Source organism: Eucyclogobius newberryi, unplaced genomic scaffold (assembly GCF_026437365.1).
Source record: "Eucyclogobius newberryi isolate DKJ021-1_F unplaced genomic scaffold, fEucNew1.0.hap1 SCAF_1, whole genome shotgun sequence".
NCBI lineage: Eukaryota > Metazoa > Chordata > Actinopteri > Gobiiformes > Gobiidae > Eucyclogobius > Eucyclogobius newberryi.
Genome location: NW_027315723.1, coordinates 2,154 through 74,242, shown reverse-complemented (window position 1 = coordinate 74,242; position 72,089 = coordinate 2,154). Strand labels below are relative to the sequence as shown.

General features: G+C 44.5%; 2 protein-coding genes across 2 annotated transcripts; both read left to right on the top strand.

The window, feature by feature from the left end:
• The first annotated feature begins 23,704 nt into the window (after positions 1-23,704).
• On the top strand, positions 23,705-52,350 carry LOC140345085 (disintegrin and metalloproteinase domain-containing protein 17-like). The gene is made up of 18 exons (XM_072441989.1): positions 23,705-23,834; positions 24,572-24,701; positions 24,986-25,116; positions 26,101-26,189; positions 29,239-29,434; positions 30,472-30,596; positions 30,726-30,812; positions 31,607-31,717; positions 32,017-32,161; positions 41,159-41,250; positions 41,992-42,144; positions 42,260-42,459; positions 43,043-43,146; positions 44,624-44,758; positions 47,174-47,304; positions 49,011-49,235; positions 50,655-50,924; positions 51,114-52,350. Exons 1-18 carry the CDS (start codon positions 23,759-23,761, stop codon positions 51,375-51,377), a joined length of 2,664 nt encoding a protein of 887 aa, XP_072298090.1. The 5' UTR covers positions 23,705-23,758; the 3' UTR covers positions 51,378-52,350.
• Positions 52,351-54,650: 2,300 nt separating this feature from the next.
• Positions 54,651-59,573, top strand: LOC140363101 (TATA box-binding protein-associated factor RNA polymerase I subunit B-like; the record flags this gene model as incomplete). Its single annotated transcript, XM_072449438.1, has 6 exons — positions 54,651-54,761; positions 55,764-55,862; positions 56,815-56,899; positions 59,057-59,154; positions 59,220-59,312; positions 59,384-59,573. Coding segments are annotated over exons 1-6 (583 nt in total), but the record flags the coding sequence as incomplete, so codon positions are not given.
• Between the last annotated feature and the right edge of the window lie 12,516 nt (positions 59,574-72,089).

Sequence of the window (72,089 nt, the reverse complement as noted above, 5' to 3'; positions counted from 1 at the left end):
TCTGTAGTATCCTGCAGTATCCTGTAGTATCCTGTAGTATCTGTAGTATCCTGTAGTATCCTGTAGTATCATGTAGTATCTGGAGTATCCTGTAGTATCCTGTAGTATCCTGCATTATCTGTATTATCTGTAGTATCCTGTAGTATCCTGTAGTATCCTGCAGTATCTGTAGTATCCTGCAGTATCTGTAGTATCTGTAGTATCCTGCAGTATCTGTAGTATCTGTAGTATCCTGTAGTATCCTGTAGTATCCTGCAGTATCTGTAGTATCTGTAGTATCCTGCAGTATCTGTAGTATCCTGTAGTATCCTGTAGTATCCTGCAGTATCTGTAGTATCTGATGAATCCTGCAGTATCTGTAGTATCCTGCAGTATCTGTAGTATCTTTAGTATCTGTAGTATCCTGTAGTATCTGTAGTATCCTGTAGTATCTGTAGTATCCTGTAGTATCCTGCAGTATCCTCTAGTATCCTGTAGTATCTGTAGTATCCTGTATTATCTGTAGTATCCTGCAGTATCTGTAGTATCCTGTAGTATCCTGTAGTATCCTGTAGTATCCTGCAGTATCCTGCAGTATCCTGTAGTATCCTGTAGTATCCTGTAGTATCCTGCAGTATCCTGTAGTATCCTGTAGTATCCTGTAGTATCTGTAGTATCTGTAGCATCCTGCAGTATCCTGCAGTATCCTGTAGTATCTGTAGTATCCTCTAGTATCCTGCAGTATCCTGCAGTATCCTGTAGTATCCTGTAGTATCCCGCAGTATCCCGTAGTATTCTGCAGTATCCTGTAGTATCCTGTGGTATCCTGTAGTATCCTGCAGTATCCTGTAGTATCTGTAGTATCATGTAGTATCTGGAGTATCCTGTAGTATCCTGTAGTATCCTGTAGTATCCTGCAGTATCTATAGTATCTGTAGTATCCTGCAGTATCTGTAGAATCATGCAGTATCCTGTAGTATCGTGTAGTATCTGTAGTATCCTGTAGTATCCTGTAGTATCATGTAGTATTTGGAGTATCCTGTAGTATCCTGTAGTATCCTGTAGTATCCTGCAGTATCTGTAGTATCTGTAGTATCCTGCAGTATCTGTAGTATCAGTAGTATCCTGTAGTGTCTGTAGTTTCCTGTAGTATCCTGCAGTATCTGTAGTAGCTGTAGTATCCTGCAGTATCCTATAGTATCATGTAGTATCTGGAGTATCCTGTAGTATCCTGTAGTATCCTGCAGTATCTGTAGTATCTGTAGTATCCTGTAGTATCCTGTAGTATCCTGCAGTATCTGTAGTATCTGTAGTATCCTGCAGTATCCTGTAGTATCCTGTAGTATCTGTAGTATCCTGTAGTATCCTGTAGTATCATGTAGTATCTGGAGTATCCTGTAGTATCCTGTAGTATCCTGCATTATCTGTATTATCTGTAGTATCCTGTAGTATCCTGTAGTATCCTGCAGTATCTGTATTATCTGTAGTATCCTGTAGTATCCTGTAGTATCCTGTAGTATCATGTAGTATCTGGAGTATCCTGCAGTATCTGTAGTATCCTGCAGTATCTGTAGTATCTGTAGTATCCTGCAGTATCTGTAGTATCTGTAGTATCCTGTAGTATCCTGTAGTATCCTGTAGTATCCTGCAGTATCTGTAGTATCTTTAGTATCTGTAGTATCCTGTAGTATCTGTAGTATCCTGTAGTATCTGTAGTATCTGTAGTATCCTGCAGTATCTGACTTATCTGTTGTATCCTGCAGTATCCTCTAGTATCCTGTAGTATCTGTAGTATCCTGTATTATCTGTAGTATCCTGCAGTATCTGTAGTATCCTGTAGTATCCTGTAGTATCCTGTAGTATCCTGCAGTATCCTGCAGTATCCTGTAGTATCCTGTAGTATCCTGTAGTATCCTGCAGTATCCTGTAGTATCCTGTGGTATCCTGTAGTATCTGTAGTATCTGTAGCATCCTGCAGTATCCTGCAGTATCCTGTAGTATCTGTAGTATCCTGTAGTATCCTGCAGTATCCTGCAGTATCCTGTAGTATCCTGTAGTATCCCGCAGTATCCCGTAGTATTCTGCAGTATCCTGTAGTATCCTGTGGTATCCTGTAGTATCCTGCAGTATCCTGCAGTATCCTGTAGTATATGTTGTTGTTGTTGTTGTTGTTGTTGTTTTATGGCGGTTGGCATCCGAGTGTTGCATTACCGCCAGACTTTATTCCTCAGATGTTTCGTAGACTTTATCCTCAGACTCTGTAGTATATGTAGTATCATGTAGTATCTGGAGTATCCTGTAGTATCTGTAGTATCCTGTAGTATCCTGTAGTATCATGTAGTATCTGGAGTATCCTGTAGTATCCTGTAGTATCCTGTAGTATCCTGCAGTATCTGTAGTATCTGTAGTATCCTGCACTATCTGTAGTATCAGTAGTATCCTGTAGTATCCTGTAGTATCCTGTAGTATCCTGTAGTGTCTGTAGTTTCCTGTAGTATCCTGTAGTATCTGTAGTAGCTGTAGTATCCTGCAGTATCTGTATTATCTGTAGTATCCTGCAGTATCCTGTAGTATCCTGCAGTATCTGTAGTATCCTGCAGTATCTGTAGTATCTGTAGTATCCTGTAGTATCCTGTAGTATCCTGTAGTATCCTGCAGTATCTGTAGTATCTGTAGTATCCTGCAGTATCTGTAGTATCCTGTAGTATCCTGTAGTATCCTGTAGTATCCTGTAGTATCCTGCAGTATCTGTAGTATCTGTAGTATCCTGCACTATCTGTAGTATCAGTAGTATCCTGTAGTATCCTGTAGTATCCTGCAGTATCTGTATTATCTGTAGTATCCTGTAGTATCCTGTAGTATCCTGTAGTATCATGTAGTATCTGGAGTATCCTGCAGTATCTGTAGTATCCTGCAGTATCTGTAGTATCTGTAGTATCCTGCAGTATCTGTAGTATCTGTAGTATCCTGTAGTATCCTGTAGTATCCTGTAGTATCCTGCAGTATCTGTAGTAGCTGTAGTATCCTGCAGTATCTGTATTATCTGTAGTATCCTGCAGTATCCTGTAGTATCCTGCAGTATCTGTAGTATCCTGCAGTATCTGTAGTATCTGTAGTATCCTGTAGTATCCTGTAGTATCCTGTAGTATCCTGCAGTATCTGTAGTATCTGTAGTATCCTGCAGTATCTGTAGTATCCTGTAGTATCCTGTAGTATCCTCTAGTATCTGTAGTATCCTGTAGTATCTGTAGTATCCTGTAATATCCTGTAGTATCCTGCAGTATCTGTAGTATCCTTTAGTATCCTGTAGTATCTGCAGTATCTGACTTATCTGTTGTATCCTGCAGTATCCTCTAGTATCCTGTAGTATCTGTAGTATCCTGTATTATCTGTAGTATCCTGTAGTATCTGTAGTATCCTGTAGTATCCTGTAGTATCCTGAAGTATCTGTAGTCTCCTGTAGTATCCTGTAGTATCCTGCAGTATCTATAGTATCTGTAGTATCCTGCAGTATCTGTAGTATCATGCAGTATCCTGTAGTATCCTGTAGTATCTGTAGTATCCTGTAGTATCCTGTAGTATCATGTAGTATCTGGAGTATCTGTAGTATCCTGTAGTATCCTGTAGTATCTGCAGTATCTGACTTATCTGTTGTATCCTGCAGTATCCTCTAGTATCCTGTAGTATCTGTAGTATCCTGCAGTATCTGAAGTATCATGCAGTATCCTGTAGTATCCTGCAGTATCTGTAGTATCATGCAGTATCCTGTAGTATCCTGTAGTATCTGTAGTATCCTGTAGTATCCTGTAGTATCATGTAGTATCTGGAGTATCTGTAGTATCCTGTAGTATCCTGTAGTATCTGCAGTATCTGACTTATCTGTTGTATCCTGCAGTATCCTCTAGTATCCTGTAGTATCTGTAGTATCCTGTATTATCTGTAGTATCCTGTAGTATCTGTAGTATCCTGTAGTATCCTGTAGTATCCTGCAGTATCTGTAGTATCCTGTAGTATCCTGTAGTATCTGCAGTATCCTGTAGTATCCTGTAGTATCCTGCATTATCTGTATTATCTGTAGTATCCTGTAGTATCCTGTAGTATCCTGCAGTATCTGTAGTATCCTGCAGTATCTGTAGTATCTGTAGTATCCTGCAGTATCTGTAGTATCTGTAGTATCCTGTAGTATCCTGTAGTATCCTGCAGTATCTGTAGTATCTGTAGTATCCTGCAGTATCTGTAGTATCCTGTAGTATCCTGTAGTATCCTGTAGTATCCTGCAGTATCTGTAGTATCTGATGAATCCTGCAGTATCTGTAGTATCCTGCAGTATCTGTAGTATCTTTAGTATCCTGTAGTATCTGTACTATCCTGTAGTATCTGTAGTATCTGTAGTATCTGTAGTATCCTGCAGTATCTGACTTATCTATTGTATCCTGCAGTATCCTCTAGTATCCTGTAGTATCTGTAGTATCCTGTATTATCTGTAGTATCCTGCAGTATCTGTAGTATCCTGTAGTATCCTGTAGTATCCTGTAGTATCCTGCAGTATCCTGCAGTATCCTGTAGTATCCTGTAGTATCCTGTAGTATCCTGCAGTATCCTGTAGTATCCTGTAGTATCCTGTAGTATCTGTAGTATCTGTAGCATCCTGCAGTATCCTGCAGTATCCTGTAGTATCTGTAGTATCCTGTAGTATCCTGCAGTATCCTGCAGTATCCTGTAGTATCCTGTAGTATCCCGCAGTATCCCGTAGTATTCTGCAGTATCCTGTAGTATCCTGTGGTATCCTGTAGTATCCTGCAGTATCCTGCGGTATCCTGTAGTATCCTGTAGTATCCTGTAGTATCCTGGAGTATCTATAGTATCTGTAGTATCCTGTAGTATCTGTAGTATCCTGTAGTATCCTGTAGTATCATGTAGTATCTGGAGTATCCTGTAGTATCCTGTAGTATCCTGTAGTATCCTGCAGTATCTGTAGTATCTGTAGTATCCTGCAGTATCTGTAGTATCAGTAGTATCCTGTAGTATCCTGTAGTATCCTGTAGTATCCTGTAGTATCCTGTAGTGTCTGTAGTTTCCTGTAGTATCCTGCAGTATCTGTAGTAGCTGTAGTATCTGTAGTATCTGTAGTATCCTGTAGTATCTGTATTATCTGTAGTATCCTGCAGTATCCTGTAGTATCCTGCAGTATCTGTAGTATCTGTAGTATCCTGTAGTATCCTGTAGTATCCTGTAGTATCCTGCAGTATCTGTAGTATATGTAGTATCCTGCAGTATCTGTAGTATCCTGTAGTATCCTGTAGTATCTGTAGTATCCTGTAGTATCTGTAGTATCCTGTAATATCCTGTAGTATCCTGCAGTATCTGTAGTATCCTGTAGTATCCTGTAGTATCTGCAGTATCTGCAGTATCTGACTTATCTGTTGTATCCTGCAGTATCCTCTAGTATCCTGTAGTATCTGTAGTATCCTGTATTATCTGTAGTATCCTGTAGTATCTGTAGTATCCTGTAGTATCCTGTAGTATCCTGCAGTATCTGTAGTATCCTGTAGTATCTGCAGTATCCTGTAGTATCCTGTAGTATCTGTAGTATTCTGTAGTATCCTGTAGTATCCTGCAGTATCCTGTAGTATCCTGTAGTATCCCGCAGTATCCCGTAGGATTGTGCAGTATCCTGTAATATCCTGTAGTATCCTGTAGTATCCTGCAGCATCCTGTAGTATCCTGCAGTATCCTGTAGTATCCTGTAGTATCCTGCAGTATCTGTAGTATCTGTAGTATCCTGCAGTATCCTGTAGTATTCTGCAGTATCCTGTAGTATCCTGCAGTATATGTAGTATCTGTAGTATCCGTAGTCCCCTGCAGTTTTCTGTAGTATCCTGTAGTATCCTGTAGTATCTGTAGTATCCTGTAGTATCCTGTAGTATCCTGTGGTATCTGTAGTATCCTGTAGTATCCTGTAGTATCATGTAGTATCTGTAGTATCTGTAGTATCCTGTAGTATCCTGCAGTATCTGTAGTATCTGTAGTATCCTGCAGTATCCTGTAGTATCCTGTAGTATCTGGAGTATCCTGTAGTATCCTGTAGTATCCTGCAGTATCTGTAGTATCTGTAGTATCCTGTAGTATCCTGTAGTATCCTGCAGTATCTGTAGTATCTCTAGTATCCTGCAGTATCCTGTAGTATCCTGTAGTATCTGTAGTATCCTGTAGTATCCTGTAGTATCATGTAGTATCTGGAGTATCCTGTAGTATCCTGTAGTATCCTGCAGTATCTGTAGTATCTGTAGTATCCTGCAGTATCCTGTAGTATCCTGTAGTATCTGTAGTATCTGTAGTATCCTGTAGTATCAAGTAGTATCTGGAGTATCCTGTAGTATCCTGTAGTATCCTGTAGTATCCTGTAGTATCCTGTAGTATCCTGCAGCATCCTGCAGTATCTGTAGTATCCTGTAGTATCCGTAGTATCCTGTAGTATCCTGTAGTATCCTGTAGTTTCTGTAGTATCCTGTATTATCCTGTAGTATCTGTAGTGTCCTGTACAGTAGTATCCTGTAGTATCCTGTAGTATCCTGTAGTATCTGTAGTATCTGTAGTATCCTGTAGTATCTGCAGTATCCTGTAGTATCCTGCAGTATCCTGCAGTATCCTGTAGTATCCTGCAGTATCCTGTAGTATCCTGTAGTATCCTGTAGTATCCTGTAGTATCTGTAGTATCTGTAGTATCCTGCAGTATCCTGCAGTATCCTGTAGTATCTGTAGTATCCTGCAGTATCCTGTAGTATCTGTAGTATCCTGTAGTATCCTGTAGTATCTTTAGTATCTGTGGTATCCTGTAGTATCCTGCAGTATCTTGTAGTATCCTGTAGTATCCTGTAGTATCCTGTAGTATCCTGCAGTATCTTGTAGTATCCTGTAGTATCCTGTAGTATCCTGTAGTATCTGTAGTATCCTGTAGTATCTGTAGTATCCTGTAGTATCCTGTAGTATCCTGTAGTATCTGTAGTATCCTGCAGTATCCTGTAGTATCCTGTAGTATCCTGTAGTATCTGTAGTATCCTGCAGTATCCAGTAGTATCCTGTAGTATCCTGTAGTATCCTGCAGTATCCTGTAGTATCCTGTAGTATCCTGTAGTATCCTGTAGTATCTGTAGTATCTGTAGTATCCTGCAGTATCCTGCAGTATCCTGTAGTATCTGTAGTATCCTGCAGTATCCTGTAGTATCTGTAGTATCTGTAGTATCCTGTAGTATCCTGTAGTATATTTAGTATCTGTGGTATCCTGCACTATCTGAAGTATCTGTAGTATCCTTTAGTACCCTGCAGTATCTGTAGTATCCTGTAGTATCTGTAGTATCCTGTAGTATCCTGTAGTATCTGTAGTATTCTGTAGTATCCTGTAGTATCTGCAGTATCCTGTAGTATCTGTTGTATCCTGTGCAGTAGTATCCTGTTGTATCCTGTAGTATCTGTAGTATCTGCAGTATCCTGTAGTATCCTGTAGTATCCTGTAGTATCCTGCAGTATCTTGTAGTATCCTGTAGTATCTGTAGTATCCTGTAGTATCCTGTAGTATCCTGTAGTATCCTTAGTATCTGTAGTATCCTGCAGTATCTGAAGTATCTGTAGTATCCGTAGTATACTGTAGTATCCTGTATTATCTGCAGTATCCTGTAGTATCTGTAGTATCCTGTACAGTAGTATCCTGTAGTATCCTGTAGTATCTGTAGTATCCTGTAGTATCTGTAGTATCCTGTAGTATCTGTAGTATCCTGCAGTATCCTGTAGTATCCTGTAGTATCCTGTAGTATCTGTAGTATCCTGTAGTATCCGTAGTATACTGTAGTATCCTGTATTATCTGCAGTATCCTGTAGTATCTGTAGTATCCTGTAGTATCCGTAGTATACTGTAGTATCCTGTATTATCTGTAGTATCCTGTAGTATCCTGTAGTATCTGTAGTATCCTGTAGTATCCGTAGTATACTGTAGTATCCTGTATTATCTGCAGTATCCTGTAGTATCCTGCAGTATCTGTAGTATCCTGTAGTATCCGTAGTATACTGTAGTATCCTGTATTATCTGCAGTATCCTGTAGTATCTGTAGTATCCTGTACAGTAGTATCCTGTAGTATCCTGTAGTATCTGTAGTATCCTGTAGTATCTGTAGTATCCTGCAGTATCTGTAGTATCTGTAGTATCCTGCAGTATCTGTAGTATCTGTAGTATCCTGTAGTATCCTGTAGTATCCTGTAGTATCCTGCAGTATCTGTAGTATCTTTAGTATCTGTAGTATCCTGTAGTATCTGTAGTATCCTGTAGTATCTGTAGTATCTGTAGTATCCTGCAGTATCTGACTTATCTGTTGTATCCTGCAGTATCCTCTAGTATCCTGTAGTATCTGTAGTATCCTGTATTATCTGTAGTATCCTGCAGTATCTGTAGTATCCTGTAGTATCCTGTAGTATCCTGTAGTATCCTGCAGTATCCTGCAGTATCCTGTAGTATCCTGTAGTATCCTGTAGTATCCTGCAGTATCCTGTAGTATCCTGTGGTATCCTGTAGTATCTGTAGTATCTGTAGCATCCTGCAGTATCCTGCAGTATCCTGTAGTATCTGTAGTATCCTGTAGTATCCTGCAGTATCCTGCAGTATCCTGTAGTATCCTGTAGTATCCCGCAGTATCCCGTAGTATTCTGCAGTATCCTGTAGTATCCTGTGGTATCCTGTAGTATCCTGCAGTATCCTGCAGTATCCTGTAGTATATGTTGTTGTTGTTGTTGTTGTTGTTGTTTTATGGCGGTTGGCATCCGAGTGTTGCATTACCGCCAGACTTTATTCCTCAGATGTTTCGTAGACTTTATCCTCAGACTCTGTAGTATATGTAGTATCATGTAGTATCTGGAGTATCCTGTAGTATCTGTAGTATCCTGTAGTATCCTGTAGTATCATGTAGTATCTGGAGTATCCTGTAGTATCCTGTAGTATCCTGTAGTATCCTGCAGTATCTGTAGTATCTGTAGTATCCTGCACTATCTGTAGTATCAGTAGTATCCTGTAGTATCCTGTAGTATCCTGTAGTATCCTGTAGTGTCTGTAGTTTCCTGTAGTATCCTGTAGTATCTGTAGTAGCTGTAGTATCCTGCAGTATCTGTATTATCTGTAGTATCCTGCAGTATCCTGTAGTATCCTGCAGTATCTGTAGTATCCTGCAGTATCTGTAGTATCTGTAGTATCCTGTAGTATCCTGTAGTATCCTGTAGTATCCTGCAGTATCTGTAGTATCTGTAGTATCCTGCAGTATCTGTAGTATCCTGTAGTATCCTGTAGTATCCTGTAGTATCCTGTAGTATCCTGCAGTATCTGTAGTATCTGTAGTATCCTGCACTATCTGTAGTATCAGTAGTATCCTGTAGTATCCTGTAGTATCCTGCAGTATCTGTATTATCTGTAGTATCCTGTAGTATCCTGTAGTATCCTGTAGTATCATGTAGTATCTGGAGTATCCTGCAGTATCTGTAGTATCCTGCAGTATCTGTAGTATCTGTAGTATCCTGCAGTATCTGTAGTATCTGTAGTATCCTGTAGTATCCTGTAGTATCCTGTATTATCCTGTAGTGTCTGTAGTTTCCTGTAGTATCCTGCAGTATCTGTAGTAGCTGTAGTATCCTGCAGTATCTGTATTATCTGTAGTATCCTGCAGTATCCTGTAGTATCCTGCAGTATCTGTAGTATCCTGCAGTATCTGTAGTATCTGTAGTATCCTGTAGTATCCTGTAGTATCCTGTAGTATCCTGCAGTATCTGTAGTATCTGTAGTATCCTGCAGTATCTGTAGTATCCTGTAGTATCCTGTAGTATCCTCTAGTATCTGTAGTATCCTGTAGTATCTGTAGTATCCTGTAATATCCTGTAGTATCCTGCAGTATCTGTAGTATCCTTTAGTATCCTGTAGTATCTGCAGTATCTGACTTATCTGTTGTATCCTGCAGTATCCTCTAGTATCCTGTAGTATCTGTAGTATCCTGTATTATCTGTAGTATCCTGTAGTATCTGTAGTATCCTGTAGTATCCTGTAGTATCCTGAAGTATCTGTAGTCTCCTGTAGTATCCTGTAGTATCCTGCAGTATCTATAGTATCTGTAGTATCCTGCAGTATCTGTAGTATCATGCAGTATCCTGTAGTATCCTGTAGTATCTGTAGTATCCTGTAGTATCCTGTAGTATCATGTAGTATCTGGAGTATCTGTAGTATCCTGTAGTATCCTGTAGTATCTGCAGTATCTGACTTATCTGTTGTATCCTGCAGTATCCTCTAGTATCCTGTAGTATCTGTAGTATCCTGCAGTATCTGAAGTATCATGCAGTATCCTGTAGTATCCTGCAGTATCTGTAGTATCATGCAGTATCCTGTAGTATCCTGTAGTATCTGTAGTATCCTGTAGTATCCTGTAGTATCATGTAGTATCTGGAGTATCTGTAGTATCCTGTAGTATCCTGTAGTATCTGCAGTATCTGACTTATCTGTTGTATCCTGCAGTATCCTCTAGTATCCTGTAGTATCTGTAGTATCCTGTATTATCTGTAGTATCCTGTAGTATCTGTAGTATCCTGTAGTATCCTGTAGTATCCTGCAGTATCTGTAGTATCCTGTAGTATCCTGTAGTATCTGCAGTATCCTGTAGTATCCTGTAGTATCCTGCATTATCTGTATTATCTGTAGTATCCTGTAGTATCCTGTAGTATCCTGCAGTATCTGTAGTATCCTGCAGTATCTGTAGTATCTGTAGTATCCTGCAGTATCTGTAGTATCTGTAGTATCCTGTAGTATCCTGTAGTATCCTGCAGTATCTGTAGTATCTGTAGTATCCTGCAGTATCTGTAGTATCCTGTAGTATCCTGTAGTATCCTGTAGTATCCTGCAGTATCTGTAGTATCTGATGAATCCTGCAGTATCTGTAGTATCCTGCAGTATCTGTAGTATCTTTAGTATCTGTAGTATCCTGTAGTATCTGTACTATCCTGTAGTATCTGTAGTATCTGTAGTATCTGTAGTATCCTGCAGTATCTGACTTATCTATTGTATCCTGCAGTATCCTCTAGTATCCTGTAGTATCTGTAGTATCCTGTATTATCTGTAGTATCCTGCAGTATCTGTAGTATCCTGTAGTATCCTGTAGTATCCTGTAGTATCCTGCAGTATCCTGCAGTATCCTGTAGTATCCTGTAGTATCCTGTAGTATCCTGCAGTATCCTGTAGTATCCTGTAGTATCCTGTAGTATCTGTAGTATCTGTAGCATCCTGCAGTATCCTGCAGTATCCTGTAGTATCTGTAGTATCCTGTAGTATCCTGCAGTATCCTGCAGTATCCTGTAGTATCCTGTAGTATCCCGCAGTATCCCGTAGTATTCTGCAGTATCCTGTAGTATCCTGTGGTATCCTGTAGTATCCTGCAGTATCCTGCGGTATCCTGTAGTATCCTGTAGTATCCTGTAGTATCCTGGAGTATCTATAGTATCTGTAGTATCCTGTAGTATCTGTAGTATCCTGTAGTATCCTGTAGTATCATGTAGTATCTGGAGTATCCTGTAGTATCCTGTAGTATCCTGTAGTATCCTGCAGTATCTGTAGTATCTGTAGTATCCTGCAGTATCTGTAGTATCAGTAGTATCCTGTAGTATCCTGTAGTATCCTGTAGTATCCTGTAGTATCCTGTAGTGTCTGTAGTTTCCTGTAGTATCCTGCAGTATCTGTAGTAGCTGTAGTATCTGTAGTATCTGTAGTATCCTGTAGTATCTGTATTATCTGTAGTATCCTGCAGTATCCTGTAGTATCCTGCAGTATCTGTAGTATCTGTAGTATCCTGTAGTATCCTGTAGTATCCTGTAGTATCCTGCAGTATCTGTAGTATATGTAGTATCCTGCAGTATCTGTAGTATCCTGTAGTATCCTGTAGTATCTGTAGTATCCTGTAGTATCTGTAGTATCCTGTAATATCCTGTAGTATCCTGCAGTATCTGTAGTATCCTGTAGTATCCTGTAGTATCTGCAGTATCTGCAGTATCTGACTTATCTGTTGTATCCTGCAGTATCCTCTAGTATCCTGTAGTATCTGTAGTATCCTGTATTATCTGTAGTATCCTGTAGTATCTGTAGTATCCTGTAGTATCCTGTAGTATCCTGCAGTATCTGTAGTATCCTGTAGTATCTGCAGTATCCTGTAGTATCCTGTAGTATCTGTAGTATTCTGTAGTATCCTGTAGTATCCTGCAGTATCCTGTAGTATCCTGTAGTATCCCGCAGTATCCCGTAGGATTGTGCAGTATCCTGTAATATCCTGTAGTATCCTGTAGTATCCTGCAGCATCCTGTAGTATCCTGCAGTATCCTGTAGTATCCTGTAGTATCCTGCAGTATCTGTAGTATCTGTAGTATCCTGCAGTATCCTGTAGTATTCTGCAGTATCCTGTAGTATCCTGCAGTATATGTAGTATCTGTAGTATCCGTAGTCCCCTGCAGTTTTCTGTAGTATCCTGTAGTATCCTGTAGTATCTGTAGTATCCTGTAGTATCCTGTAGTATCCTGTGGTATCTGTAGTATCCTGTAGTATCCTGTAGTATCATGTAGTATCTGTAGTATCTGTAGTATCCTGTAGTATCCTGCAGTATCTGTAGTATCTGTAGTATCCTGCAGTATCCTGTAGTATCCTGTAGTATCTGGAGTATCCTGTAGTATCCTGTAGTATCCTGCAGTATCTGTAGTATCTGTAGTATCCTGTAGTATCCTGTAGTATCCTGCAGTATCTGTAGTATCTCTAGTATCCTGCAGTATCCTGTAGTATCCTGTAGTATCTGTAGTATCCTGTAGTATCCTGTAGTATCATGTAGTATCTGGAGTATCCTGTAGTATCCTGTAGTATCCTGCAGTATCTGTAGTATCTGTAGTATCCTGCAGTATCCTGTAGTATCCTGTAGTATCTGTAGTATCTGTAGTATCCTGTAGTATCAAGTAGTATCTGGAGTATCCTGTAGTATCCTGTAGTATCCTGTAGTATCCTGTAGTATCCTGTAGTATCCTGCAGCATCCTGCAGTATCTGTAGTATCCTGTAGTATCCGTAGTATCCTGTAGTATCCTGTAGTATCCTGTAGTTTCTGTAGTATCCTGTATTATCCTGTAGTATCTGTAGTATCCTGTACAGTAGTATCCTGTAGTATCCTGTAGTATCCTGTAGTATCTGTAGTATCTGTAGTATCCTGTAGTATCTGCAGTATCCTGTAGTATCCTGCAGTATCCTGCAGTATCCTGTAGTATCCTGCAGTATCCTGTAGTATCCTGTAGTATCCTGTAGTATCCTGTAGTATCTGTAGTATCTGTAGTATCCTGCAGTATCCTGCAGTATCCTGTAGTATCTGTAGTATCCTGCAGTATCCTGTAGTATCTGTAGTATCCTGTAGTATCCTGTAGTATCTTTAGTATCTGTGGTATCCTGTAGTATCCTGCAGTATCTTGTAGTATCCTGTAGTATCCTGTAGTATCCTGTAGTATCCTGCAGTATCTTGTAGTATCCTGTAGTATCCTGTAGTATCCTGTAGTATCTGTAGTATCCTGTAGTATCTGTAGTATCCTGTAGTATCCTGTAGTATCCTGTAGTATCTGTAGTATCCTGCAGTATCCTGTAGTATCCTGTAGTATCCTGTAGTATCTGTAGTATCCTGCAGTATCCAGTAGTATCCTGTAGTATCCTGTAGTATCCTGCAGTATCCTGTAGTATCCTGTAGTATCCTGTAGTATCCTGTAGTATCTGTAGTATCTGTAGTATCCTGCAGTATCCTGCAGTATCCTGTAGTATCTGTAGTATCCTGCAGTATCCTGTAGTATCTGTAGTATCTGTAGTATCCTGTAGTATCCTGTAGTATATTTAGTATCTGTGGTATCCTGCACTATCTGAAGTATCTGTAGTATCCTTTAGTACCCTGCAGTATCTGTAGTATCCTGTAGTATCTGTAGTATCCTGTAGTATCCTGTAGTATCTGTAGTATTCTGTAGTATCCTGTAGTATCTGCAGTATCCTGTAGTATCTGTTGTATCCTGTGCAGTAGTATCCTGTTGTATCCTGTAGTATCTGTAGTATCTGCAGTATCCTGTAGTATCCTGTAGTATCCTGTAGTATCCTGCAGTATCTTGTAGTATCCTGTAGTATCTGTAGTATCCTGTAGTATCCTGTAGTATCCTGTAGTATCCTTAGTATCTGTAGTATCCTGCAGTATCTGAAGTATCTGTAGTATCCGTAGTATACTGTAGTATCCTGTATTATCTGCAGTATCCTGTAGTATCTGTAGTATCCTGTACAGTAGTATCCTGTAGTATCCTGTAGTATCTGTAGTATCCTGTAGTATCTGTAGTATCCTGTAGTATCTGTAGTATCCTGCAGTATCCTGTAGTATCCTGTAGTATCCTGTAGTATCTGTAGTATCCTGTAGTATCCGTAGTATACTGTAGTATCCTGTATTATCTGCAGTATCCTGTAGTATCTGTAGTATCCTGTAGTATCCGTAGTATACTGTAGTATCCTGTATTATCTGTAGTATCCTGTAGTATCCTGTAGTATCTGTAGTATCCTGTAGTATCCGTAGTATACTGTAGTATCCTGTATTATCTGCAGTATCCTGTAGTATCCTGCAGTATCTGTAGTATCCTGTAGTATCCGTAGTATACTGTAGTATCCTGTATTATCTGCAGTATCCTGTAGTATCTGTAGTATCCTGTACAGTAGTATCCTGTAGTATCCTGTAGTATCTGTAGTATCCTGTAGTATCTGTAGTATCCTGTAGTATCTGTAGTATCTGTAGTATCCTGTAGTATCAAGTAGTATCTGGAGTATCCTGTAGTATCCTGTAGTATCCTGTAGTATCCTGTAGTATCCTGTAGTATCCTGCAGCATCCTGCAGTATCTGTAGTATCCTGTAGTATCCGTAGTATCCTGTAGTATCCTGTAGTATCCTGTAGTTTCTGTAGTATCCTGTATTATCCTGTAGTATCTGTAGTATCCTGTACAGTAGTATCCTGTAGTATCCTGTAGTATCCTGTAGTATCTGTAGTATCTGTAGTATCCTGTAGTATCTGCAGTATCCTGTAGTATCCTGCAGTATCCTGCAGTATCCTGTAGTATCCTGCAGTATCCTGTAGTATCCTGTAGTATCCTGTAGTATCCTGTAGTATCTGTAGTATCTGTAGTATCCTGCAGTATCCTGCAGTATCCTGTAGTATCTGTAGTATCCTGCAGTATCCTGTAGTATCTGTAGTATCCTGTAGTATCCTGTAGTATCTTTAGTATCTGTGGTATCCTGTAGTATCCTGCAGTATCTTGTAGTATCCTGTAGTATCCTGTAGTATCCTGTAGTATCCTGCAGTATCTTGTAGTATCCTGTAGTATCCTGTAGTATCCTGTAGTATCTGTAGTATCCTGTAGTATCTGTAGTATCCTGTAGTATCCTGTAGTATCCTGTAGTATCTGTAGTATCCTGCAGTATCCTGTAGTATCCTGTAGTATCCTGTAGTATCTGTAGTATCCTGCAGTATCCAGTAGTATCCTGTAGTATCCTGTAGTATCCTGCAGTATCCTGTAGTATCCTGTAGTATCCTGTAGTATCCTGTAGTATCTGTAGTATCTGTAGTATCCTGCAGTATCCTGCAGTATCCTGTAGTATCTGTAGTATCCTGCAGTATCCTGTAGTATCTGTAGTATCTGTAGTATCCTGTAGTATCCTGTAGTATATTTAGTATCTGTGGTATCCTGCACTATCTGAAGTATCTGTAGTATCCTTTAGTACCCTGCAGTATCTGTAGTATCCTGTAGTATCTGTAGTATCCTGTAGTATCCTGTAGTATCTGTAGTATTCTGTAGTATCCTGTAGTATCTGCAGTATCCTGTAGTATCTGTTGTATCCTGTGCAGTAGTATCCTGTTGTATCCTGTAGTATCTGTAGTATCTGCAGTATCCTGTAGTATCCTGTAGTATCCTGTAGTATCCTGCAGTATCTTGTAGTATCCTGTAGTATCTGTAGTATCCTGTAGTATCCTGTAGTATCCTGTAGTATCTTTAGTATCTGTAGTATCCTGCAGTATCTGAAGTATCTGTAGTATCCGTAGTATACTGTAGTATCCTGTATTATCAACAGTATCCTGTAGTATCTGTAGTATCCTGTACAGTAGTATCCTGTAGTATCCTGTAGTATCTGTAGTATCCTGTAGTATCTGTAGTATCCTGTAGTATCTGTAGTATCCTGTAGTATCCTGCAGTATCCTGTAGTATCCTGTAGTATCCTGTAGTATCTGTAGTATCCTGTAGTATCCGTAGTATACTGTAGTATCCTGTATTATCTGCAGTATCCTGTAGTATCTGTAGTATCCTGTAGTATCCGTAGTATACTGTAGTATCCTGTATTATCTGTAGTATCCTGTAGTATCCTGTAGTATCTGTAGTATCCTGTAGTATCCGTAGTATACTGTAGTATCCTGTATTATCTGCAGTATCCTGTAGTATCCTGCAGTATCTGTAGTATCCTGTAGTATCCGTAGTATACTGTAGTATCCTGTATTATCTGCAGTATCCTGTAGTATCTGTAGTATCCTGTACAGTAGTATCCTGTAGTATCCTGTAGTATCTGTAGTATCCTGTAGTATCTGTAGTATCCTGTAGTATCTGTAGTATCCTGTAGTATCCTGCAGTATCCTGTAGTATCCTGTAGTATCCTGTAGTATCTGCAGTATCCTGCAGTATCCTGCAGTATCCTGTAGTATCTGTAGTATCCTGCAGGATCCTGTAGTATCTGTAGTATCTGTAGTATTCTGTAGTATCCTGTAGTATCTTTAGTATCTGTAGTATCCTGCAGTATCTGAAGTATATGTAGTATCCTGCAGTATCCAGTAGTATCCTGCAGTATTTGTAGTATCCTGTAGTATCTGTAGTATCCTGTAGTATCCTGTAGTATCCTGTAGTATCCTGCAGTATCTGTAGTATCCTGTAGTATCTGTAGTGTCCTGTAGTATCCTGTAGTATCTGTAGTATCCTGAAGTATCCTGTAGTATCCTGCAGTATCCTGTAGTATCTTGCATTATCCTGTAGTATCCTGCAGTATCCTGTAGTATCCTGCATTATCCTGTAGTATCCTGCATTATCCTGTAGTATCCTGCATTATCCTGTAGTATCTGTAGTATCCTGTACAGTAGTATCCTGTAGTATCCTGTAGTATCTGTAGTATCCTGTAGTATCTGTAGTATCCTGTAGTATCTGTAGTATCCTGTAGTATCCTGCAGTATCCTGTAGTATCCTGTAGTATCCTGTAGTATCTGTAGTATCCTGCAGTATCCTGCAGTATCCTGTAGTATCTGTAGTATCCTGCAGGATCCTGTAGTATCTGTAGTATCTGTAGTATTCTGTAGTATCCTGTAGTATCTTTAGTATCTGTAGTATCCTGCAGTATCTGAAGTATATGTAGTATCCTGCAGTATCCAGTAGTATCCTGCAGTATTTGTAGTATCCTGTAGTATCTGTAGTATCCTGTAGTATCCTGTAGTATCCTGTAGTATCCTGCAGTATCTGTAGTATCCTGTAGTATCTGTAGTGTCCTGTAGTATCCTGTAGTATCTGTAGTATCCTGAAGTATCCTGTAGTATCCTGCAGTATCCTGTAGTATCTTGCATTATCCTGTAGTATCCTGCAGTATCCTGTAGTATCCTGCATTATCCTGTAGTATCCTGCATTATCCTGTAGTATCCTGCATTATCCTGTAGTATCCCGCAGTATCCCGTAGGATTGTGCAGTATCCTGTAATATCCTGTAGTATCCTGTAGTATCCTGCAGCATCCTGTAGTATCCTGCAGTATCCTGTAGTATCCTGTAGTATCCTGCAGTATCTGTAGTATCTGTAGTATCCTGCAGTATCCTGTAGTATTCTGCAGTATCCTGTAGTATCCTGCAGTATATGTAGTATCTGTAGTATCCGTAGTCCCCTGCAGTTTTCTGTAGTATCCTGTAGTATCCTGTAGTATCCTGTAGTATCCTGTAGTATCCTGTGGTATCTGTAGTAACCTGTAGTATCCTGTAGTATCATGTAGTATCTGTAGTATCCTGTAGTATCCTGCAGTATCTGTAGTATCTGTAGTATCCTGCAGTATCCTGTAGTATCCTGTAGTATCTGGAGTATCCTGTAGTATCCTGTAGTATCCTGCAGTATCTGTAGTATCTGTAGTATCCTGTAGTATCCTGTAGTATCCTGCAGTATCTGTAGTATCTCTAGTATCCTGCAGTATCCTGTAGTATCCTGTAGTATCTGTAGTATCCTGTAGTATCCTGTAGTATCATGTAGTATCTGGAGTATCCTGTAGTATCCTGTAGTATCCTGCAGTATCTGTAGTATCTGTAGTATCCTGCAGTATCCTGTAGTATCCTGTAGTATCTGTAGTATCTGTAGTATCCTGTAGTATCAAGTAGTATCTGGAGTATCCTGTAGTATCCTGTAGTATCCTGTAGTATCCTGTAGTATCCGTAGTATCCTGTAGTATCCTGTAGTATCCTGTAGTTTCTGTAGTATCCTGTATTATCCTGTAGTATCTGTAGTATCCTGTACAGTAGTATCCTGTAGTATCCTGTAGTATCCTGTAGTATCTGTAGTATCTGTAGTATCCTGTAGTATCTGCAGTATCCTGTAGTATCCTGCAGTATCCTGCAGTATCCTGTAGTATCCTGCAGTATCCTGTAGTATCCTGTAGTATCCTGTAGTATCCTGTAGTATCTGTAGTATCTGTAGTATCCTGCAGTATCCTGCAGTATCCTGTAGTATCTGTAGTATCCTGCAGTATCCTGTAGTATCTGTAGTATCCTGTAGTATCCTGTAGTATCCTGTAGTATCTTTAGTATCTGTGGTATCCTGTAGTATCCTGCAGTATCTTGTAGTATCCTGTAGTATCCTGTAGTATCCTGTAGTATCCTGCAGTATCTTGTAGTATCCTGTAGTATCCTGTAGTATCCTGTAGTATCCTGTATTATCTGTAGTATCCTGTAGTATCCTGTAGTATCTGTAGTATCCTGTAGTATCTGTAGTATCCTGTAGTATCCTGTAGTATCCTGTAGTATCTGTAGTATCCTGTAGTATCCTGTAGTATCCTGTAGTATCTGTAGTATCCTGCAGTATCCTGTAGTATCCTGTAGTATCCTGTAGTATCTGTAGTATCCTGCAGTATCCAGTAGTATCCTGTAGTATCCTGTAGTGTCCTGCAGTATCCTGTAGTATCCTGTAGTATCCTGTAGTATCCTGTAGTATCTGTAGTATCTGTAGTATCCTGCAGTATCCTGCAGTATCCTGTAGTATCTGTAGTATCCTGTAGTATCTGTAGTATCTGTAGTATCCTGCAGTATCCTGCAGTATCCTGTAGTATCTGTAGTATCCTGTAGTATCCCGCAGTATCCCGTAGGATTGTGCAGTATCCTGTAATATCCTGTAGTATCCTGTAGTATCCTGCAGCATCCTGTAGTATCCTGCAGTATCCTGTAGTATCCTGTAGTATCCTGCAGTATCTGTAGTATCTGTAGTATCCTGCAGTATCCTGTAGTATTCTGCAGTATCCTGTAGTATCCTGCAGTATATGTAGTATCTGTAGTATCCGTAGTCCCCTGCAGTTTTCTGTAGTATCCTGTAGTATCCTGTAGTATCCTGTAGTATCCTGTAGTATCCTGTGGTATCTGTAGTAACCTGTAGTATCCTGTAGTATCATGTAGTATCTGTAGTATCCTGTAGTATCCTGCAGTATCTGTAGTATCTGTAGTATCCTGCAGTATCCTGTAGTATCCTGTAGTATCTGGAGTATCCTGTAGTATCCTGTAGTATCTGTAGTATCTGTAGTATCCTGTAGTATCCTGTAGTATCCTGCAGTATCTGTAGTATCTCTAGTATCCTGCAGTATCCTGTAGTATCCTGTAGTATCTGTAGTATCCTGTAGTATCCTGTAGTATCATGTAGTATCTGGAGTATCCTGTAGTATCCTGTAGTATCCTGCAGTATCTGTAGTATCTGTAGTATCCTGCAGTATCCTGTAGTATCCTGTAGTATCTGTAGTATCTGTAGTATCCTGTAGTATCAAGTAGTATCTGGAGTATCCTGTAGTATCCTGTAGTATCCTGTAGTATCCTGTAGTATCCGTAGTATCCTGTAGTATCCTGTAGTATCCTGTAGTTTCTGTAGTATCCTGTATTATCCTGTAGTATCTGTAGTATCCTGTACAGTAGTATCCTGTAGTATCCTGTAGTATCCTGTAGTATCTGTAGTATCTGTAGTATCCTGTAGTATCTGCAGTATCCTGTAGTATCCTGCAGTATCCTGCAGTATCCTGTAGTATCCTGCAGTATCCTGTAGTATCCTGTAGTATCCTGTAGTATCCTGTAGTATCTGTAGTATCTGTAGTATCCTGCAGTATCCTGCAGTATCCTGTAGTATCTGTAGTATCCTGCAGTATCCTGTAGTATCTGTAGTATCCTGTAGTATCCTGTAGTATCCTGTAGTATCTTTAGTATCTGTGGTATCCTGTAGTATCCTGCAGTATCTTGTAGTATCCTGTAGTATCCTGTAGTATCCTGTAGTATCCTGCAGTATCTTGTAGTATCCTGTAGTATCCTGTAGTATCCTGTAGTATCCTGTATTATCTGTAGTATCCTGTAGTATCCTGTAGTATCTGTAGTATCCTGTAGTATCTGTAGTATCCTGTAGTATCCTGTAGTATCCTGTAGTATCTGTAGTATCCTGTAGTATCCTGTAGTATCCTGTAGTATCTGTAGTATCCTGCAGTATCCTGTAGTATCCTGTAGTATCCTGTAGTATCTGTAGTATCCTGCAGTATCCAGTAGTATCCTGTAGTATCCTGTAGTGTCCTGCAGTATCCTGTAGTATCCTGTAGTATCCTGTAGTATCCTGTAGTATCTGTAGTATCTGTAGTATCCTGCAGTATCCTGCAGTATCCTGTAGTATCTGTAGTATCCTGTAGTATCTGTAGTATCTGTAGTATCCTGCAGTATCCTGCAGTATCCTGTAGTATCTGTAGTATCCTGTAGTATCCTGTAATATATTTAGTATCTGTGGTATCCTGCACTATCTGAAGTATCTGTAGTATCCTTTAGTACCCTGCAGTATCTGTAGTATCCTGTAGCATCTGTAGTATCCTGTAGTATCCTGTAGTATCTGTAGTATTCTGTAGTATCCTGTAGTATCTGCAGTATCCTGTAGTATCTGTTGTATCCTGTACAGTAGTATCCTGTTGTATCCTGTAGTATCTGTAGTATCTGCAGTATCCTGTAGTATCCTGTAGTATCCTGTAGTATCCTGCAGTATCTTGTAGTATCCTGTAGTATCTGTAGTATCCTGTAGTATCCTGTAGTATCTTTAGTATCTGTAGTATCCTGCAGTATCTGAAGTATCTGTAGTATCCGTAGTATACTGTAGTATCCTGTATTATCTGCAGTATCCTGTAGTATCTGTAGTATCCTGTACAGTAGTATCCTGTAGTATCCTGTAGTATCTGTAGTATCCTGTAGTATCTGTAGTATCCTGTAGTATCCTGCAGTATCCTGTAGTATCCTGTAGTATCCTGTAGTATCTGTAGTATCCTGTAGTATCCGTAGTATACTGTAGTATCCTGTATTATCTGCAGTATCCTGTAGTATCTGTAGTATCCTGTAGTATCCGTAGTATACTGTAGTATCCTGTATTATCTGTAGTATCCTGTAGTATCCTGTAGTATCTGTAGTATCCTGTAGTATCCGTAGTATACTGTAGTATCCTGTATTATCTGCAGTATCCTGCAGTATCTGTAGTATCCTGTAGTATCCGTAGTATACTGTAGTATCCTGTATTATCTGCAGTATCCTGTAGTATCTGTAGTATCCTGTACAGTAGTATCTGTAGTATCCTGCAGTATCCAGTAGTATCCTGTAGTATCCTGCAGTATCCTGTAGTATCCTGTAGTATCCTGTAGTATCCTGTAGTATCCTGTAGTATCTGTAGTATCCTGTAGTATCTGTAGTATCTGTAGTATCCTGCAGTATCCTGCAGTATCCTGTAGTATCTGTAGTATTCTGTAGTATCCTGTAGTATCTTTAGTATCTGTAGTATCCTGCAGTATCTGAAGTATATGTAGTATCCTGCAGTATCCAGTAGTATCCTGCAGTATTTGTAGTATCCTGTAGTATCTGTAGTATCCTGTAGTATCCTGTAGTATCCTGTAGTATCCTGCAGTATCTGTAGTATCCTGTAGTATCTGTAGTGTCCTGTAGTATCCTGTAGTATCTGTAGTATCCTGAAGTATCCTGTAGTATCCTGCAGTATCCTGTAGTATCTTGCATTATCCTGTAGTATCCTGCATTATCCTGTAGTATCCTGCATTATCCTGTAGTATCCTGCATTATCCTGTAGTATCCTGCATTATCCTGTAGTATCCTGCATTATCCTGTAGTATCCTGCATTATCCTGTAGTATCCTGCAGTATCCTGTAGTATCTTGTAGTATCCTGTAGTATCCTGCATTATCCTGTAGTATCCTGCAGTATCCTGTAGTATCCTGCATTATCCTGTAGTATCCTGCATTATCCTGTAGTATCCTGTAGTATCTTGTAGTATCCTGTAGTATCCTGTAGTATCCTGTAGTATCCTGCATTATCCTGTAGTATCCTGCAGTATCCTGTAGTATCCTGCATTATCCTGTAGTATCCTGTAGTATCCTGTAGTATCTGTAGTATCTGCAGTATCCTGTAGTATCTGTAGTATCTGCAGTATCTGTAGTATCCTGTAGTACCCTGCATTATCCTGTAGTATCCTGTAGTATCCTGCATTATCCTGTAGTATCCTGTAGTATCCTGCATTATCCTGTAGTATCCTGTAGTACCCTGCAGTATCCTGCAGTATCCTGTAGTATCTTGTAGTATCCTGTAGTATCCTGTAGTATCCTGTAGTATCCTGCATTATCCTGTAGTATCCTGCATTATCCTGTAGTATCCTGCATTATCCTTTAGTATCCTGCATTATCCTGTAGTATCCTGCATTATCCTGTAGTATCCTGTAGTATCCTGTAGTATCCTGTAGTATCCTGTAGTATCCTGTAGTATCTTGTAGTATCCTGTAGTATCCTGTAGTATCCTGTAGTATCCTGCATTATCCTGTAGTATCCTGCAGTATCCTGTAGTATCTGTAGTATCTGCAGTATCTGTAGTATCCTGTAGTACCCTGCATTATCCTGTAGTATCCTGTAGTATCCTGCATTATCCTGTAGTATCCTGTAGTACCCTGCAGTATCCTGCAGTATCCTGTAGTATCTTGTAGTATCCTGTAGTATCCTGTAGTATCCTGCATTATCCTTTAGTATCCTGCATTATCCTGTAGTATCCTGCATTATCCTTTAGTATCCTGCATTATCCTGTAGTATCCTGTAGTATCCTGTAGTATCTGTAGTATCCTGTAGTATCCTGCATTATCCTTTAGTATCCTGCATTATCCTGTAGTATCCTGCATTATCCTGTAGTATCTGTAGTATCCTGTAGTATCCTGCAATGAACAGGTCCAGAAGGTTCTTTTATTTTGCCGTAGTTTCCTCTCCGTGTCGCGCTTTTTTCTCTCCAACTTTCTTCATTTGGCTCGTGTTTCTCTTCCTTCTCCGGACAAACTCGAACACTTTGACTTTCATAAACATGACTTAAATTCAACATTTTTCTCTGGATCTCGTGTCAAACTCCGAATTTGTGATGTTTTTGTCCGGTTTTTGCGCGTTTGTCTGGATTTGTTCTGCGACAGCTGCAGTTTCTCCTCCGAAACAACACGGTGAGTTTATGTACTTTAGTCCTGGTTTAGACCCGGTTCAGTCCTGGTTTAGACCTGGTTTATTCCTGGTTTAGACCTGGTTTAGACCTGGTTTAGTCCTGGTTTGTTCCTGGTTTGTACTTGGTTTGTACCTGGTTTGTACCTGGTTTAGACCTGGTTTAGTCCTGGTTTAGTCCTGGTTTAGAGCTGGTTTAGACCTGGTTTAGTCCTGGTTTAGTCCTGGTTTGTTCCTGGTTTGTACTTGGTTTGTACCTGGTTTGTACCTGGTTTAGACCTGGTTTAGACCTGGTTTAGTCCTGGTTTAGTCCTGGTTTAGACCTGGTTTAGTCCTGGTTTAGTCCTGGTTCAGTCCTGGTTTAGACCTGGTTTAGTCCTGGTTTAGTCCTGGTTTAGTCCTGGTTTAGACCTGGTTTAGTCCTGGTTTAGTCCTGGTTCAGTCCTGGTTCAGTCCTGGTTTAGACCTGGTTTAGTCCTGGTTTAGTCCTGGTTTAGTCCTGGTTTAAACCTGGTTTAGACCTGGTTCAGTCCTGGTTTAGACCTGGTTTAGTCCTGGTTTAGACCTGGTTTAGACCTGGTTCAGTCCTGGTTTAGACCTGGTTTAGACCTGGTTCAGGCCTGGTTTAGACCTGGTTTAGACCTGGTTTAGACCTGGTTCAGACCTGGTTCAGACCTGGTTTAGTCCTGGTTTAGTCCTGGTTTTATGGGAGGGCATCTGACACTCTTGGTGCTGGTTCTAGATCTTCTTCTGAACTCGATGCTCGAGGACTTCGAGGTCTTGACTTGGTCTGAACTTCAGACTCACTCGGTCCAACGCCGAGACCTGGAGCCTCAGAGCCACAAGCTGCTGAGCTTCAGCGCCCTCCACAGGTGAGGCACGGAACTGCACCTGAAACGCTGCACCTGAAACACACGCCCTCCACAGGTGAGGCACGGAACTGCACCTGAAACACTGCACCTGAAACACTGCACCTGAAACACACGCCCTCCACAGGTGAGGCACGGAACTGCACCTGAAACACTGCACCTGAAACACACGCCCTCCACAGGTGAGGCACGGAACTGCACCTGAAACACTGCACCTGAAACACACGCCCTCCACAGGTGAGACAAACTACTCTTACACTGACGCTGCTCTGTGATTGGCCGTTCAGACACTTCCGGCTTTATTTGAGGACCAATGAGGAGCTGTTCTCAGAAGGATTCAAGGCCGTTGTTGTCGATGGAGGAATTGAGCACGAGTTTCCAGTGAACCGCAACAACTACTACACTGGACATGTCATCGGTCAGTCCTGTTTAGTCCTGTTTAGTCCTGTTTAGTCCTATTTAGTCCTGTTTAGTCCTGTTTAGTCCTGTTTAGACCTGCTTTAGACCTGCTTTAGTCCTGTTTAGTCCTGTTTAGACCTGCTTTAGTCCTGTTTAGTCCTGTTTAGTCCTGTTTAGACCTGCTTTAGACCTGCTTTAGTCCTGGTTTAGTCCTGTTTAGTCCTGTTTAGACCTGCTTTAGTCCTGTTTAGTCCAGTTTAGTCCTGTTTAGACCTGTTTAGACCTGCTTTAGTCCTGTTTAGTCCTGCTTTAGTCCTGTTTAGTCCTGTTTAGACCTGCTTTAGTCCTGTTTAGACCTGTTTAGACCTGTTTAGTCCTGTTTAGTCCTGCTTTAGTCCTGTTTAGTCCTGTTTAGACCTGCTTTAGTCCTGTTTAGTCCTGTTTAGACCTGCTTTAGTCCTGTTTAGTCCTGGTTTAGTCCTGTTTAGTCCTGTTTAGTCCTGTTTAGACCTGCTTTAGTCCTGTTTAGTCCTGTTTAGACCTGTTTAGACCTGTTTAGTCCTGTTTAGTCCTGTTTAGTCCTGTTTAGGCCTGCTTTAGTCCTGTTTAGTCCTGTTTAGCCCTGGTTTAGTCCTGTTTAGTCCTGCTTTAGTCCTGTTTAGTCCTGTTTAGTCCTGTTTAGACCTGTTTAGACCTGTTTAGTCCTGTTTAGTCCTGTTTAGACCTGCTTTAGTCCTGTTTAGTCCTGTTTAGTCCTGTTTAGACCTGCTTTAGTCCTGTTTAGTCCTGTTTAGTCCTGCTTTAGTCCTGTTTAGTCCTGTTTAGACCTGCTTTAGACCTGCTTTAGTCCTGTTTAGTCCTGTTTAGTCCTGCTTTAGTCCTGTTTAGTCCTGTTTAGACCTGCTTTAGACCTGCTTTAGTCCTGTTTAGTCCTGTTTAGACCTGCTTTAGTCCTGTTTTAGTCCCGTTTTAGTCCTGTTTAGTCCTGGTTTATCTCTTGCAGGTGAAGAACACTCCAGAGTTCAGGCGCTCATCGATGAAACAGAGTTTTCAGCTCGTATCGTGACTCACGACGGAGAGTTCAACGTCGAGGTAAAGTCCAGGACAGGCCCTCGTCATGAAGGGCCCCTCGTCATGAAGTGCCCCTGGTCATGAAGGGCCCCTCGTCACGAAGTGCCCCTCGTCACAAAGGGCCCCTCGTCACGAAGGGCCCCTCGTCACGAAGGGCCCCTCGTCATGAAGGGCCCCTCGTCATGAAGGGCCCCTGGTCATGAAGTGCCCCTGGTCATGAAGGGCCCCTCGTCACGAAGTGCCCCTCGTCACAAAGGGCCCCTCGTCACGAAGGGCCCCTCGTCACGAAGGGCCCCTCGTCACGAAGGGCCCCTCGTCAATAAGGGACTAGAGAGAGTTTTAGATTCAGTGTTTTCATGTTTTTGTCATTATCTTGTCTTTGGTTTAATTGTCTGTAATTCTTATATTTAATCATTGTTATGAACCTAATGTCACGTTCTTCATCATAAACTTCTTATTCGACCAATCAAATGATCAAATGTTAAACCAAAATGAACATTGTTTAAGAGACATTCTGTTCTAAACGATCCTGTTACAGATGCAAATATGAACTGCTCCACCAGGGGGCGTGTCTGCTCCACCAGGGGGCGTGTCTGCTCCACCAGGGGGCGTGTCTGCTCCACCAGGGGGCGTGTCTGCTCCACCAGGGGGCGACATGACTGTCTCTGCTGATGTGGGCGTGTCCCTCATTCCTCTGGGAGGGGCCAATGTGGAAAAAGAGTTGTTTCATCTGGATTCATCCAAGAGTCGTTCTCGAATCAAGCCCCGCCCACCGGCTATCAGCTCTGTAATAAGATAAGATAAGATATTCCTTTATTGTCCCACATGGGGAAATTCCATTGATGCAACGCAGGTAGATCCAGAGATAGATACAGAAGAAAAGAACAAATAACTTATAGGAAGTTTGAAAAACACTCTCAGTAGAAGATCTCTTATAAAAATCTTAGGATGTCCGCCGGGATAATGAGTTCCTCCTTTGTGTAAACGCGGTATGGCGCCGGCCGGGGGGGGCGCAGGGGGGCCGGGGGGGGGCTCGGAGCCAGGGCACATCGCGATGACACGAAAACACTCAATCCAGCCGAACAAAGTCAAAACAAGTTGAATTAAAGCGATTCCAGTGCGTGTCCCGATCATTCATAAAGTTCCTCTTTTATATAAACGTGTACCGGCGGCATACTGTACGTTAGGACGGCGGGGGGGCCGGGGGCTAGCTCAGAGCTAGCGCACATCACGACGAAAACACTCAATAATCCAGCCGAACAAAGTCAAAAACAAGTTAAATTAAAGCGATTCCAGCACGTGTCCCTATTGTACAAGTAAAGTAGAATTTTTTTTACAAAATACAAATGAGAAAGCACAATAAGTGTGAAAAAAGTGTGAGAAAAGAGCGGAGCGTTTACACCGGGCTGCCAGCTGGACCGGCGCCAGCTGGACCGGCGCCTTTGTGACGTAATGGGACATCAGCCTCACATTGTCCCTGTCTCTCTCTCCTCTTTGAGAGACTGATGACACGTGAATGCTCGTCAGACACTGGAGTTCAGGACCACAGAGCGTCCTCCAGGGGGCGTGTCACAGAGCGTCCTCCAGGGGGCGTGTCACAGAGCGTCCTCCAGGGGGCGTGTCACAGAGCGTCCTCCAGGGGGCGTGTCACAGAGCGTTCTCCAGGGGGCGTGTCACAGAGCGTCCTCCAGGGGGCGTATCACAGAGCGTCGTGCAGCTTCATCTTAAAGGCGCAATGGACGATTTTTCGGCGATTCCACTCCCCCGTGCACATGCCACTCCCCCGTGCACATGCCACTCCCCCGTGCACATGCCACTCCCCCGTGCACATGCCACTCCCCCGTGCACATGCCACTCCCCCGTGCACATGCTGCACATGCCACTCCCCCGTGCACATGCCACTCCCCCGTGCACATGCCACTCCCCCGTGCACATGCCACTCCCCCGTGCACATGCTGCACATGCCACTCCCCCGTGCACATGCCACTCCCCCGTGCACATGCTGCACATGCCACTCCCCCGTGCTCATGCCACTCCCCCGTGCTCATGCCACTCCCCCGTGCACATGCCACTCCCCCGTGCTCATGCCACTCCCCCGTGCACATGCCACTCCCCCGTGCACATGCTGCACATGCCACTCCCCCGTGCTCATGCCACTCCCCCGTGCTCATGCCACTCCCCCGTGCACATGCTGCACATGCCACTCCCCCGTGCTCATGCCACTCCCCCGTGCTCATGCCACTCCCCCGTGCACATGCCACTCCCCCGTGCACATGCTGCACATGCCACTCCCCCGTGCTCATGCCACTCCCCCGTGCTCATGCCACTCCCCCGTGCACATGCCACTCCCCCTGTCTATTATGATAGATCAATGCGCTTAGACACGCGGAAACGTGGGACGAGCCACACGCGGATGAAGGTGAGCGATAGATGCGTTGTATGATTGATACGTGGCAGGACTAATCGGCCGTCCACGCCACGAGGAAATAAGACTCAGATTATGCCAAAAAAATCGTCCATTCAACCTTTAAAGACACAAAGCACTCGATCAAAGACAGAAGAGTCTGAGCGGGACAAAAGAAGAGAAAGAGTTAAAGAAACAAACTGGTGGTCATCTGAAGTGTTTGTTTGTGTTGAAGCCTGTGGCGGTTCAGCACGGCGCCCCCTGGTGGTCGTCTGAAGTGTGTGTTTGTGTTGAAGCCTGTGGAGGTTCAGCACGGCGCCCCCTGGTGGTCGTCTGAAGTGTGTGTTTGTGTTGAAGCCTGTGGCGGTTCAGCACGGCGCCCCCTGGTGGTCGTCTGAAGTGTGTGTTTGTGTTGAAGCCTGTGGAGGTTCAGCACGGCGCCCCCTGGTGGTCGTCTGAAGTGTGTGTTTGTGTTGAAGCTGCTGTGGAGGTTCAGCACGGCGCCCCCTGGTGGTCGTCTGAAGTGTGTGTTTGTGTTGAAGCCTGTGGAGGTTCAGCACGGCGCCCCCTGGTGGTCGTCTGAAGTGTGTGTTTGTGTTGAAGCCGCTGTGGAGGTTCAGCACGGCGCCCCCTGGTGGTCGTCTGAAGTGTGTGTTTGTGTTGAAGCCGCTGTGGAGGTTCAGCACGGCGCCCCCTGATGGTCGTCTGCTGGTTTATCGCTCTGACCACATAAAGAACCTGAGCCGAGTGCAGCAGCCGTCGGTCTGTGGGTACATGACCTCTGACCCCTCACTGCTGCTGCCTGACGACCTGAGGCAGGGGCTGAACATGACCTCTGACCCTGAGCCGGGACACGAGCCAGGTGAGTGCTCCTGTCACTGCGCCTGTCGGTTTCCTCTGCTCAGTTTCACTTCATGTAACGGCCAAAATCACGACAGCGGTTTCCTCCAAGGTGAGAGCCCCCTGTCCTTAGAGCCTCCCCCTGTCCTTAGAGCCTCCCCCTGTCCTTAGAGCCTCCCCTTGTCCTTAGAGCCTCCCCCTGTCCTCAGAGTGCGCCCTATCCTCAGAGCGCCCCCTGTCCTCAGAGCGCCCCCTGTCCTTAGAGCCTCCCCCTGTCCTTAGGGCCTCCCCCTGTCCTTAGGGCCTCCCCCTGTCCTTAGGGCCTCCCCCTATCCTTAGAGCTCCCCCTATCCTTAGAGCCTCCCCCTGTCCTTAGAGCCTCCCCCTATCCTTAGAGCTCCCCCTGTACTTAGAGCCTCCCCTTGTCCTTAGAGCCTCCCCCTGTCCTTAGAGCCTCCCCCTGTCCTTAGGGCCTCCCCCTGTCCTTAGGGCCTCCCCCTATCCTTAGAGCTCCCCCTATCCTTAGAGCCTCCCCCTGTCCTTAGAGCCTCCCCCTATCCTTAGAGCTCCCCCTGTACTTAGAGCCTCCCCTTGTCCTTAGAGCCTCCCCCTGTCCTTAGAACCTCCCCCTGTCCTTAGAGCCTCCCCCTGTCCTTAGAGCCTCCCCCTGTCCTTAGGGCCTCCCCCTGTCCTTAGAGCCTCCCCCTATCCGTAGAGCGCCCCCTATCCTTAGAGCGCCCCCTGTACTTAGAGCCTCCCCCTGTCCTTAGAGCCTCCCCCTGTCCTTAGAGCGCCCCCTGTCCTTAGAGCGCCCCCTGTCCTCAGAGCGCCCCCTGTCCTTAGAGCCTCCCCCTGTCCTTAGAGCCCCCCCTGTCCTTAGAGCCCCCCCTGTCCTTAATGTGACCTAACGGCAGCACTAAAAGAGGAAACAGAACTGGACCCAGTCTTGACCCCTGAGGCACACCATAAGTGACTGTAGAACAAGGGGAGGAGGTGTTTCTTCTCCTCTGATCCTCGTCTTTGCCTTGTGTCTTCTTCTTTATGACGTTGTGTTTTCAGAGTGGAGAGTGAAGCGTCAGACTCATGACCACAGCAGGAACACGTGTCCACTGCTGCTCGTGGCTGACCACAGGTTCTTCAAAGACATGGGACGAGGAGAAGAGAGCAGCACCTTAAACTACCTGGTACGGGAGGGAGGGCATCTGACACACGGGAGGGCATCTGACACACGGGAGGGCATTTGACACACGGGAGGGAGGGGGAGGGGGAGGGAGGGCATCTGGCTGGATTTAAAGGCGTGTCGTTTGTTGCAGATCGAGTTGATCGATCGAGTGGACGACATTTACAGAAACACGTCGTGGGACAAAGAGTTCAGTGGATACGGAGTTCAGATCCAGCAGGTTAAGCCACGCCCTCTTTTCACACACAGGCAACGCCCTCTTTTCACACACGTGCCACGCCCTCATCTCACACACGTTCCGCGCCCTCTTCTTCCACACGTGCCGCGCCCTCTTCTTCCACACGTGCCGCGCCCTCTTCTTCCACACGTGCCGCGCCCTCTTCTTCCACACGTGCCGCGCCCTCTTCTCCCACACGTGCCGCGCCCTCTTTTCACACAAGTGCCGCGCCCTCTTCTTCCACACGTGCCGCGCCCTCTTCTTCCACACGTGCCGCGCCCTCTTCTTCCACACGTGCCGCGCCCTCTTTTCACACACGTGCCACGCCCTCTTTTCACACACTTGCCACGCCCTCATTTCGCACACGTACCACGCCCTCATCTCACACACGTGCCGCGCCCTGATCACGCACACGTGCCGCGCCCTGATCTCACACACGTGCCGCGCCCTGATCTCGCACACGTGCCGCGCCCTGATCTCACACACGTGCCGCGCCCTGATCTCGCACACGTGCCGCGCCCTGATCTCGCACACGTGCCGCGCCCTGATCACGCACACGTGCCGCGCCCTGATCTCACACACGTGCCGCGCCCTGATCTCGCACACGTGCCGCGCCCTCATCTCGCACACGTGCCGCGCCCTCATCTCGCACACGTGCCGCACCCTCATCTCACACAAGTGCCACGGGGTTCCTGAGGGCCCCTCACGTTTGGGAGGGGTTTTGTGATTGGTGCTGGAGGCTGAGCAGCGTCACACGTGTGTTAACGTTCTTCACCTGATCTGATGTGGTGTTCTAGATCATCATAGAGAAGAGTCCCACCCCCGTGTCTCCAGGACAGAGTCACTTTAACATGAAGGGCAGCCCAGTGCGGGACAGAGACGTGTGGGACGTCAAGAGGCTGCTGGAGGTATTGCGCCTGTCCCACCCTTAAAGGACTAGTACTGCGTCCTCTCTCTGTCCTCTGACTGTGTACTCTCTGTGTACTCTCTGTGTACTCTGACTGTGTCCTCTCTGTGTCCTCTGACCATGTCCTCTCTGTGTCCTCTGACTGTGTCCTCTGACTGTGTCCTCTGACTGTGTCCTCTGACTGTGTCCTCTGACTGTGTCCTCTGTGTCCTCTGACTGTGTCCTCTGTGTCCTCTGACTGTGTCCTCTGACTGTGTCCTCTCTGTGTCCTCTGACAGTGTCCTCTCTGTGTCTCTGCAGCAGTTCTCGTTGGACATCGCAGAGAATGCGTCAAACGTTTGTCTCGCTCATCTCTTCACGTACCAGGACTTTGATGAAGGAACGCTCGGACTGGCCTATGTCGCCCCGTCCAAACCAGACGTCCCAGGAGGACTCTGCTCCAAACGTGAGCCGGCTTTAGTCCTGGTTTAGTCCTGGTTTAGACCTGGTTTAGTCCTGATTTAATCCTGGTTTAGTCCTGGTTTAATCCTGATTTAGTCCTGGTTTAGTCCTGGTTTAGTCCTGGTTTAGACCTGGTTTAGACCTGGTGTGTCCTGGTTTAGTCCTGGTTTAGTCCTGGTTTGGACCTGGTTTAGTCCTGGTTTAGACCTGGTTTAGACCTGGTTTAGTCCTGGTTTAGTCCTGGTTTAATCCTGATTTAGTCCTGGTTTAGTCCTGGTTTAGTCCTGGTTTAGTCCTGGTTTAGTCCTGGTTTAGACCTGGTTTAGTCCTGTTTTAGATCTGGTTTAGACCTGGTTTAGTCCTGGTTTAGTCCTGGTTTAGTCCTGGTTTAATCCTGATTTAGTCCTGGTTTAGTCCTGGTTTAGTCCTGGTTTAGTCCTGGTTTAGACCTGGTTTAGTCCTGTTTTAGATCTGGTTTAGACCTGGTTTAGACCTGGTTTAGTCCTGGTTTAGACCTGGTTTAGTCCTGGTTTAGTCCTGGTTTAGTCCTGGTTTAGTCCTGGTTTAGACCTGGTTTAGACCTGGTTAAGTCCTGGTTTAGTCCTGGTTTAGTCCTGGTTTAGTCCTGGTTAAGACCTGGTTTAGACCTGGTTTAGACCTGGTTTAGACCTAGTTTAGTCCTGGTTTAGACCTGGTTTAGTCCTGGTTTAGACCTGGTTTAGTCCTGGTTTAGTCCTGGTTTAGTCCTGGTTTAGACCTGGTTTAGACCTGGTTTAGTCCTGGTTTAGTCCTGGTTTAGACCTGGTTTAGTCCTTGTTTAGTCCTGGTTTAGTCCTGGTTTAATCCTGGTTTAGTCCTGGTTTAGTCCTGGTTTAGACCTGGTTTAGTCCTGGTTTAGTCCTGGTTTAATCCTGGTTTAGTCCTGGTTTAGTCCTGGTTTAGACCTGGTTTAGTCCTGGTTTAGTCCTGGTTTAGACCTGGTTTAGACCTGGTTTAGACCTGGTTTAGTCCTGGTTTAATCCTGGTTTAGTCCTGGTTTAGTCCTGGTTTAGTCCTGGTTTAGATCTGGTTTAGTCCTGTTTTAGATCTGGTTTAGACCTGGTTTATACCTGGTTTAGTCCTGGTTTAGTCCTGGTTTAGACCTGGTTTAGTCCTGGTTTAGATCTGGTTTAGACCTGGTTTAGACCTGGTTTAGTCCTGGTTTAGTCCTGGTTTAGTCCTGGTTTAGACCTGGTTTAGTCCTGGTTTAGACCTGGTTTAGTCCTGGTTTAGTCCTGGTTTAGTCCTGGTTTAGATCTGGTTTAGACCTGGTTTAGTCCTGGTTTAGTCCTGGTTTAGTCCTGGTTTAGACCTGGTTTAGACCTGGTTTAGTCCTGGTTTAGACCTGGTTTAGACCTGGTTTAGTCCTGGTTTAGACCTGGTTTAGACCTGGTTTAGACCTGGTTTAGTCCTGGTTTAGTCCTGTTTTAGACCTGGTTAAGACCTGGTTTAGACCTGGTTTAGACCTGGTTTAGACCTGGTTTAGTCCTGGTTTAGACCTGGTTTAGTCCTGTTTTAGTCCTGATTTAATCCTGGTTTAGTCCTGGTTTAGTCCTGGTTTAGTCCTGGTTTAGACCTGGTTTAGTCCTGATTTAATCCTGGTTTAGTCCTGGTTTAGTCCTGGTTTAGTCCTGGTTTAGACCTGGTTTAGTCCTGTTTTAGACCTGGTTTAGACCTGGTTTAGTCCTGGTTTAGTCCTGGTTTAGACCTGGTTTAGACCTGGTTTAGTCCTGGTTTAATCCTGGTTTAGTCCTGGTTTAGTCCTGGTTTAGTCCTGGTTTAGACCTGGTTTAGTCCTGTTTTAGACCTGGTTTAGACCTGGTTTAGTCCTGGTTTAGTCCTGGTTTAGACCTGGTTTAGACCTGGTTTAGTCCTGGTTTAATCCTGGTTTAGTCCTGGTTTAGTCCTGGTTTAGTCCTGGTTTAGACCTGGTTTAGTCCTGTTTTATACCTGGTTTAGACCTGGTTTAGACCTGGTTTAGTCCTGGTTTAGTCCTGGTTTAGTCCTGGTTTAGACCTGGTTTAGTCCTGGTTTAGTCCTGGTTTAGACCTGGTTTAGTCCTGGTTTAGTCCTGGTTTAGACCTGGTTTAGACCTGGTTTAGTCCTGGTTTAATCCTGATTTAGTCCTGGTTTAGACCTGGTTTAGTCCTGGTTTAGACCTGGTTTAGACCTGGTTTAGACCTGGTTTAGTCCTGGTTTAGTCCTGGTTTAGTCCTGGTTAAGACCTGGTTTAGATCTGGTTTAGACCTGGTTTAGTCCTGGTTTAGTCCTGGTTTAGTCCTGGTTTAGACCTGGTTTAGACCTGGTTTAGTCCTGGTTTAGTCCTGGTTTAGTCCTGGTTTAGACCTGGTTAAGTCCTGGTTTAGACCTGGTTTAGTCCTGGTTTAGTCCTGGTTTAATCCTGGTTTAATCCTGGTTTAGACCTGGTTTAGACCTGGTTTAGACCTGGTTTAGTCCTGGTTTAATCCTGGTTTAGTCCTGGTTTAGTCCTGGTTTAGATCTGGTTTAGTCCTGTTTTAGATCTGGTTTAGACCTGGTTTAGACCTGGTTTAGTCCTGGTTTAGTCCTGGTTTAGTCCTGGTTTAGACCTGATTTAGTCCTGGTTTAGTCCTGGTTTAGATCTGGTTTAGACCTGGTTTAGACCTGGTTTAGTCCTGGTTTAGTCCTGGTTTAGTCCTGGTTTAGTCCTGGTTTAGACCTGGTTTAGTCCTGGTTTAGTCCTGGTTTAGATCTGGTTTAGATCTGGTTTAGACCTGGTTTAGTCCTGGTTTAGACCTGGTTTAGACCTGGTTTAGTCCTGGTTTAGACCTGGTTTAGACCTGGTTTAGACCTGGTTTAGACCTGGTTTAGTCCTGGTTTAGACCTGGTTTAGACCTGGTTTAGACCTGGGGTAGTCCTGGTTTAGTCCTGTTTTAGACCTGGTTAAGACCTGGTTTAGACCTGGTTTAGACCTGGTTTAGTCCTGGTTTAGACCTGGTTTAGTACTGTTTTAGTCCTGTTTTAGTCCTGTTTTAGTCCTGTTTTAGACCTGGTTTAGTCCTGGTTTAGACCTGGTTTAGACCTGGTTTAGACCTGGTTTAGTCCTGGTTTAGTCCTGGTTTAGTCCTGGTTTAGATCTGGTTTAGTCCTGTTTTAGACCTGGTTTAGTCCTGGTTTAGTCCTGGTTTAGTCCTGGTTTAGACCTGGTTTAGTCCTGGTTTAGATCTGGTTTAGACCTGGTTTAGTCCTGGTTTAGTCCTGGTTTAGACCTGGTTTAGACCTGGTTTAGTCCTGGTTTAGACCTGGTTTAGACCTGGTTTAGTCCTGGTTTAGACCTGGTTTAGACCTGGTTTAGACCTGGTTTAGTCCTGGTTCAGACCTGGTTTAGTCCTGTTTTAGATCTGGTTTAGACCTGGTTCAGACCTGGTTCAGTCCTGGTTTAGTCCTGGTTTAGACCTGGTTTAGACCTGGTTTAGACCTGGTTTAGTCCTGGTTTAGTCCTGGTTTAGTCCTGGTTTAGACCTGGTTTAGTCCTGGTTTAGTCCTGGTTTAGTCCTGGTTTAGACCTGGTTTAGTCCTGGTTTAGACCTGGTTTAGTCCTGGTTTAGTCCTGGTTTAGATCTGGTTTAGACCTGGTTTAGTCCTGGTTTAGTCCTGGTTTAGACCTGGTTTAGACCTGGTTTAGTCCTGGTTTAGTCCTGGTTTAGTCCTGGTTTAGTCCTGGTTTAGACCTGGTTTAGACCTGGTTAAGTCCTGGTTTAGTCCTGGTTTAGTCCTGGTTTAGTCCTGGTTAAGACCTGGTTTAGACCTGGTTTAGACCTGGTTTAGACCTAGTTTAGTCCTGGTTTAGACCTGGTTTAGTCCTGGTTTAGACCTGGTTTAGTCCTGGTTTAGTCCTGGTTTAGACCTGGTTTAGACCTGGTTTAGTCCTGGTTTAGTCCTGGTTTAGACCTGGTTTAGTCCTTGTTTAGTCCTGGTTTAGTCCTGGTTTAATCCTGGTTTAGTCCTGGTTTAGTCCTGGTTTAGACCTGGTTTAGTCCTGGTTTAGTCCTGGTTTAATCCTGGTTTAGTGCTGGTTTAGTCCTGGTTTAGACCTGGTTTAGTCCTGGTTTAGTCCTGGTTTAGACCTGGTTTAGACCTGGTTTAGACCTGGTTTAGTCCTGGTTTAATCCTGGTTTAGTCCTGGTTTAGTCCTGGTTTAGTCCTGGTTTAGTCCTGGTTTAGATCTGGTTTAGTCCTGTTTTAGATCTGGTTTAGACCTGGTTTATACCTGGTTTAGTCCTGGTTTAGTCCTGGTTTAGACCTGGTTTAGTCCTGGTTTAGATCTGGTTTAGACCTGGTTTAGACCTGGTTTAGTCCTGGTTTAGATCTGGTTTAGACCTGGTTTAGTCCTGGTTTAGTCCTGGTTTAGTCCTGGTTTAGACCTGGTTTAGACCTGGTTTAGTCCTGGTTTAGACCTGGTTTAGACCTGGTTTAGTCCTGGTTTAGACCTGGTTTAGACCTGGTTTAGACCTGGTTTAGTCCTGGTTTAGTCCTGGTTTAGTCCTGGTTTAGACCTGGTTTAGTCCTGGTTTAGACCTGGTTTAGTCCTGGTTTAGTCCTGGTTTAGTCCTGGTTTAGATCTGGTTTAGACCTGGTTTAGTCCTGGTTTAGTCCTGGTTTAGTCCTGGTTTAGACCTGGTTTAGACCTGGTTTAGTCCTGGTTTAGACCTGGTTTAGACCTGGTTTAGTCCTGGTTTAGACCTGGTTTAGACCTGGTTTAGACCTGGTTTAGTCCTGGTTTAGTCCTGTTTTAGACCTGGTTAAGACCTGGTTTAGACCTGGTTTAGACCTGGTTTAGACCTGGTTTAGTCCTGGTTTAGACCTGGTTTAGTCCTGTTTTAGTCCTGATTTAATCCTGGTTTAGTCCTGGTTTAGTCCTGGTTTAGTCCTGGTTTAGACCTGGTTTAGTCCTGATTTAATCCTGGTTTAGTCCTGGTTTAGTCCTGGTTTAGTCCTGGTTTAGACCTGGTTTAGTCCTGTTTTAGACCTGGTTTAGACCTGGTTTAGTCCTGGTTTAGTCCTGGTTTAGACCTGGTTTAGACCTGGTTTAGTCCTGGTTTAATCCTGGTTTAGTCCTGGTTTAGTCCTGGTTTAGTCCTGGTTTAGACCTGGTTTAGTCCTGTTTTATACCTGGTTTAGACCTGGTTTAGACCTGGTTTAGTCCTGGTTTAGTCCTGGTTTAGTCCTGGTTTAGACCTGGTTTAGTCCTGGTTTAGTCCTGGTTTAGACCTGGTTTAGTCCTGGTTTAGTCCTGGTTTAGACCTGGTTTAGACCTGGTTTAGACCTGGTTTAGTCCTGGTTTAATCCTGATTTAGTCCTGGTTTAGACCTGGTTTAGTCCTGGTTTAGACCTGGTTTAGACCTGGTTTAGACCTGGTTTAGTCCTGGTTTAGTCCTGGTTTAGTCCTGGTTAAGACCTGGTTTAGATCTGGTTTAGACCTGGTTTAGTCCTGGTTTAGTCCTGGTTTAGTCCTGGTTTAGACCTGGTTTAGACCTGGTTTAGTCCTGGTTTAGTCCTGGTTTAGTCCTGGTTTAGACCTGGTTAAGTCCTGGTTTAGACCTGGTTTAGTCCTGGTTTAGTCCTGGTTTAATCCTGGTTTAATCCTGGTTTAGACCTGGTTTAGACCTGGTTTAGACCTGGTTTAGTCCTGGTTTAATCCTGGTTTAGTCCTGGTTTAGTCCTGGTTTAGATCTGGTTTAGTCCTGTTTTAGATCTGGTTTAGACCTGGTTTAGACCTGGTTTAGTCCTGGTTTAGTCCTGGTTTAGTCCTGGTTTAGACCTGATTTAGTCCTGGTTTAGTCCTGGTTTAGATCTGGTTTAGACCTGGTTTAGACCTGGTTTAGTCCTGGTTTAGTCCTGGTTTAGTCCTGGTTTAGACCTGGTTTAGTCCTGGTTTAGTCCTGGTTTAGTCCTGGTTTAGATCTGGTTTAGATCTGGTTTAGACCTGGTTTAGTCCTGGTTTAGACCTGGTTTAGACCTGGTTTAGTCCTGGTTTAGACCTGGTTTAGACCTGGTTTAGACCTGGTTTAGTCCTGGTTTAGACCTGGTTTAGACCTGGTTTAGACCTGGTTTAGTCCTGGTTTAGTCCTGTTTTAGACCTGGTTAAGACCTGGTTTAGACCTGGTTTAGACCTGGTTTAGTCCTGGTTTAGACCTGGTTTAGTACTGTCTTAGTCCTGTTTTAGTCCTGTTTTAGTCCTGTTTTAGACCTGGTTTAGTCCTGGTTTAGACCTGGTTTAGACCTGGTTTAGACCTGGTTTAGTCCTGGTTTAGTCCTGGTTTAGTCCTGGTTTAGATCTGGTTTAGTCCTGTTTTAGATCTGGTTTAGACCTGGTTTAGACCTGGTTTAGTCCTGGTTTAGTCCTGGTTTAGTCCTGGTTTAGACCTGGTTTAGTCCTGGTTTAGTCCTGGTTTAGTCCTGGTTTAGATCTGGTTTAGACCTGGTTTAGACCTGGTTTGGTCCTGGTTTAGTCCTGGTTTAGTCCTGGTTTAGACCTGGTTTAGTCCTGGTTTAGACCTGGTTTAGTCCTGGTTTAGTCCTGGTTTAGATCTGGTTTAGACCTGGTTTAGTCCTGGTTTAGTCCTGGTTTAGACCTGGTTTAGACCTGGTTTAGTCCTGGTTTAGACCTGGTTTAGACCTGGTTTAGTCCTGGTTTAGACCTGGTTTAGACCTGGTTTAGTCCTGGTTCAGACCTGGTTTAGTCCTGTTTTAGATCTGGTTTAGACCTGGTTCAGACCTGGTTCAGTCCTGGTTTAGTCCTGGTTTAGACCTGGTTTAGTCCTGGTTTAGTCCTGGTTTAGTCCTGGTTTAGATCTGGTTTAGACCTGGTTTAGACCTGGTTTAGTCCTGGTTTAGTCCTGGTTTAGTCCTGGTTTAGACCTGGTTTAGTCCTGGTTTAGACCTGGTTTAGTCCTGGTTTAGTCCTGGTTTAGATCTGGTTTAGACCTGGTTTAGTCCTGGTTTAGTCCTGGTTTAGACCTGGTTTAGACCTGGTTTAGTCCTGGTTTAGACCTGGTTTAGACCTGGTTTAGTCCTGGTTTAGACCTGGTTTAGACCTGGTTTAGTCCTGGTTCAGACCTGGTTTAGTCCTGTTTTAGATCTGGTTTAGACCTGGTTCAGACCTGGTTCAGTCCTGGTTTAGTCCTGGTTTAGACCTGGTTTAGACCTGGTTTAGACCTGGTTTAGTCCTGGTTTAGTCCTGGTTTAGTCCTGGTTAAGACCTGGTTTAGACCTGGTTTAGACCTGGTTTAGTCCTGGTTTAGACCTGGTTTAGTCCTGTTTTAGATCTGGTTTAGACCTGGTTTAGTCCTGGTTTAGTCCTGGTTTAGTCCTGGTTTAGACCTGGTTTAGACCTGGTTTAGTCCTGGTTTAGTCCTGGTTTAGTCCTGGTTTAGACCTGGTTAAGTCCTGGTTTAGACCTGGTTTAGTCCTGGTTTAGTCCTGGTTTAATCCTGGTTTAGTCCTGGTTTAGACCTGGTTTAGACCTGGTTTAGACCTGGTTTAGTCCTGGTTTAATCCTGGTTTAGTCCTGGTTTAGTCCTGGTTTAGTCCTGGTTTAGATCTGGTTTAGTCCTGTTTTAGATCTGGTTTAGACCTGGTTTAGACCTGGTTTAGTCCTGGTTTAGTCCTGGTTTAGTCCTGGTTTAGACCTGGTTTAGTCCTGGTTTAGTCCTGGTTTAGATCTGGTTTAGACCTGGTTTAGACCTGGTTTAGTCCTGGTTTAGTCCTGGTTTAGTCCTGGTTTAGACCTGGTTTAGTCCTGGTTTAGTCCTGGTTTAGTCCTGGTTTAGATCTGGTTTAGATCTGGTTTAGACCTGGTTTAGCCCTGGTTTAGACCTGGTTTAGACCTGGTTTAGTCCTGGTTTAGACCTGGTTTAGACCTGGTTTAGTCCTGGTTTAGACCTGGTTTAGACCTGGTTTAGACCTGGTTTAGTCCTGGTTTAGTCCTGTTTTAGACCTGGTTAAGACCTGGTTTAGACCTGGTTTAGACCTGGTTTAGTCCTGGTTTAGACCTGGTTTAGTCCTGTTTTAGTCCTGTTTTAGTCCTGTTTTAGTCCTGTTTTAGACCTGGTTTAGTCCTGGTCTAGACCTGGTTTAGACCTGGTTTAGACCTGGTTTAGTCCTGGTTTAGTCCTGGTTTAGTCCTGGTTTAGATCTGGTTTAGTCCTGTTTTAGATCTGGTTTAGACCTGGTTTAGACCTGGTTTAGTCCTGGTTTAGTCCTGGTTTAGTCCTGGTTTAGACCTGGTTTAGTCCTGATTTAGTCCTGGTTTAGTCCTGGTTTAGATCTGGTTTAGACCTGGTTTAGACCTGGTTTAGTCCTGGTTTAGTCCTGGTTTAGTCCTGGTTTAGACCTGGTTTAGTCCTGGTTTAGACCTGGTTTAGTCCTGGTTTAGTCCTGGTTTAGTCCTGGTTTAGATCTGGTTTAGACCTGGTTTAGTCCTGGTTTAGTCCTGGTTTAGACCTGGTTTAGTCCTGGTTTAGTCCTGGTTTAGACCTGGTTTAGTCCTGGTTTAGATCTGGTTTAGACCTGGTTTAGTCCTGGTTTAGTCCTGGTTTAGACCTGGTTTAGTCCTGGTTTAGACCTGGTTTAGACCTGGTTTAGTCCTGGTTTAGACCTGGTTTAGTCCTGGTTTAGTCCTGGTTTAGTCCTGGTTTAGTCCTGGTTTAGTCCTGGTTTAGTCCTGGTTTAGATCTGGTTTAGACCTGGTTTAGTCCTGGTTTAGTCCTGGTTTAGACCTGGTTTAGTCCTGGTTTAGTCCTGGTTTAGACCTGGTTTAGTCCTGGTTTAGATCTGGTTTAGACCTGGTTTAGTCCTGGTTTAGTCCTGGTTTAGACCTGGTTTAGTCCTGGTTTAGTCCTGGTTTAGTCCTGGTTTAGTCCTGGTTTAGTCCTGGTTTAGTCCTGGTTGTGGTTTCATTGTTTCTGGTCTCTATTTCCAGCTTGTCCGGCGACTTCAAAGGTCCAGAAGAGCATTTACTTGAACACAGGTCTGACCAGCACAAAGAACTATGGGAAGACCATCCTGACCAAGGTGAGTGCAGCTAATGTTCAGAGCCTGATTTAGTCTGTGCTACAGGACGACTTTCAATCCCATTTAGTTTTTTAATGCTCAAAATCAAAACAGCTTAAACAACGTTAGTAGGAAATTAGCATATGTCCCCGCCTCCTGTCCTTAGCCCCTCCTTCTACTTGATCGCTCTGATCAGTTTCATTGATGCTTTCTGATCATGTGACCTGATCATGTGACCTGATCATGTGACCTGATCATGTGACCTGATCATGTGACCTGATCATGCGAGGCACCCCGTAAGTTACACAGCGACAGAGGGGGCAGGAGCTCAGCGACAGGGCAGGAGCTCAGCGACAGGGCAGGAGCTCAGCGACAGGGCAGGAGCTCAGCGACAGGGCAAGAGCTCAGCGACAGGGCAGGATCTCAGCGACAGGGCAGGAGCTCAGCGACAGGGCAGGAGCTCAGCGACAGGGCAGGAGCTCAGCGACAGGGCAGGAGCTCAGCGACAGAGGAGCGTCTTACACTGCTGCTCTGCACCCGGGGCTCATCCCTGGGTGCTCACTTTAGACCACTAAGACCTGGTTCAGTCCCTTGTGGTCTTGTGTTTCAGGAGGACCTGGTTCAGTCCCTTGTGGTCTTCTGTTTCAGGAGGACCTGGTTCAGTCCCTTGTGGTCTTGTGTTTCAGGAGGACCTGGTTCAGTCCCTTGTGGTCTTCTGTTTCAGGAGGACCTGGTTCAGTCCCTTGTGGTCTTCTGTTTCAGGAGGCGGACCTCGTCACCACTCATGAGCTTGGACATAACTTTGGAGCGGAGCACGACCCAGACAAAATGGCGGAGTGTGCTCCACGAGAAGATCAGGGAGGAAAGTACGTCATGTACCCCATCGCTGTGAGTGGTGACCATGGCAACAACAAGGTACGAGAGCCTGGTTTAGTCCTGGTTTAGTCCTGGTTTAGTCCTGGTTTAGTCCTGGTTTAGTCCTGCTTTAGTCCTGGTTCAGACCTGGCTCAGACCTGGTTCTCGTCCTCAGCTCTTCTCTGAGTGCTCTAAGCGCTCCATCGTGAAGCGTCTCCGGATGAAGGCTCCGTCCTGTTTCAAGCCCAGGACGGTGAACGTTTGTGGAAACTCTCGTGTGGAACAGGACGAGGAGTGTGACCCGGGTCGGATCCACCTGGACTCTGACCCCTGCTGCTCCAACCAGTGCCGCCTGAGGGCCTCCGCACGCTGCAGGTACAAACGTGAGGTCCAGAAAGGTCCAGAGAGGTTCAGAGAGGTTAAGAGAGGTCCAGGGAGGTCCAGGGAGGTCCAGAGAGGTTCAGGGAGGTTCCTGGAGGTTCAGGGAGGTTCAGGGAGGTCCAGGGAGGTCCAGAGAGGTTCAGGGAGGTTCAGGGAGGTTCAGGGAGGTTCAGGGAGGTTCAGAGAGGTTCAGGGAGGTCCAGGGAGGTCCAGGGAGGTTCAGGGAGGTTCAGGGAGGTTCAGAGAGGTTCAGGGAGGTTCAGAGAGGTCCAGGGAGGTCCAGGGAGGTCCAGGGAGGTTCAGGGAGGTTCAGGGAGGTTCAGAGAGGTTCAGAGAGGTTCAGGGAGGTTCAGAGAGGTTCGGAGAGGTTCGGAGAGGCTGAGGGAGGTTCAGAGAGGTTCAGAGAGGTTCAGGGAGGTCCAGGGAGGTCCAGGGAGGTCCAGGGAGGTTCAGGGAGGTTCAGAGAGGCTGAGGGAGGTTCAGAGAGTTTCAGAGAGGTTCAGGGAGGTTCAGAGAGGTTCAGGGAGGTTCAGGGAGGTTCAGGGAGGTTCAGACTCACCCTCTGCTCTCTCCTCAGCGACAGGAACAGTGCTTGCTGCAGAAACTGCCAGTTTGAGGCCAAAGGAGAGGTTTGTCAGGAGCCCATCGAGGCCACGTGTAAAGGACACTCCTACTGCACAGGTCAGAGAAGATCCTCATGACCCCTGACCCTAACACATAACCCCTGACACATAACCCCTGACACATAACCCCTGACACATAACCCCTGACACATAACCCCTGACACATGACCCCTGACACATGACCCCTGACACATAACCCCTGACACATAACCCCTGACACATGACCCCTGACACATGACCCCTGACACATGACCCCTGACACATGGCCCCTGACACATGGCCCCTGACACATAACCCCTGACACATGACCCCTGACACATGACCCCTGACACATGACCCCTGACACATGACCCCTGACACATAACCCCTGACACATAACCCCTGACACATGACCCCTGACACATGACCCCTGACACATGACCCCTGACACATGACCCCTGACACATGACCCCTGACACATAACCCCTGACACATGACCCCTGACACATGACCCCTGACACATGACCCCTGACACATGACCCCTGACACATAACCCCTGACACATAACCCCTGACGCATGACCCCTGACGCATGACCCCTGACCCCTAACACATGACCTGCTTTAGACCTGGTTTAGACCTGGTTTAGACCTGGTTTAGACCTGGTTCAGTCCTGGTTTAGTCCTGGTTTAGTCCTGGTTTAGTCCTGGTTCAGTCCTGGTTCAGACCTGGTTTAGACCTGGTTTAGACCTGGTTTAGACCTGGTTTAGACCTGGTTCAGTCCTGGTTCAGACCTGGTTTAGACCTGGTTTAGTCCTGGTTCAGTCCTGGTTTAGATCTGGTTCAGTCCTGGTTCAGTCCTGGTTTAGACCTGGTTCAGTCCTGGTTCAGTCCTGGTTTAGACCTGGTTTAGACCTGGTTTAGTCCTGGTTCAGTCCTGGTTCAGACCTGGTTTAGACCTGGTTTAGTCCTGGTTCAGTCCTGGTTTAGTCCTGGTTTAGTCCTGGTTCAGTCCTGGTTTAGACCTGGTTCAGTCCTGGTTCAGTCCTGGTTTAGTCCTGGTTTAGTCCAGGTTCAGTCCTGGTTTAGACCTGGTTTAGACCTGGTTTAGTCCTGGTTCAGTCCTGGTTCAGACCTGGTTTAGACCTGGTTTAGTCCTGGTTCAGTCCTGGTTTAGACCTGGTTCAGTCCTGGTTCAGTCCTGGTTTAGTCCTGGTTTAGTCCTGGTTCAGTCCTGGTTTAGACCTGGTTCAGTCCTGGTTCAGTCCTGGTTTAGTCCTGGTTTAGTCCAGGTTCAGTCCTGGTTTAGACCTGGTTTAGACCTGGTTTAGTCCTGGTTCAGTCCTGGTTTAGACCTGGTTCAGTCCTGGTTCAGTCCTGGTTTAGTCCTGGTTTAGTCCAGATTCAGTCCTGGTTTAGACCTGGTTTAGACCTGGTTTAGTCCTGGTTCAGTCCTGGTTTAGACCTGGTTTAGACCTGGTTTAGTCCTGGTTCAGTCCTGGTTTAGACCTGGTTTAGACCTGGTTCAGTCCTGGTTCAGTCCTGGTTCTCTTGCAGGAGACAGCAGCTCGTGTCCGGCTCCTCAGAACGCTCCTGACCACAGCCCGTGTCTGGACAGTGGGCGGTGCGAGGGCGGAGTCTGTGTGCCCTTCTGTCAGGTGAAGCTGCAGCTGTCGCCCTGCGCCTGCAACGGTCAGTCACATGACACATGACACTCGTGACGCTCAAGACACTCGTGACGCTCAAGACACTCGTGACGCTCAAGACACTCGTGACGCTCAAGACACTCGTGACGCTCAAGACACTTGTGACGCTCAAGACACTCGTGACGCACGTGGCACTCGTGACGCACGTGGCACTCGTGACGCTCAAGACACTCGTGACGCACGTGGCACTCGTGACGCTCAAGACACTCGTGACGCTCGTGAAACATGTGGCACTCGTGACGCACGTGACGCTCGTGAAACATGTGGCTCTCGTGAAACATGTGGCACTCGTGATGCACGTGACACTCGTGACGCTCAAGACACTCGTGACGCTCGTGAAACATGTGGCACTCGTGACGCACGTGACGCTCGTGAAACATGTGGCACTCGTGAAACATGTGGCACTCAAGACACTCGTGACGCTCAAGACACTCGTGACGCTCAAGACACTCGTGACGCTCAAGACACTCTTGACGCTCGTGAAACATGTGGCACTCGTGACGCACGTGACGCTCGTGAAACATGTGGCACTCGTGAAACATGTGGCACTCGTGAAACATGTGGCACTCGTGACGCACGTGACACTCGTGACGCTCAAGACACTCGTGACGCTCGTGAAACATGTGGCACTCATGAAACATGTGGCACTCGTGACGCACGTGACGCTCGTGACGCTCAAGACACTTGTGACGCTCGTGAAACATGTGACACTCGTGAAACATGTGGCACTCGTGAAACATGTGGCACTCAAGACACTCGTGACGCTCAAGACACTCGTGACGCTCAAGACACTCGTGACGCACGTGGCACTCGTGACGCTCAAGACACTCGTGACGCTCGTGAAACATGTGGCACTCGTGACGCACGTGACGCTCGTGAAACATGTGGCACTCGTGAAACATGTGGCACTCGTGATGCACGTGACACTCGTGAAACATGTGGCACTCGTGAAACATGTGGCACTCAAGACACTCGTGACGCTCAAGACACTCGTGACGCTCAAGACACTCGTGACGCACGTGGCACTCGTGACGCTCAAGACACTCGTGACGCTCGTGAAACATGTGGCACTCGTGACGCACGTGACGCTCGTGAAACATGTGGCACTCGTGAAACATGTGGCACTCAAGACACTCGTGACGCTCAAGACACTCGTGACGCACAAGACACTCGTGACGCTCAAGACACTCGTGACGCTCAAGACACTCGTGACGCACGTGGCACTCGTGACGCTCAAGACACTCGTGACGCTCGTGAAACATGTGGCACTCGTGACGCACGTGACGCTCGTGAAACATGTGGCACTCATGAAACATGTGGCACTCGTGAAACATGTGGCACTCGTGACGCTCGTGAAACATGTGGCACTCGTCAAACATTTGGCACTCGTGAAACATGTGGCACTCAAGACACTCGTGACGCACAAGACACTCGTGACGCTCAAGACACTCGTGACGCTCAAGACACTCGTGACGCACGTGGCACTCGTGACGCTCAAGACACTCGTGACGCTCGTGAAACATGTGGCACTCGTGACGCACGTGACGCTCGTGAAACATGTGGCACTCGTGATGCACGTGACACTCGTGAAACATGTGGCACTCGTGAAACATGTGGCACTCAAGACACTCGTGACGCTCAAGACACTCGTGACGCTCAAGACACTCGTGACGCACGTGGCACTCGTGACGCTCAAGACACTCGTGACGCTCGTGAAACATGTGGCACTCGTGACGCACGTGACGCTCGTGAAACATGTGGCACTCGTCAACATGTGGCACTCGTGATGCACGTGACACTCGTGAAACATGTGGCACTCAAGACACTCGTGACGCTCAAGACACTCGTGACGCACAAGACACTCGTGACGCTCAAGACACTCGTGACGCTCAAGACACTCGTGACGCACGTGGCACTCGTGACGCTCAAGACACTCGTGACGCACGTGGCACTCGTGACGCTCAAGACACTCGTGACGCTCGTGAAACATGTGGCACTCGTGAAACATGTGGCACTCGTGACGCTCGTGAAACATGTGGCACTCGTCAAACATTTGGCACTCGTGATGCACGTGACACTCGTGAAAAATGTGGCACTCGTGAAACATGTGGCACTCAAGACACTCGTGACGCTCAAGACACTCGTGACGCTCAAGACACTCGTGACGCTCAAGACACTCGTGACGCACGTGGCACTCGTGACGCTCAAGACACTCGTGACGCTCGTGAAACATGTGGCACTCGTGACGCTCGTGAAACATGTGGCACTCGTGAAACATGTGGCACTCGTGACGCACGTGACGCTCGTCAAACATGTGGCACTCGTCAAACATGTGGCACTCGTGACGCTCGTGAAACATGTGACGCTCGTGACGCTCGTCTAAACTGTGTGTTTGTGGCAGAGACACACTCGTCCTGTAAGGTGTGCTGCTTGTCCAGCAGGGGGCAGTGTGCTCCGTACCAGGACGATCAGGGACACTTCCTGTTCCTGAGGAAGGGCAAACCCTGCACTGTGGGATTCTGCGACGGAGACGTGAGTCTTTGTAGAGACATTTGGTCTCCACGGCAACAAATATAAAATATAATATGTAGTACTAGTACTGTGTAGTACCAGTACTGTGTAGTACCAGTACTCATTTCAACCACTTGTTTAGGACAGAGAGGAGCAGTAGGACAGAGAGGAGCAGGAGGAGGAGGAGGACAGAGAGGAGGACAAAGAGGAGGAGGAGGAGGACAGAAAGAGAGGTTTTAAATCAGACTGCTGAGCGCTGTCTGCAGCTCAGATATCATATACAATATATACAATATAATATAATATAATAACATAAAGGCCAAAGTATGAGCTGTGAGCTCTGATTGGCTGAGCGTTGGTGGACAGGGGTCTGGGCTCCTCCCCAACACTAGTATCAGTTACAGGGTCCTGGTTTAGTCCTGGTTTAGACCTGGTTTAGTCCTGGTTTAGACCTGGTTTAGTCCTGGTTTAGTCCTGGTTTAGTCCTGGTTTAGTCCTGGTTTAGACCTGGTTTAGTCCTGGTTTAGACCTGGTTTAGTCCTGGTTTAGACCTGGTTTAGACCTGGTTTAGTCCTGGTTTAGTCCTGGTTTAGTCCTGGTTTAGTCCTGGTTTAGACCTGGTTTAGTCCTGGTTTAGTCCTGGTTTAGTCCTGGTTTAGACCTGGTTTAGACCTGGTTTAGTCCTGGTTTAGACCTGGTTTAGTCCTGGTTTAGTCCTGGTTTAGACCTGGTTTAGTCCTGGTTTAGACCTGGTTTAGACCTGGTTTAGTCCTGGTTTAGTCCTGGTTTAGTCCTGGTTTAGACCTGGTTTAGACCTGGTTTAGTCCTGGTTTAGACCTGGTTTAGTCCTGGTTTAGTCCTGGTTTAGACCTGGTTTAGTCCTGGTTTAGACCTGGTTTAGACCTGGTTTAGTCCTGGTTTAGTCCTGGTTTAGTCCTGGTTTAGTCCTGGTTTAGACCTGGTTTAGACCTGGTTTAGACCTGGTTTAGTCCTGGTTTAGTCCTGGTTTAGTCCTGGTTTAGACCTGGTTTAGTCCTGGTTTAGACCTGGTTTAGTCCTGGTTTAGTCCTGGTTTAGTCCTGGTTTAGTCCTGGTTTAGACCTGGTTTAGACCTGGTTTAGTCCTCCTCCTCTCTGTCCTCCTCTCCCTCCTCCTCTTTGTCCTCCTCTCTGTCCTCCTCCTCCTCTCTGTCCTCCTCTTTGTCCTCATACTCCTCTCTGTCCTCCTCCTCCTCTCTGTCCTCCTCCTCTTTGTCCTCCCTCCTCTCTGTCCTCCTCTCTGTCCTCCTCTCTGTCCTCCTCCTCTCTGTCCTCCTCTCTGTCCTCCTCTTTGTCCTCCTCTCTGTCCTCCTCTCCCTCCTCTCTGTCCTCCTCTTTGTCCTCCTCTCTGTCCTCCTCTCCCTCCTCCTCTTTGTCCTCCTCTCTGTCCTCCTCCTCCTCTCTGTCCTCCTCTTTGTCCTCATACTCCTCTCTGTCCTCCTCCTCCTCTCTGTCCTCCTCCTCTTTGTCCTCCCTCCTCTCTGTCCTCCTCTCTGTCCTCCTCTCTGTCCTCCTCCTCTCTGTCCTCCTCTCTGTCCTCCTCTTTGTCCTCCTCTCTGTCCTCCTCTCCCTCCTCCTCTCTGTCCTCCTCTCTGTCCTCCTCTTTGTCCTCCTCTCTGTCCTCCTCTCCCTCCTCCTCTTTGTCCTCCTCTCTGTCCTCCTCACTCTCCTCTTTGTCCTCGTCCTCAGGGGAAGTGCGATAAGCAGGTGCAGGACATGATCGAGCGTCTCTGGGACTTCATCGATAAGTTGGATATCAACACGTTTGGGACGTTCCTTGCGGACAACATCGTGGGGTCCGTCCTGGTCTTCTCTCTGGTCTTCTGGGTCCCGCTCAGCGTCCTCGTCCACTGCGTTGACCGCAAACTGGACCAGCAGTACGAGCAGAACACCAAGTCCCTCCTCTTCCCCAGCGTGAGTCTCTATTGGTCAGAAGTGTGGAGGGTGTGGTCAGTGCCAGGAGATGAGAGAAGGGACTGACAGCAAGGGTCACATGTCCCCGAGACCTGGGTGAGGGTTCTATGCTGCTATGGAACCTGAACCAGTCGCTTATGCTAGCATTAGCATCATTCCCTATGCTAGCATTAGCATAGTTCCCCCGGTCATAGAAAAGAGGGAACATAGGTACTGAGGGACATAGGTACCGGGGGAACATGGGTACCGGGGGAAGATTGGTACCGGGGGAACATGGGTACCGGGGGAACATGGGTACCGGGGGAAGATGGGTACCGGGGGAACATAGGTACCGGGGGAACATGGGTACCGGGGGAAGATGGGTACCGGGGGAACATAGGTACTGGGGGAACATGGGTACCGGGGGAACATGGGTACCAGGGGAACATGGGTACCGGGGGAAGATGGGTACCGGGGGAACATGGGTACCGGGGGAAGATGGGTACCGGGGGAACATAGGTACCGGGGGAACATGGGTACCGGGGGAAGATGGGTACCGGGGGAACATAGGTACTGGGGGAACATGGGTACCGGGGGAACATGGGTACCAGGGGAACATGGGTACCGGGGGAAGATGGGTACCGGGGGAACATGGGTACTGGGGGAACATGGGTAACGGGGGAACATGGGTACCGGGGGAACATGGGTACCGGGGGAAGATGGGTACCGGGGGAACATGGGTACTGGGGGAACATGGGTAACGGGGGAACATGGGTACCGGGGGAACATGGGTACCGGGGGAACATAGGTACCGGGGGAACATAGGTACCGGGGGAACATGGGTACCGGGGGAAGATGGGTACCGGGGGAACATAGGTTACTGGGGGAACATGGGTACCGGGGGAACATGGGTACCGGGGGAACATGGGTACCGGGGGAACATGGGTACCGGGGGAACATGGGTACCGGGGGAACATAGGTACCGGGGGAACATGGGTACCGGGGGAACATGGGTACCGGGGGAACATGGGTACCGGGGGAACATAGGTACCGGGGGAACATAGGTACCGGGGGAACATGGGTACCGGGGGAACATAGGTACCGGGGGAACATGGGTACCGGGGGAACATGGGTACCGGGGGAACATAGGTACCGGGGGCCTGTGTATAAATAAACAGCATTTTAGATTTCAAACTCGTGATCACATGATCCAATAACACGTGGAGCTAAGGCTAAGCTAACATTAGCTTACAAAATATCACCAAAGAACATTCAACCTATTGTTAGCATGTTAACATTAGCATGCTAACAGTAGTATGCTAGTTAGCATTAACTAAATCAACAGTCATCATTTTGTGATAAGACCTCGCCCTGACCCCGCCCTGACCCCGCCCTGACCCCGCCCTGACCCCGCCTCTGTCTCTGCCTCTGTCTCTGCAGAATGCGGAGCTCCTGAGCAGTCTGGACTCGGCCTCAGTTCGGGTCTTTAAACCCTCGTTTCCGTCGGCGATGAGGTTCCATTCTACGTTTGGACCCAACCAGACCAGCACTCCTCCAGTGTCCTGCTCCGAGGCCCCGGACCCCTACAGGGACCCCTACAGGGACCCCCACAGGGACCCCTACAGGGACCCCCACAGGGAGCCCCACAGGGACCCCTACAGGGACCCCTACAGGGAGCCCTACAGGGACCCCCACAGGGACCTCGACATGGTAACTACAAATCCACATTTAAACTTTGACCTGAAACACACGTGTCTTTAATATGTGGACAAAATGAAGACATTTAAACTGCTCTGTCCATTTGTCAATATATTATAATATAATTATAATATAATTATAATATATTATAATATATTATGTTTATGGTGACGAACTGTTGAATGGGTTTGTTTTTCCCAGAATGCCGAGCGCGGTCACATGTCACTGGACGGACAGCGAATGGCCACGATCCAGGAACAACCCGACCTCGACCAATCACAGCTCGGCGACCTGGACCAATCACAGCGCAGCCAGGGGGCGTGGTCAAAGAGATCCTTCCACGATTTAACCCAGAGTCCAGACCAGACCAGATCTAAACCAGGACTGGACCGAGACCTGGACCAAGACCTGGACCAGGACTTTAGACTCCAAAGACACCCCAGCCCCAAAGAGACCCAGTGCTAGACCTGGACCGAGGCCAGGACTAAGACCGGGACTAAGACCGGGACTAAGACCGGGACTAAGACCGGGACTAAGACCGGGGACAAAGACCGGGGACAAAGACCGGGACTTCAGTTCCATCCCACGAGTCCAAAGGTTCACAAGCGTGAGCCTTTGGACTCGTGAACCTTTGGACTCGTGAGCCTTTGGACTCGTGAACCTTTGGACTCGTGAGCCTTTGGACTCGTGAACCTTTGGACTCGTGGTCCTTTGGATTCGTGGACTTTTGGACTCGTGGACCTTTGGACTCGTGGACCTTTTGGACTCGTGGTCCTTTGGACTCGTGGTCCTTTGGACTCGTGGACTTTTGGACTCGTGGTCCTTTGGACTCGTGGACTTTTGGACTCGTGGACCTTTGGACTCGTGGACTTTTGGACTCGTGGACCTTTGGACTCGTGGATCTTTGGACTCGTGGACCTTTTGGACTCGTGGTCCTTTGGACTCGTGGTCCCTTGGACTCGTGGTCCCTTGGACTCGTGGACTTTTGGACTCGTGGACTTTTGGACTCGTGGACCTTTGGATTCGTGGACCTTTGGACTCGTGGACTTTTGGACTCGTGAACCTTTGGACTCGTGGACTTTTGGACTCGTGGACTTTTGGACTCGTGGACCTTTGGACTCGTGGACCTTTGGACTCGTGGTCCTTTGGACTCGTGGACCTTTGGACTCGTGGTCCTTTGGACTTGTGGACTTTTGGACTCGTGGACTTTTGGGCTTGTGGACCTTTGGACTCGTGGACCTTTGGACTCGTGGACTTTTGGACTCGTGGACTTTTGGACTCGTGGACCTTTGGACTCGTGGACCTTTGGACTCATGGGGTTAACCTTGTGTGCATCACCAAACCTTCCGCTCGGTGTGAAGCTTTGACTGTATTTATTTTATATTTGTTTGTTTTATTATTGAGTCGTTTTTGATATTTTTGAAATTTTCTTTCCTCGAGTCGTAAATGTTTCTGTGACTTTTACAAATAAAGATTTAAATCGAAATACAAATGTGTGTTTTTATCAAGCTGCTATAAAATTAAAAGTAACAGATCAAAAAAATGATGTTCTTTTGCTGTTGAGCTGCAGTACCGGCCCTGGCCTGAGGAAGGAGGGCGCTGTGGTTTGCTGTTGAGCTGCAGTACCGGCCCTGGCCTGAGGAAGGTTGGCGCTGTGGTCTGCTGTTGAGCTGCAGTACCGGCCCTGGCCTGAGGAAGGAGAGCGCTGTGGTTTGCTGTTGAGCTGCAGTACCGGCCCTGGCCTGAAGAAGGAGGGCGCTGTGGTCTGCTGTTGAGCTGCAGTACCGGCCCTGGCCTGAAGAAGGAGGGCGCTGTGGTTTGCTGTTGAGCTGCAGTACCGGCCCTGGCCTGAGGAAGGTTGGCGCTGTGGTCTGCTGTTGAGCTGCAGTACCGGCCCTGGCCTGAAGAAGGAGGGCGCTGTGGTCTGCTGTTGAGCTGCAGTACCGGCCCTGGCCTGAAGAAGGAGGGCGCTGTGGTTTGCTGTTGAGCTGCAGTACCGGCCCTGGCCTGAGGAAGGTTGGCGCTGTGGTCTGCTGTTGAGCTGCAGTACCGGCCCTGGCCTGAGGAAGGAGGGCGCTGTGGTTTGCTGTTGAGCTGCAGTACCGGCCCTGGCCTGAGGAAGGTTGGCGCTGTGGTTTGCTGTTGAGCTGCAGTACCGGCCCTGGCCTGAAGAAGGAGGGCGCTGTGGTCTGCTGTTGAGCTGCAGTACCGGCCCTGGCCTGAAGAAGGAGGGCGCTGTGGTTTGCTGTTGAGCTGCAGTACCGGCCCTGGCCTGAGGAAGGTTGGCGCTGTGGTCTGCTGTTGAGCTGCAGTACCGGCCCTGGCCTGAAGAAGGAGGGCGCTGTGGTCTGCTGTTGAGCTGCAGTACCGGCCCTGGCCTGAAGAAGGAGGGCGCTGTGGTTTGCTGTTGAGCTGCAGTACCGGCCCTGGCCTGAGGAAGGTTGGCGCTGTGGTCTGCTGTTGAGCTGCAGTACCGGCCCTGGCCTGAGGAAGGAGGGCGCTGTGGTTTGCTGTTGAGCTGCAGTACCGGCCCTGGCCTGAAGAAGGAGGGCGCTGTGGTCTGCTGTTGAGCTGCAGTACCGGCCCTGGCCTGAGGAAGGTTGGCGCTGTGGTTTGCTGTTGAGCTGCAGTACCGGCCCTGGCCTGAGGAAGGAGGGCGCTGTGGTTTGCTGTTGAGCTGCAGTACCGGCCCTGGCCTGAAGAAGGAGGACGCTGTGGTCTGCTGTTGAGCTGCAGTACCGGCCCTGGCCTGAGGAAGGTTGGCGCTGTGGTCTGCTGTTGAGCTGCAGTACCGGCCCTGGCCTGAAGAAGGAGGGCGCTGTGGTTTGCTGTTGAGCTGCAGTACCGGCCCTGGCCTGAGGAAGGAGGACGCTGTGGTCTGCTGTTGAGCTGCAGTACCGGCCCTGGCCTGAGGAAGGAGGGCGCTGTGGTTTGCTGTTGAGCTGCAGTACCGGCCCTGGCCTGAAGAAGGAGGGCGCTGTGGTCTGCTGTTGAGCTGCAGTACCGGCCCTGGCCTGAGGAAGGTTGGCGCTGTGGTTTGCTGTTGAGCTGCAGTACCGGCCCTGGCCTGAGGAAGGTTGGCGCTGTGGTTTGCTGTTGAGCTGCAGTACCGGCCCTGGCCTGAGGAAGGAGGGCGCTGTGGTTTGCTGTTGAGCTGCAGTACCGGCCCTGGCCTGAAGAAGGGGGGCGCTGTGGTCTGCTGTTGAGCTGCAGTACCGGCCCTGGCCTGAAGAAGGAGGGCGCTGTGGTTTGCTGTTGAGCTGCAGTACCGGCCCTGGCCTGAGGAAGGTTGGCGCTGTGGTTTGCTGTTGAGCTGCAGTACCGGCCCTGGCCTGAGGAAGGTTGGCGCTGTGGTTTGCTGTTGAGCTGCAGTACCGGCCCTGGCCTGAGGAAGGAGGGCGCTGTGGTTGCTGTTGAGCTGCAGTACCGGCCCTGGCCTGAAGAAGGAGGGCGCTGTGGTTTGCTGTTGAGCTGCAGTACCGGCCCTGGCCTGAGGAAGGTTGGCGCTGTGGTCTGCTGTTGAGCTGCAGTACCGGCCCTGGCCTGAAGAAGGAGGGCGCTGTGGTCTGCTGTTGAGCTGCAGTACCGGCCCTGGCCTGAAGAAGGAGGGCGCTGTGGTTTGCTGTTGAGCTGCAGTACCGGCCCTGGCCTGAAGAAGGAGGGCGCTGTGGTCTGCTGTTGAGCTGCAGTACCGGCCCTGGCCTGAGGAAGGGGGGCGCTGTGGTCTGCTGTTGAACCCGGAAACAGATGAAAACCCAAACAAACGCGCACGCGGGACGACCGAGAACAAAATCAAACTTTTAAACGTCAAACTTCACATTTGTCACGAAGATGGAGGAAGAACTCGCGGTAATTCACGATTCTTGTTTCTTATATTTCACTAAAACAAACTTATATCGTTCCTTAGTTATATTTACAGCCGCTTTTACGTCACTGAACCAAACTCCGCTTAAATCCCTTCACAGTTACGCATAAAATGTATTTTTCTAAATGAAATGAACATTTACGTTGCGCAGTATTTGATGTGTAAAAGTATTAAGAGTGCGGTGCGACATTCGGCGCAGCTCGTCCTTGATATTTAGTCAAATTTGAGTGAATTTAAGTTTAAAGAATCATTTGACTTTATTACGTCGGTGTCCAGGCTTTATTCACAGAGTCACGAGATCTGAGTCAGGTCAAAGTTCACAGGGTCAGGCTCAGGGTCATGGTTAGGCTCATGGTCATGGTTAGGCTCAGGGTCATGGCTAGGGTCATGGTTAGGGTCAGGGTTAGGGTCATGTTAGGGTCATGGTCATGGTTAGGCTCAGGGTCATGGCTAGGGTCATGGTTAGGGTCAGGGTTAGGGTCATGTTAGGGTCATGGTCATGGTTAGGCTCAGGGTCATGGGTCATTGTTAGGCTCAGGGTCATGGGTCATTGTTAGGCTCAGGGTCATGGGTCATTGTTAGGCTCAGGGTCATGGGTCATTGTTAGGCTCAGGGTCATGGGTCATTGTTAGGCTCAGGGTCATGGTTAGGCTCAGGGTCATTGTTAGGCTCAGGGTCATGGGTCATTGTTAGGCTCAGGGTCATGGGTCATGTTAGGCTCAGGGGAGAATGACTCTTGGAAGAGTCGAAATGTCTCGAGATAAAACAAATGAATCTTTTTGACTCTTTTGCTTGTTCTGCCTGTGTTTGGACAATAAAAACAATAATATATGAAGCATAATGATGTAATTAATGTATGGATTCATTCATTATATATAATTCACATTTAATCCATAAATAGATTCATAAATAACACAAACACTTTGACTGAAGTCTTGATTTATTTCATCTTTTCCAGTTTAATAAAGTCAATTCTTCTGTTTCAGGCGGGATTCTCTGACCCGTGCGCTCGCTGCGCCGAGGTCACATGGGGCGTGTCCGAGGACGGTCACTTCTACTGCAGGAACTGCCTCAGCGTCATCGAGGTGAGGCTTTTATTGTGAAATGTGACACCGAGGTGAGGCTTTTATTGTGAAATGTGACACCGAGGTGAGGCTTTTATTGTGAAATGTGACACCGAGGTGAGGCTTTTATTGTGAAATGTGACACCGAGGTGAGGCTTTTATTGTGAAATGTGACACCGAGGTGAGGCTTTTATTGTGAAATGTGACACCGAGGTGAGGCTTTTATTGTGAAATGTGACACCGAGGTGAGGCTTTTATTGTGAAATGTGACACCGAGGTGAGGCTTTTATTGTGAAATGTGACACCGAGGTGAGGCTTTTATTGTGAAATGTGACACCGAGGTGAGGCTTTTATTGTGAAATGTGACACCGAGGTGAGGCTTTTATTGTGAAATGTGACACCGAGGTGAGGCTTTTATTGTGAAATGTGACACCGAGGTGAGGCTTTTATTGTGAAATGTGACACCGAGGTGAGGCTTTTATTGTGAAATGTGACACCGAGGTGAGGCTTTTATTGTGAAATGTGACACCGAGGTGAGGCTTTTATTGTGAAATGTGACACCGAGGTGAGGCTTTTATTGTGAAATGTGACACCGAGGTGAGGCTTTTATTGTGAAATGTGACACCGAGGTGAGGCTTTTATTGTGAAATGTGACACCGAGGTGAGGCTTTTATTGTGAAATGTGACACCGAGGTGAGGCTTTTATTGTGAAATGTGACACCGAGGTGAGGCTTTTATTGTGAAATGTGACACCGAGGTGAGGCTTTTATTGTGAAATGTGACACCGAGGTGAGGCTTTTATTGTGAAATGTGACACCGAGGTGAGGCTTTTATTGTGAAATGTGACACCGAGGTGAGGCTTTTATTGTGAAATCTGTGATTGAGGTGAGGCTTTTATTGTGAAAAGTCAGAAAACGGTGTTTTGTCTTTTCACAGTAAAATATAAAGTATTTTGTGATGTTCTTGTCTTCAGAGGACGAACGTCATCGATGAACAAACGGCTCCTGGAAGCGCTCGCATTTCGTCCACCAGGAGGGGCCCTCGAGTCAAGAGAGCAGGTACACCAGGAGGGGCCCTCGAGTCAAGAGAGCAGGTACACCAGGAGGGGCCCTCGAGTCAAGAGAGCAGGTACACCAGGAGGGGCCCTCGAGTCAAGAGAGCAGGTACACCAGGAGGGGCCCTCAAGTCAAGAGAGCAGGTACACCAGGAGGGGCCCTCAAGTCAAGAGAGCAGGTACACCAGGAGGGGCCCTCAAGTCAAGAGAGCAGGTACACCAGGAGGGGCCCTCAAGTCAAGAGAGCAGGTACACCAGGAGGGGCCCTCAAGTCAAGAGAGCAGGTACACCAGGAGGGGCCCTCAAGTCAAGAGAGCAGGTACACCAGGAGGGGCCCTCGAGTCAAGAGAGCAGGTACACCAGGAGGGGCCCTCGAGTCAAGAGAGCAGGTACACCAGGAGGGGCCCTCGAGTCAAGAGAGCAGGTACACCAGGAGGGGCCCTCGAGTCAAGAGAGCAGGTACACCAGGAGGGGCCCTCGAGTCAAGAGAGCAGGTACACCAGGAGGGGCCCTCGAGTCAAGAGAGCAGGTACACCAGGAGGGGCCCTCGAGTCAAGAGAGCAGGTACACCAGGAGGGGCCCTCGAGTCAAGAGAGCAGGTACACCAGGAGGGGCCCTCGAGTCAAGAGAGCAGGTACACCAGGAGGGGCCCTCGAGTCAAGAGAGCAGGTACACCAGGAGGGGCCCTCGAGTCAAGAGAGCAGGTACACCAGGAGGGGCCCTCGAGTCAAGAGAGCAGGTACACCAGGAGGGGCCCTCGAGTCAAGAGAGCAGGTACACCAGGAGGGGCCCTCGAGTCAAGAGAGCAGGTACACCAGGAGGGGCCCTCGAGTCAAGAGAGCAGGTACACCAGGAGGGGCCCTCAAGTCAAGAGAGCAGGTACACCAGGAGGGGCCCTCAAGTCAAGAGAGCAGGTACACCAGGAGGGGCCCTCAAGTCAAGAGAGCAGGTACACCAGGAGGGGCCCTCAAGTCAAGAGAGCAGGTACACCAGGAGGGGCCCTCGAGTCAAGAGAGCAGGTACACCAGGAGGGGCCCTCGAGTCAAGAGAGCAGGTACACCAGGAGGGGCCCTCGAGTCAAGAGAGCAGGTACACCAGGAGGGGCCCTCAAGTCAAGAGAGCAGGTACACCAGGAGGGGCCCTCAAGTCAAGAGAGCAGGTACACCAGGAGGAGCAGGTACACCAGGAGGGGCCCTCGAGTCAAGAGAGCAGGTACACCAGGAGGGGCCCTCAAGTCAAGAGAGCAGGTACACCAGGAGGGGCCCTCAAGTCAAGAGAGCAGGTACACCAGGAGGGGCCCTCAAGTCAAGAGAGCAGGTACACCAGGAGGGGCCCTCGAGTCAAGAGAGCAGGTACACCAGGAGGGGCCCTCGAGTCAAGAGAGCAGGTACACCAGGAGGGGCCCTCGAGTCAAGAGAGCAGGTACACCAGGAGGGGCCCTCGAGTCAAGAGAGCAGGTACACCAGGAGGGGCCCTCGAGTCAAGAGAGCAGGTACACCAGGAGGGGCCCTCGAGTCAAGAGAGCAGGTACACCAGGAGGGGCCCTCGAGTCAAGAGAGCAGGTACACCAGGAGGGGCCCTCAAGTCAAGAGAGCAGGTACACCAGGAGGGGCCCTCAAGTCAAGAGAGCAGGTACACCAGGAGGGGCCCTCAAGTCAAGAGAGCAGGTACACCAGGAGGGGCCCTCAAGTCAAGAGAGCAGGTACACCAGGAGGGGCCCTCAAGTCAAGAGAGCAGGTACACCAGGAGGGGCCCTCAAGTCAAGAGAGCAGGTACACCAGGAGGGGCCCTCGAGTCAAGAGAGCAGGTACACCAGGAGGGGCCCTCGAGTCAAGAGAGCAGGTACACCAGGAGGGGCCCTCGAGTCAAGAGAGCAGGTACACCAGGAGGGGCCCTCGAGTCAAGAGAGCAGGTACACCAGGAGGGGCCCTCAAGTCAAGAGAGCAGGTACACCAGGAGGGGCCCTCGAGTCAAGAGAGTCAACACTCTGAGGTGTGTCTTTAGAGCTTTATACCGCTTTGTGGTGTGTCTTTAGAGCTTTATACACGCTGAGGTGTGTCTTTAGAGCTTTATAACACTCTGAGGTGTGTCTTTAGAGCTTTATAACACTCTGAGGTGTGTCTTTAGAGCTTTATAACACTCTGAGGTGTGTCCTGTGCAGAGCGGGGTCGTCAGTGGCAGGTGTGTGAGGGTTTCCAGTTGATCCTGAACTTTCAGGCTGAAGCTCTGATCAAAGTTGGCGTCGATCTCATGTTTAAGGTAAAAGAACAAACTGAACATCTGCTCATGACTGAACATCTGCTCATGACTGAACATCTGCTCAGGATGAGGTTCTGGTGCGGCTCTGGAGGCGGTTCCTGCAGAGGACTCATCAGGCGTACAGTCTCACTCCGGTGCGCGGCGCCTCCTTCAGGCTGGTACGTGCAGCTACACTCAGTGTTTAACACCAGGACATGAAGTGAATCCTCTGGTTCTGTTTGTCCTTCAGAGACATCCCGGGTCAGACTCAGAGACGGCTCTGAGCTCAGCATCAGGACCAGACTCTGGACCAGACTCTGGACCAGACTCTGGATCGGGCCCCGAGTCCTGGTCTGGACCGGACTCTCAGGGCTCCATCTCTTCTGCTGCTGCTGGGACACGAGGGCTCAGCTCGTCCGGATCTCTCAGCTCTATGGGAGGTGAGAACCAGGAACCAGAACCAGGAACTGTGTTGTTCACTCCTAATAATGAGTCATAGTTTAGTGAACAGTTGAGCTCGTGCTCAAGTCTTTTCTTCACGTGTCCTGCAGCGTCTCACAGGAAGTGTCTCTTCTACACTCAGACATGACTCATTAGTGACATCCAGTGGTGACATCATGTAATACAGTTACACACGTCATGTAATACAGTTACACATCATGTAATACAGTTACACACATCATGTAATACAGTTACACACATCATGTAATACAGTTACACACATCATGTAATACAGTTACACACATCATGTAATACAGTTACACACGTCATGTAATACAGTTACACACATCATGTAATACAGTTACACACATCATGTAATACAGTTACACACGTCATGTAATACAGTTACACACATCATGTAATACAGTTACACACATCATGTAATACAGTTACACACATCATGTAATACAGTTACACACGTCATGTAATACAGTTACACATCATGTAATACAGTTACACACATCATGTAATACAGTTACACACGTCATGTAATACAGTTACACACATCATGTAATACAGTTACACACGTCATGTAATACAGTTACACACATCATGTAATACAGTTACACACGTCATGTAATACAGTTACACACATCATGTAATACAGTTACACACGTCATGTAATACAGTTACACACATCATGTAATACAGTTACACATCATGTAATACAGTTACACACGTCATGTAATACAGTTACACACGTCATGTAATACAGTTACACATCATGTAATACAGTTACACACATCATGTAATACAGTTACACACGTCATGTAATACAGTTACACACGTCATGTAATACAGTTACACACATCATGTAATACAGTTACACATCATGTGATACAGTTACACGTCATGTAATACAGTTACACACATCATGTAATACAGTTACACGTCATGTAATACAGTTACACACATCATGTAATACAGTTACACACGTCATGTAATACAGTTACACACGTCATGTAATACAGTTACAGACGTCATGTAATACAGTTACACATCATGTAATACAGTTACACACGTCATGTAATACAGTTACACACGTCATGTAATACAGTTACACACATCATGTAATACAGTTACACGTCATGTAATACAGTTACACATCATGTAATACAGTTACACACGTCATGTAATACAGTTACACACGTCATGTAATACAGTTACACGTCATGTAATACAGTTACACATCATGTAACACAGTTACACACATCATGTAATACAGTTACACATCATGTAATACAGTTACACACGTCATGTAATACAGTTACACACATCATGTAATACAGTTACACACATCATGTAATACAGTTACACGTCATGTAATACAGTTACACATCATGTAATACAGTTACACACGTCATGTAATACAGTTACACACGTCATGTAATACAGTTACACGTCATGTAATACAGTTACACATCATGTAACACAGTTACACACATCATGTAATACAGTTACACATCATGTAATACAGTTACACACGTCATGTAATACAGTTACACACATCATGTAATACAGTTACACACATCATGTAATACAGTTACACACATCATGTAATACAGTTACACATCATGTAATACAGTTACACACGTCATGTAATACAGTTACACATCATGTAATACAGTTACACACATCATGTAATACAGTTACACATCATGTAATACAGTTACACATCATGTAATACAGTTACACATCATGTAATACAGTTACACACATCATGTAATACAGTTACACATCATGTAATACAGTTACACATCATGTAATACAGTTACACACATCATGTAATACAGTTACACATCATGTAATACAGTTACACACGTCATGTAATACAGTTACACACATCATGTAATACAGTTACACACATCATGTAATACAGTTACACACATCATGTAATACAGTTACACACATCATGTAATACAGTTACACATCATGTAACACAGTTACACACGTCATGTAATACAGTTACACACATCATGTAATACAGTTACACATCATGTAATACAGTTACACATCATGTAATACAGTTACACACATCATGTAATACAGTTACACATCATGTAATACAGTTACACATCATGTAATACAGTTACACACGTCATGTAATACAGTTACACACGTCATGTAATACAGTTACACACGTCATGTAATACAGTTACACACGTCATGTAATACAGTTACACACGTCATGTAATACAGTTACACACATCATGTAATACAGTTACACATCATGTAATACAGTTACACACATCATATAATACAGTTACACACATCATGTAATACAGTTACACACGTCATGTAATACAGTTACACACGTCATGTAATACAGTTACACACATCATGTAATACAGTTACACATCATGTAATACAGTTACACACATCATGTAATACAGTTACACATCATGTAATACAGTTACACATCATGTAATACAGTTACACTCGTCATGTAATACAGTTACACATCATGTAATACAGTTACACACGTCATGTAATACAGTTACACACGTCATGTAATACAGTTACACATCATGTAATACAGTTACACACATCATGTAATACAGTTACACACATCATGTAATACAGTTACACACATCATGTAATACAGTTACACATCATGTAACACAGTTACACACATCATGTAATACAGTTACACACATCATGTAATACAGTTACACACGTCATGTAATACAGTTACACATCATGTAATACAGTTACACATCATGTAATACAGTTACACACATCATGTAATACAGTTACACACGTCATGTAATACAGTTACACATCATGTAATACAGTTACACACATCATGTAATACAGTTACACACATCATGTAATACAGTTACACACATCATGTAATACAGTTACACATCATGTAATACAGTTACACACATCATGTAATACAGTTACACACATCATGTAATACAGTTACACATCATGTAATACAGTTACACACATCATGTAATACAGTTACACACATCATGTAATACAGTTACACACGTCATGTAATACAGTTACACACGTCATGTAATACAGTTACACACATCATGTAATACAGTTACACATCATGTAATACAGTTACACACATCATGTAATACAGTTACACATCATGTAATACAGTTACACACGTCATGTAATACAGTTACACATCATGTAATACAGTTACACACATCATGTAATACAGTTACACATCATGTAATAAAGTTACACATCATGTAATACAGTTACACACATCATGTAATACAGTTACACACGTCATGTAATACAGTTACACACGTCATGTAATACAGTTACACACATCATGTAATACAGTTACACATCATGTAATACAGTTACACACATCATGTAATACAGTTACACATCATGTAATACAGTTACACACGTCATGTAATACAGTTACACACGTCATGTAATACAGTTACACACATCATGTAATACAGTTACACATCATGTAATACAGTTACACACATCATGTAATACAGTTACACATCATGTAATACAGTTACACACGTCATGTAATACAGTTACACATCATGTAATACAGTTACACACATCATGTAATACAGTTACACACGTCATGTAATACAGTTACACATCATGTAATACAGTTACACACATCATGTAATACAGTTACACATCATGTAATACAGTTACACACATCATGTAATACAGTTACACACGTCATGTAATACAGTTACACACATCATGTAATACAGTTACACACATCATGTAATACAGTTACACATCATGTAATACAGTTACACACATCATGTAATACAGTTACACACGTCATGTAATACAGTTACACATCATGTAATACAGTTACACACATCATGTAATACAGTTACACACATCATGTAATACAGTTACACACATCATGTAATACAGTTACACACATCATGTAATACAGTTACACATCATGTAATACAGTTACACACATCATGTAATACAGTTACACACGTCATGTAATACAGTTACACATCATGTAATACAGTTACACACATCATGTAATACAGTTACACACATCATGTAATACAGTTACACACATCATGTAATACAGTTACACATCATGTAATACAGTTACACACATCATGTAATACAGTTACACACATCATGTAATACAGTTACACACATCATGTAATACAGTTACACGTCATGTAATACAGTTACACACATCATGTAATACAGTTACACGTCATGTAATACAGTTACACACATCATGTAATACAGTTACACATCATGTAATACAGTTACACACATCATGTAATACAGTTACACATCATGTAATACAGTTACACATCATGTAATACAGTTACACTCGTCATGTAATACAGTTACACATCATGTAACACAGTTACACATCATGTAATACAGTTACACACATCATGTAATACAGTTACACATCATGTAACACAGTTACACACATCATGTAATACAGTTACACACATCATGTAATACAGTTACACATCATGTAATACAGTTACACACATCATGTAATACAGTTACACACGTCATGTAATACAGTTACACATCATGTAATACAGTTACACACATCATGTAATACAGTTACACACATCATGTAATACAGTTACACACATCATGTAATACAGTTACACATCATGTAATACAGTTACACACATCATGTAATACAGTTACACACATCATGTAATACAGTTACACACGTCATGTAATACAGTTACACACGTCATGTAATACAGTTACACACATCATGTAATACAGTTACACATCATGTAATACAGTTACACACATCATGTAATACAGTTACACATCATGTAATACAGTTACACACGTCATGTAATACAGTTACACATCATGTAATACAGTTACACACATCATGTAATACAGTTACACATCATGTAATAAAGTTACACATCATGTAATACAGTTACACACATCATATAATACAGTTACACACGTCATGTAATACAGTTACACACATCATGTAATACAGTTACACACATCATGTAATACAGTTACACATCATGTAATACAGTTACACACATCATGTAATACAGTTACACACGTCATGTAATACAGTTACACATCATGTAATACAGTTACACACATCATGTAATACAGTTACACACATCATGTAATACAGTTACACATCATGTAATACAGTTACACACATCATGTAATACAGTTACACACGTCATGTAATACAGTTACACATCATGTAATACAGTTACACACATCATGTAATACAGTTACACACATCATGTAATACAGTTACACACATCATGTAATACAGTTACACACATCATGTAATACAGTTACACATCATGTAATACAGTTACACACATCATGTAATACAGTTACACACATCATGTAATACAGTTACACACATCATGTAATACAGTTACACACATCATGTAATACAGTTACACATCATGTAATACAGTTACACACGTCATGTAATACAGTTACACACATCATGTAATACAGTTACACACGTCATGTAATACAGTTACACACGTCATGTAATACAGTTACACATCATGTAATACAGTTACACACATCATGTAATACAGTTACACATCATGTAATAAAGTTACACATCATGTAATACAGTTACACACATCATATAATACAGTTACACACGTCATGTAATACAGTTACACACATCATGTAATACAGTTACACACATCATGTAATACAGTTACACATCATGTAATACAGTTACACACATCATGTAATACAGTTACACACGTCATGTAATACAGTTACACATCATGTAATACAGTTACACACATCATGTAATACAGTTACACACATCATGTAATACAGTTACACACATCATGTAATACAGTTACACACATCATGTAATACAGTTACACATCATGTAATACAGTTACACACATCATGTAATACAGTTACACACGTCATGTAATACAGTTACACATCATGTAATACAGTTACACACATCATGTAATACAGTTACACACATCATGTAATACAGTTACACACATCATGTAATACAGTTACACATCATGTAATACAGTTACACACATCATGTAATACAGTTACACACATCATGTAATACAGTTACACATCATGTAATACAGTTACACACATCATGTAATACAGTTACACACGTCATGTAATACAGTTACACATCATGTAATACAGTTACACACATCATGTAATACAGTTACACACATCATGTAATACAGTTACACACATCATGTAATACAGTTACACATCATGTAATACAGTTACACACGTCATGTAATACAGTTACACACATCATGTAATACAGTTACACACGTCATGTAATACAGTTACACACGTCATGTAATACAGTTACACACGTCATGTAATACAGTTACACACGTCATGTAATACAGTTACACACGTCATGTAATACAGTTACACACATCATGTAATACAGTTACACACATCATGTAATACAGTTACACACATCATGTAATACAGTTACACACATCATATAATACAGTTACACACATCATGTAATACAGTTACACATCATGTAATACAGTTACACACATCATGTAATACAGTTACACACATCATGTAATACAGTTACACACATCATGTAATACAGTTACACACGTCATGTAATACAGTTACACACATCATGTAATACAGTTACACACATCATGTAATACAGTTACACACGTCATGTAATACAGTTACACACATCATGTAATACAGTTACACACATCATGTAATACAGTTACACACATCATGTAATACAGTTACACACGTCATGTAATACAGTTACACATCATGTAATACAGTTACACACATCATGTAATACAGTTACACACGTCATGTAATACAGTTACACACATCATGTAATACAGTTACACACATCATGTAATACAGTTACACACATCATGTAATACAGTTACACACGTCATATAATACAGTTACACATCATGTAATACAGTTACACACATCATGTAATACAGTTACACACGTCATGTAATACAGTTACACATCATGTAATACAGTTACACACATCATGTAATACAGTTACACACGTCATGTAATACAGTTACACACATCATGTAATACAGTTACACACGTCATGTAATACAGTTACACACATCATGTAATACAGTTACACACGTCATGTAATACAGTTACACACATCATGTAATACAGTTACACACGTCATGTAATACAGTTACACACATCATGTAATACAGTTACACATCATGTAATACAGTTACACACGTCATGTAATACAGTTACACACGTCATGTAATACAGTTACACATCATGTAATACAGTTACACACATCATGTAATACAGTTACACACGTCATGTAATACAGTTACACACGTCATGTAATACAGTTACACACGTCATGTAATACAGTTACACACATCATGTAATACAGTTACACATCATGTGATACAGTTACACGTCATGTAATACAGTTACACACATCATGTAATACAGTTACACGTCATGTAATACAGTTACACACATCATGTAATACAGTTACACACGTCATGTAATACAGTTACACACGTCATGTAATACAGTTACACACGTCATGTAATACAGTTACACATCATGTAATACAGTTACACACGTCATGTAATACAGTTACACACGTCATGTAATACAGTTACACACATCATGTAATACAGTTACACACATCATGTAATACAGTTACACATCATGTAATACAGTTACACACGTCATGTAATACAGTTACACACGTCATGTAATACAGTTACACGTCATGTAATACAGTTACACATCATGTAACACAGTTACACACATCATGTAATACAGTTACACATCATGTAATACAGTTACACACGTCATGTAATACAGTTACACACATCATGTAATACAGTTACACACATCATGTAATACAGTTACACACGTCATGTAATACAGTTACACACATCATGTAATACAGTTACACATCATGTAATACAGTTACACATCATGTAATACAGTTACACACGTCATGTAATACAGTTACACATCATGTAATACAGTTACACACGTCATGTAATACAGTTACACATCATGTAATACAGTTACACATCATGTAATACAGTTACACATCATGTAATACAGTTACACACATCATGTAATACAGTTACACATCATGTAATACAGTTACACATCATGTAATACAGTTACACACATCATGTAATACAGTTACACATCATGTAATACAGTTACACACGTCATGTAATACAGTTACACACATCATGTAATACAGTTACACACATCATGTAATACAGTTACACACATCATGTAATACAGTTACACACATCATGTAATACAGTTACACATCATGTAACACAGTTACACACGTCATGTAATACAGTTACACACATCATGTAATACAGTTACACATCATGTAATACAGTTACACACGTCATGTAATACAGTTACACACGTCATGTAATACAGTTACACACGTCATGTAATACAGTTACACACGTCATGTAATACAGTTACACACATCATGTAATACAGTTACACATCATGTAATACAGTTACACACATCATATAATACAGTTACACACATCATGTAATACAGTTACACACGTCATGTAATACAGTTACACACGTCATGTAATACAGTTACACACGTCATGTAATACAGTTACACATCATGTAATACAGTTACACACATCATGTAATACAGTTACACATCATGTAATACAGTTACACATCATGTAATACAGTTACACTCGTCATGTAATACAGTTACACATCATGTAATACAGTTACACACGTCATGTAATACAGTTACACACATCATGTAATACAGTTACACACATCATGTAATACAGTTACACACATCATGTAATACAGTTACACATCATGTAATACAGTTACACACGTCATGTAATACAGTTACACACATCATGTAATACAGTTACACACGTCATGTAATACAGTTACACACGTCATGTAATACAGTTACACATCATGTAATACAGTTACACACATCATGTAATACAGTTACACATCATGTAATAAAGTTACACATCATGTAATACAGTTACACACATCATATAATACAGTTACACACGTCATGTAATACAGTTACACACATCATGTAATACAGTTACACACATCATGTAATACAGTTACACATCATGTAATACAGTTACACACATCATGTAATACAGTTACACACGTCATGTAATACAGTTACACATCATGTAATACAGTTACACACATCATGTAATACAGTTACACACATCATGTAATACAGTTACACACATCATGTAATACAGTTACACACATCATGTAATACAGTTACACATCATGTAATACAGTTACACACATCATGTAATACAGTTACACATGTCATGTAATACAGTTACACATCATGTAATACAGTTACACACATCATGTAATACAGTTACACACATCATGTAATACAGTTACACACATCATGTAATACAGTTACACATCATGTAATACAGTTACACACATCATGTAATACAGTTACACACATCATGTAATACAGTTACACATCATGTAATACAGTTACACACATCATGTAATACAGTTACACACGTCATGTAATACAGTTACACATCATGTAATACAGTTACACACATCATGTAATACAGTTACACGTCATGTAATACAGTTACACACATCATGTAATACAGTTACACATCATGTAATACAGTTACACACATCATGTAATACAGTTACACACATCATGTAATACAGTTACACACATCATGTAATACAGTTACACACATCATGTAATACAGTTACACACATCATGTAATACAGTTACACATCATGTAATACAGTTACACACGTCATGTAATACAGTTACACACATCATGTAATACAGTTACACACGTCATGTAATACAGTTACACACGTCATGTAATACAGTTACACACGTCATGTAATACAGTTACACACGTCATGTAATACAGTTACACACGTCATGTAATACAGTTACACACGTCATGTAATACAGTTACACACGTCATGTAATACAGTTACACACATCATGTAATACAGTTACACACATCATGTAATACAGTTACACACATCATATAATACAGTTACACACATCATGTAATACAGTTACACATCATGTAATACAGTTACACACATCATGTAATACAGTTACACACATCATGTAATACAGTTACACATCATGTAATACAGTTACACACGTCATGTAATACAGTTACACATCATGTAATACAGTTACACACATCATGTAATACAGTTACACACATCATGTAATACAGTTACACACATCATGTAATACAGTTACACACATCATGTAATACAGTTACACACGTCATGTAATACAGTTACACACGTCATGTAATACAGTTACACACGTCATGTAATACAGTTACACACATCATGTAATACAGTTACACACATCATGTAATACAGTTACACACGTCATGTAATACAGTTACACACATCATGTAATACAGTTACACACATCATGTAATACAGTTACACACATCATGTAATACAGTTACACACATCATGTAATACAGTTACACACATCATGTAATACAGTTACACACGTCATGTAATACAGTTACACACGTCATGTAATACAGTTACACATCATGTAATACAGTTACACATCATGTAATACAGTTACACATCATGTAATACAGTTACACACCATGTAATACAGTTACACACATCATGTAATACAGTTACACACCATGTAATACAGTTACACACGTCATGTAATACAGTTACACATCATGTAATACAGTTACACACGTCATGTAATACAGTTACACACATCATGTAATACAGTTACACACATCATGTAATACAGTTACACACGTCATGTAATACAGTTACACATCATGTAATACAGTTACACACGTCATGTAATACAGTTACACATCATGTAATACAGTTACACACGTCATGTAATACAGTTACACACATCATGTAATACAGTTACACACGTCATGTAATACAGTTACACATCATGTAATACAGTTACACACGTCATGTAATACAGTTACACATCATGTAATACAGTTACACACGTCATGTAATACAGTTACACACATCATGTAACACAGTTACACACATCATGTAATACAGTTACACACATCATGTAATACAGTTACACATCATGTAATACAGTTACACACATCATGTAATACAGTTACACACGTCATGTAATACAGTTACACACATCATGTAATACAGTTACACATCATGTAATACAGTTACACACATCATGTAATACAGTTACACACGTCATATAATACAGTTACACACATCATGTAATACAGTTACACACATCATGTAATACAGTTACACACATCATGTAATACAGTTACACATCATGTAATACAGTTACACACGTCATGTAATACAGTTACACACGTCATGTAATACAGTTACACACATCATGTAATACAGTTACACATCATGTAATACAGTTACACACATCATGTAATACAGTTACACACATCATGTAATACAGTTACACATCATGTAATACAGTTACACACATCATGTAATACAGTTACACACATCATGTAATACAGTTACACACATCATGTAATACAGTTACACACATCATGTAATACAGTTACACACGTCATGTAATACAGTTACACACGTCATGTAATACAGTTACACACATGTAATACAGTTACACATCATGTAATACAGTTACACACATCATATAATACAGTTACACACATCATGTAATACAGTTACACACATCATGTAATACAGTTACACACATCATGTAATACAGTTACACATCATGTAATACAGTTACACACATCATGTAATACAGTTACACACGTCATGTAATACAGTTACACACATCATGTAATACAGTTACACATCATGTAATACAGTTACACACATCATGTAATACAGTTACACATCATGTAATACAGTTACACATCATGTAATACAGTTACACACATCATGTAATACAGTTACACACATCATGTAATACAGTTACACATCATGTAATACAGTTACACACATCATGTAATACAGTTACACACGTCATGTAATACAGTTACACACGTCATGTAATACAGTTACACACGTCATGTAATACAGTTACACACATCATGTAATACAGTTACACATCATGTAATACAGTTACACACATCATGTAATACAGTTACACATCATGTAATACAGTTACACATCATGTAATACAGTTACACATCATGTAATACAGTTACACATCATATAATACAGTTACACACATCATGTAATACAGTTACACACATCATGTAATACAGTTACACACGTCATGTAATACAGTTACACACGTCATGTAATACAGTTACACACGTCATGTAATACAGTTACACACATCATGTAATACAGTTACACATCATGTAATACAGTTACACACATCATGTAATACAGTTACACATCATGTAATACAGTTACACACGTCATGTAATACAGTTACACATCATGTAACA

Excerpts from the sequence above, each read along its gene's own strand:
- LOC140345085 (XM_072441989.1), top strand. The coding sequence starts at position 23,759 with ATGTTTTTGTCCGGTTTTTGCGCGTTTGTCTGGATTTGTTCTGCGACA. Across the intron at positions 26,190-29,238 it reads ACGGAGAGTTCAACGTCGAG|CCGCTGTGGAGGTTCAGCAC; the intron begins GTAAAGTCCAGG and ends TTTGTGTTGAAG. Across the intron at positions 44,759-47,173 it reads GTCGCCCTGCGCCTGCAACG|AGACACACTCGTCCTGTAAG; the intron begins GTCAGTCACATG and ends TGTTTGTGGCAG.